This window comes from Agelaius tricolor, unplaced genomic scaffold (assembly GCF_023055355.1).
Source record: "Agelaius tricolor isolate 1412-34295 unplaced genomic scaffold, bAgeTri1.0.p SCAF_16, whole genome shotgun sequence".
Lineage (NCBI taxonomy): Eukaryota > Metazoa > Chordata > Aves > Passeriformes > Icteridae > Agelaius > Agelaius tricolor.
In genome coordinates, this window is record NW_027269276.1 from 10,159,340 (window position 1) to 10,217,235 (window position 57,896).

The 57,896-nt window shown below is 40.4% G+C and overlaps 4 protein-coding genes across 15 annotated transcripts; 1 reads left to right on the plus strand and 3 right to left on the minus strand.

Moving 5' to 3' along the window:
- Positions 1–3,845: 3,845 nt before the first annotated feature.
- On the minus strand, positions 3,846–27,728 carry SPPL2A (signal peptide peptidase like 2A). Of its 5 annotated transcripts, XM_071441445.1 has the most exons (17): positions 27,486–27,719; positions 23,573–23,692; positions 22,642–22,824; positions 21,788–21,877; positions 18,372–18,505; positions 16,147–16,298; positions 15,296–15,392; positions 14,684–14,785; positions 13,999–14,080; positions 13,668–13,742; positions 12,975–13,031; positions 12,764–12,817; positions 12,224–12,323; positions 11,328–11,405; positions 10,833–10,993; positions 8,679–8,712; positions 3,846–4,173 (listed from the first exon to the last, which is right to left on the minus strand). In XM_071441445.1, the coding sequence occupies exons 1-17, from the start codon at positions 27,537–27,539 to the stop codon at positions 4,142–4,144; spliced, it is 1,605 nt and encodes a 534-aa protein (XP_071297546.1). In that variant the 5' UTR covers positions 27,540–27,719; the 3' UTR covers positions 3,846–4,141. The 5 variants fall into 5 exon arrangements, with proteins under 5 accessions (XP_071297546.1, XP_071297547.1, XP_071297545.1 ...); XM_071441446.1 differs by lacking the exon at positions 12,764–12,817 and having other exon boundaries at positions 8,677–8,712; positions 27,486–27,720; XM_071441444.1 differs by lacking the exon at positions 8,679–8,712 and having other exon boundaries at positions 27,486–27,713.
- A 7,163-nt stretch (positions 27,729–34,891) lies between these two features.
- LOC139596848 (CDC42 small effector protein 2-B-like) lies at positions 34,892–40,874 on the minus strand. Of its 3 annotated transcripts, none has more exons than XM_071441451.1 (4): positions 40,153–40,874; positions 38,512–38,714; positions 37,983–38,084; positions 34,892–37,447 (listed from the first exon to the last, which is right to left on the minus strand). In XM_071441451.1, the coding sequence occupies exons 2-4, from the start codon at positions 38,563–38,565 to the stop codon at positions 37,373–37,375; spliced, it is 231 nt and encodes a 76-aa protein (XP_071297552.1). In that variant the 5' UTR covers positions 38,566–38,714; positions 40,153–40,874; the 3' UTR covers positions 34,892–37,372. The 3 variants fall into 3 exon arrangements, with proteins under 3 accessions (XP_071297552.1, XP_071297551.1, XP_071297550.1); XM_071441450.1 differs by having other exon boundaries at positions 40,197–40,873; XM_071441449.1 differs by having other exon boundaries at positions 40,137–40,873.
- Positions 40,875–43,189: 2,315 nt separating this feature from the next.
- LOC139596850 (nicotinamide riboside kinase 2-like) lies at positions 43,190–46,029 on the plus strand. Its single transcript, XM_071441459.1, has 8 exons — positions 43,190–43,362; positions 43,510–43,600; positions 43,978–44,023; positions 44,163–44,349; positions 44,587–44,658; positions 45,349–45,455; positions 45,654–45,745; positions 45,853–46,029. The coding sequence occupies exons 1-8, from the start codon at positions 43,337–43,339 to the stop codon at positions 45,856–45,858; spliced, it is 627 nt and encodes a 208-aa protein (XP_071297560.1). The 5' UTR covers positions 43,190–43,336; the 3' UTR covers positions 45,859–46,029.
- Positions 46,030–46,401: 372 nt separating this feature from the next.
- On the minus strand, positions 46,402–54,992 carry SQOR (sulfide quinone oxidoreductase). 6 transcript variants are annotated; one of them, XM_071441453.1, is made up of 10 exons: positions 54,918–54,992; positions 53,382–53,624; positions 52,866–53,036; positions 52,333–52,386; positions 50,593–50,787; positions 49,515–49,724; positions 48,869–49,052; positions 47,994–48,061; positions 46,985–47,163; positions 46,402–46,787 (listed from the first exon to the last, which is right to left on the minus strand). In XM_071441453.1, exons 2-10 carry the CDS (start codon positions 53,604–53,606, stop codon positions 46,730–46,732), a joined length of 1,344 nt encoding a protein of 447 aa, XP_071297554.1. In that variant the 5' UTR covers positions 53,607–53,624; positions 54,918–54,992; the 3' UTR covers positions 46,402–46,729. The 6 variants fall into 6 exon arrangements, with proteins under 6 accessions (XP_071297554.1, XP_071297557.1, XP_071297555.1 ...); XM_071441456.1 differs by lacking the exons at positions 50,593–50,787; positions 54,918–54,992 and having other exon boundaries at positions 53,382–53,606; XM_071441454.1 differs by lacking the exons at positions 47,994–48,061; positions 54,918–54,992 and having other exon boundaries at positions 48,873–49,052; positions 53,382–53,606.
- Positions 54,993–57,896: the final 2,904 nt, after the last annotated feature.

Genomic DNA, 57,896 nt, shown 5'->3' on the forward strand with positions numbered 1-57,896 from the left:
TTATCAGTAAGAGGAATTCCAGAGATACCTGAGCTTCCACCATCAACCTCTCTCAAGAACACAAAACCTTGAACTTTGATTGCTCACCACTGACAAAAAGGATAACAGTCTGAGTTGCCCTTCTTCTTTCCTCAAAAACTGTAGAGATAAAGCATTCACTCAGAAAATGTGCTGTATGGGCTACTTGAAAACAAAACAGTGATTTAGCTTCTGAAAGCATTAGAAATCCAAAGACAACTTTTAAATATATTTCAATTTGACAGTTTAGTATAAATTATTCCAAATGAAAAAAAAAAAAACCAAAAAACTGAGACTCATGTTGGGGTGATAAAATTTGAGTTTTCCCACAAATTGAAAAAAATTGCAGATCATTTGAGCTGGAAAACAAGCAAAAAACCCCACTTCCATAAGCAGACCAGTAGAGGTGGAATGCACCTCTGTGGGTTGCCCAGTTCCAGCAGGCTGCCAGGCCTGTGGCCACTTGTATTTTGTCTGTCTCCAAGAATGGAGACTCTACCACCTCTGTGTGCAACCTGTGCCAACCAAACTCACAGGGGAAAGTTTATTTTTGTGTCTAAATGGAATTGTAATGTAAAGATTAGACTGATCTAAACCGTCAAGTTTAGAAGAAACTGTCTATTCTACTTGTAATTTTGAGATTTACAGTTTAGCCAGTGTGTCAGATGGAGCAGCCTTAATGATGGACTGCATGGGGAACAGACAGTGAAAAACAAGTTTGCTGATTGCAGCTATGTCTGTTGTTCTTAACTTCTACTTTTTAAAATAAGTAAATTCAAAGAGCATTTTGGAGGGTTCTCTCCCCATTAAGCGCTCCCTTACTGTGACTCAAAGCCACCTCCAGTGTACAAGCAAAAGAGACTTCAAATACCTAAGAACATGTTACATCCAGAACACTGTATCCCAGGGATGGCTCAAGGATCACATATCGAGTGCACTCAGGTTCAGTGATTTTTTCTTTTTCCTTGCCAACACTTCCAACCCAGCCTGGGTTTCAAAATTGGAGGCTTGGCTGTTTCCTGCCCTCATGGCTAAGCACCTTCAGCTGAACAATGCCTCTGCAGAACCAGTTCCTGCATGACTGCAGGGAGCTTGTTTCCATCAAGAACTTTGCAGCTGTGAAGTTTCCAGCTCTCTGTTTCTCAGGTGTACTTTCAGGGAGCCTCAGCACTAACAAATGTACAACAAGCACTTCCTGAGTCACACCAGGAAAAACTGATGTAGCTCAATTCACTTCAGTTCCTCCCTCTCCATCGCAGGGGAGAAAACAGAGAAAAGCAATGTACCAAACCCATCATACAGGTACTTACAAGTGGAATCATAACTTTGATACATCGAGGAAAAACTGCAACTACATATCCATGGGGTGCATTATGGATTTTTAACTTGGTATTATGAAGTGTTAATTGTTTTGCCATGAACATTCATAGTAGGAAAAGGATGAGTTAGAACAAAGCAATTACTCAACTATTTTTTTCCAAGTAACATTTATTAATAACATTTTTAAGGTGATAACTTAAGAGTCATAAGGAAGGGGGCAGTTGTCAGTAAACATACAATGAAAAGGTAGTAAGATTTTTCTATTAAAGTATGACTAACAAGGCTTTTAACAGTGTTTAGCTCAACCAAATTTAATATTAAAAACATTCAAAATTGCTAGAAGTGTTGCAATCAGTTCTATTGAACTTATAAAAACCTCATTTCAGTAGTCAATACTAACCTACTATTTATATAAAATTTTAAACTCCATTCATAATTTTTGTAAACAAAGCACCTAAGCATTTGAAAGAAAAAAAAAGTTAGTTTACATCCCACTAAATGGCAACACGTGTGTGAAACTTCAGGCATGATCAGGCATGGGAATATTATTAGGCACAGAACAAGACAGAGCTTCCACAGTCAGCTGCTGAATACACTTATGTTGCCAAAGGTCTTTTTTATTTATACTAATTCCATTATCACTTACAGCTGAAAATTTAATAAATCCTCCATGTGGAAGATTTCAAAGAGACAAAGAAGTCATCTTACATAGGTTTGTGAAGCTTCTGAGGGCTTTCAATTGTACATGATTTTGAATGAGTTATGACTTCTTTATCTGCTTCAGGAATTTCCAGAAACTTCTTCAAAACCACTGAACTTTGGCAGATACTGGGCTTGTCAAAAAGCATAACACATCAGAAGACACATTTTCAGTCTGCTATTAAAACACTGAGGTATGCTTTAATTTATTATGAAATGCCAGTTAAATAAAACAGAAGATGACCACTGTATTCTGAGGCTGTCAGTTCAAGCTCGAGTCAAGGGTGGAACTACTGACATACAAAAACTGCTTTTAATTTCTATTTTCTTAGGGAAGCTGCAAACAAGGTGAGTTATCTTACCCGTATCAACTGGCACCACGCTCAATCTCTGTGACTGGCAACAACTGATATCATCCAGGCTGTCCTTTGTCTGCTCCTGACTCTTGCAAAAAGAACTTTAAACTTGATATAAATTAGGTAAATTTGCAGTTAGCCTTTGTTAACTGCCAATACAGATTTTCAATTGGCTTAATTAGCACACTTCCAAAGTAAATCTAGCTAAACTAGATTTAATCAGGTAAATTTTCCTGAGCTGACATGCCCCAAACTGACTAGAAATGTCCAGAGGTGACCTTCAAACAAAGGAGGCACTGCAGAAAAGCCTCCATTGCCACTGCCCAGCATGTGCTTACTCAGTTGTTTTCTCCAGGGTTCTTGAACTTGTACTTGCTATAGGAATGACATTCATTTAAAGAATAGGAAAAATGTTTTAACAACTACCTGACATGAGCACTAAGTGAACTCAGTGGTCTCCCCTTGTTGCCTTCTCCAGTTTTCTTTGGTGTCAAGTGTTAGCATTACAGCTATACAAATTTTCTATGCCTAATCCCCTCAATTTGCAGTTTCCTGAAAAAAGACCAGGTGTCAAACTCAAACTCTTCTAAATGCAAACTAATGATTTAAACTACTTATCCTTTTTCCAAGTCTTCAAAAGCAAAAACAAATTAAGATTAAACAAGTTAAACACATGCATTTGCCTTAGCTAACACAAGTACTACTAGCACTATTCAAACCTGTTTTGTCTATCAATTGCAAAGAATTTTCAAAAATACTTTTTTTTAAAGTATGGTGCAGATGCAAAAGGTAAAAAAACCAACAAAAAAACCTGTCCTGTTTTCCCCTATCCCTCTGAACTGATCCACAGCCAAATGAAGACCACGAATATACACCTACTCTCAACAGGTGAGAGAACCAGGCCAGTGTTAACATTTTATCCCATCCCTTAAAATAGCACCTTCTGAGCAAAAAACCTCTTGCCTTCCACACCATCTTGTCTGTCAACTATTCCAGGAGCTGCACAGAAGGATTCAGGATTATGTGTAAGTACCTCCCCTCTTTTATTATTTTTAAATGTTTGGACATGTATATCATCCAAAGTCCTGCATCAAAGCTTAACAATTTCCACAATCAAGGCATAAGCCAGTGATACAATGAGGGGAGTGGGGAGGAAGAGTTCACAACCCCACACTTAATTTGCTCTGTTATTTATTTTACGGCTCACAATAGACACTGTTTATTCAATTACTTGTAGTAATGGAACTATAGTTTCATTCTTCAGTTGCTATAGTTACATTACTATCCAACTTTGCATTCAAAATCTGGAAAGAAAACATACGAAGGGTACTTTATTTTTTTTCAAAGAAACCTAACTAGTTTTAATCAAAACTTTAAAAGAACATTTCACTCATGATGATATGGGCAAGCAACTTTTATAAAAATATACTGTATAGAAACACAGTTGGAAAATTGCATAGAAAATATCCTTTTATTTAAATTGAAATAAGGCACGGTTTTACTAGCTATGGTTTGGCTGTAAAAATGCAACTCTATTTTGATTACTTTTATGTTATTAACAGTATTTTCCATAAAAATATAGGTGCAGGAATAAAAAACCCTTTTACACAGAGTGGGAAACACTCTATTGTAAAATTCCACCAAATTTACTGTAATTCAGCTGTCAAAAATTCAAATGCTATTTTAAATCAGGATATCCCACATATTATTGTCCTCCAGGCTGTTCAGTGGCTGATGCTGTGCTTTCTTCATTTCCTGTGTAATCCAGGTGTTCCATCATCTAAAAAAGGAAAAAAAAAGGGGAAAAGAGACGGCTCTTTATAAAGAAATACAGCTTTACCCCATTGATCTAAAGTATTTGTTAGCTAAGAGAAATATAACTAAACACGTGTTAGAGTGCATTTTAGCAGCATACATTTAGGAGGTCCTCTATAGATCAGAAAAGTATTTAAGCCAAATAATCAAAGCTGTATTAGCTAATGCTTTCCACTACAAAAGGAGTCTCCAACCAAGGACCCGGGTCCTCTACAAGAAAATGAACTTGTGAGTCAGAAGTATCTCAATTATTAAATACAGAGAACAAAAACCAATTGGGGTTATGCAAATTCTTCAAAGATATGGCTTGCAAAACTGTAAGTAGACTCTAGGATCTTACCTGACATTTACAGAATTTAATTCAAGCAATAGCTTGATCAGAAAGGACTTTCTCTTATCATGGCTGTAAAGGCTACCTATATTACACTTAGTCAAAACTAACTGTAGTAGTCACATTTCTTTGTAAATTTTCCTTTTATTTGAGAAGGGATAAAGGAAATGGAACTAAAGTCCTGCATCAGGAGAGAATCCAAACTAGATTATTAAATAGACTGATTCTACTTGGCATTGATGTAACTGATTGGATTGCCTGGATAACTCAAAACAAATTTGTAGCTGTCCTGACTTAAAAAGCAGCCTGTTTCCCTATCCACTGTTGTACTGCTGGAGGCAATGAAGGTTCTGGTTTTTCTCCTGGGACAAGGCATTGAATGAATGACAGAGGTAATACACACATTTGTTAGTGTGACAAATTGAGCCTATCAGTTTGAGGGCTTCAGAATTGAGCATAATTAACAAGGGGCCAAGAACTGGACAGTTTGGGTAGCTGATAGCCAGAGACAGAAGACACAGAATAGTACAACCAAGGCTGACAAAACAAAATGTGCCAAGGAGCTCATACCCAGAGTGGCAGGATTACTGGGACAAGAGATAATGCTTTAAGCATCAAAAGGCAGAAACCCCTACTTATGTTCTTCCATAGTGGCATATCCTGCCTGTCTTTCTGTGCAACAGCTGCTCACTGTGTGGGTTCTGATCTAAGGTAGGCAGATTTCCACACAATTATTTTCTTGTCTTAGTAGCACCTGCTCAGAATCCTTGCCAGGACAAAAGCAGGCTCTGAGACTGCTGTGTTGTACACACTTAGTGTGGTATAATTCTGTGCACAGGGTAAAAAGACTTGTTCCATTAACATTTCTCTTCTCCTCTAGTTCTGACCCAGCTCTGTGCCATTCCTTCTTTTATGCCACCAGAATTGTTTCATTCAAAGTACACAAACATACCTTATCAAAAGCACTTTTGCTTAAATAAGCTGTTTCACAGTCCAGCCACACCAGCATGCTGTGCAGTAAACCAAGATGACAGTTCCAAAAAAGAAGTCAGTGGGATTGGGGAATGTTTAGGAGAGCCCAGTGGCCACAATATCCATCTAAGACCAGAAAAGGCCTTTCACAACCCTCCCTTCAAGTTCCAGAATAATGACAGTAAGAACTAAGGCAGGCACCAGTCTTGCCAATAGGCTTAAGGACTGAGTTAGAGCAGCAGCACACACTCAGTCCAACAGTGAATGCCCAGCTCTTGTGCTAATGACAATCTTGCATTTATTTCAGTATATCCAGAATTCTCCTCTACACTGACCCAAAATCCACATCAAAAGTCACCAAAATCAAAGCATTCTCTACAATTACAGAACTCAAACCATCCCTTTGAATGAGGATTAAAGTATTCATTTCCAGGATAAAACAAGAACAACCTCTCCCCACAGTACCATATTACATCCAGTCATGCCATCTATCTCCCTTGTGCTTAGGGAGGATCATCTAATGGCCAGCATAGAGAAAGTAATTTTGCTAAGTATTTTTGTACAGTCTTTTCCTATGCAATTGACAAGATGCTTCTAGAAATAAGAGTTAAAAGTACTTGCAATAATTCAGTGTATTCCAAAGTCAAAGATATGCTGGAGATAGCACCTGTATCTAAATCTCCACTTAATAATCAGATTTTGAAGTTAAATTTAAAATCGAATGCCTTGTAAAACTCTAAAGGTGTTGGAGGGGGAGGGGGGTGTCTTTTCTATAAATGTTTCAAGGCTAAAAAAGCCACCCCACCCCACTTTTAATCTTTCCTCCACACAGAAGGACAGCCCACAACTTCAAGCTGGGGACAACAGGTGCCTCTCTAAAAGTACAAGGTGGCATTTAAGCAGCTTTGTCCACTCAGGTGTCTCCACTGTGGATTCTCTCAGGATAGCCCCTTCCTCAAAGCCTCAGCAGAAGCTGCAGGAATCTTTACAATACCCAGGTGCAGGAATCTTTACAATACCCAGCTGCAGGATGGAGGCACCTGGCTACACTCCTGGACAAAGGTGCTGTTTTAAGCTAAGAATGAGGCAAAGCAATCTGATTGTACATTGTGGAGAGCTCATGAACATCTCTGAAGTGGAGGAGACTTAGAAGCTTTGCTCTCACATCTGAATTTCTGACAGTTTTTAAGGGGGAGGTGTTAAGACAGCTTTGTAACAAAACCATTTTTGTTTAACCTATCTACTAACATGGTGAATCATTAAAAACTAAAACCAGCAAACTCACCCCCCCAAAAAAAACACTTCCACAGAGCCAAACTAGAAATGGCAGTACAAATCTCTCCCTGTAAGAGCACATAGTACCCATGCACACAGTTGCTTGCAAGATTCATGGCAATAATGTTGCATTCATGGAATTCTTAACAACTCCCAGTTATGATGAATTTGCAAGAATCTAAAAATGTGATTATAAAACTTACTAAATAACAGGTGCATGCTCTATAACATGCCAGTGACCAATACTTGATTTATTACTTCAAAGAGAGATAAGAAGTGCTAAACACTTCAAACTGACAAACTCCAAAAAGTTTCAAGACTACTCCATGTAGAAGACTTCAAAGTGGCCTTAGGCCACTAGATTTTCCTAAAATTATTTCATCGATTGCACTGATACAAAAATGAGTATTCTAAAAATCAATAACTGGAAAATAAGTATGAAATTAATTTATCATGAAAGCATCCATGAGGAGTATAAGCAATCCAGAAACCTAGATAAACCTTTATTTTACACTTCACAGCAGCAATACTGCCAGTTAGATGGCAGGAAAGTAAGTACATTACTCTTCCAAGAAATCTCTGCGCTTCAGTGAATAGTTAAAATGTTTTCTGTGCAGCAACTCTACAGCTCAAGACTACACCATAAAAGAGCCACACTGAGCATAACTAGAATTTAAGACTGCATCATTATGCAGAAACAGAAATTACCTCAGCTATGAATTATGGGACCTCAGAGCTATCTTGGGGAGTCAAGTATTTGTCATACGTATAAAGCAGAAACTAAAAAAGTGATTTTACCAACCTATCCAAGAACTGGAGTGTGCACAGCAGGATAGAAGAATTCTAAGTTATAAAAATAGTCTGGCCATCTGCTTTTAATTTGCACTCAACCCCTCCCACTTCCTAATATCATCTTTGGTTTATATCTAATTCCTTTATTATTAAGGCTTTTTAATGAGACTTAAATTGTTAAAGTACTCTTTCTTAGAAGAAAGGAGCTAATGAGAAAAGCATTTTTATTTGAGAGTTTAAGACACAGGCAGAATTCACCATCTCAAATTGTCTTCAGAGCAGACACCCTACGCTTTATAAATAGATGTGTAACTCCAACAACTATAATTCAAGATTGTATTTAAATGCTTAAATTCCACGAGAAGCTGAAATTTGAAAGCTTGCACTGCTCTCTGCAAGCTGTGTGGACAGCAAAAATAAATGCCATCAGTGTTAGCAGTCAGGAGCTACTGCCAAGAAAGGTCAAAGCTCGCTGCAGCCCAGACGTGCTGGGCAGAGAGCCGGCCCCAGCCCCTGCTCCCCAGCCCAGGGACAGACAGGACAGCAAGAAGGACACTGTGGACCAGGAGGGTGACACAAGAGCTGCAGACATGATTACTAAAGGCAAATCCATAATGCTCAGCATTGTAACACAAGACAACAAAATTGTTTAGCACTAAGCAGGCTTTCACATCTATGCCGTGACACAGAAAAATCAAGTGAAGGGCTGCAATACAGGTAACAGAAGAGGAACTAACACCAACTGCAAATATTTGAAGACAGTCCTAGGGTTTGGGAAGCTGGAGAGTAGAGAAGCAAACAAAGCCTGCTTTCAGGCTTAGGAATCACAGCTTCATTGCTACTCAATACTATGTTTTCCTGCACTCCTTTAAAAAAGAAAAACCCCAGAAAACCTAAGTGTGACCCCTATTCACATCTAAGAGTGAATACAGATTTGTATCTTGTCTTCAGTTCTACCCTCTTCTACCAAGTAATTTATACAAAATTAAGAGGTAGATGCAAAAAAAAGACTGAAAAGAGGAAGCAGAAGGGGAAAAAGAAGAAAAAAGGAACTGTAAGACAATTAATAAAGTTGCATTAAAAGAAGGCCATAATCACACCTTGTAGCAAAGGCGTCCTGGAGGAGTCCGATACCTAAATAAAATTCATTCCATTATTAAAATCATATACAACAAAACCAACAAAAAAATCAGAAAAACCCCAAAATCCAAAAAGGTAACTAATGGACTACTATTATGAAGTTTAGTCACCTGAGGAACTCTACATGCTCTTCTACCCCTATTCTTAGGACACTTTGCTCTACCAACTCTGCAAGGTTCTTCTGTTCCCATGAGGGCAAAGCAAATCTCTACACAAGTCTGGCCATCCTTGTCAACAGAGCAGCTCTGCCTGAGCCTCAATCACTGATGGAGCAAAAAAATTCTCTTCTGACATCTTTCCGTATCTTTCCTCCTCAAAGTGAGCACTGAAAGCTGGAGATTTCAACCCTGGAGCTGTGTGGGTTGGGGCTGTTTGGGGTTTTGTTTGTTTGCTTGGATTTTTTTGCATGTTTGTAAGTTCAGTAAGGACAGTTCAAAATACAGTTTTAGATAAGAAGGACAACATCTGAGAAAGATCAACCCTTCAGCTTTTCAAGAGTGACACTTGAATAACACTCTCTGGGAACAAAAAAATAATATAAAATATTCTTCAGAAAGTTATAGAAAAATAGAAGTTAGTAAAGTTAGACAGAGCTCAACTGCAGGCTCAGTTACAGACAAGTCTAACTCAGAGATGGTGGAGTGGGGGATTGAAACCAACATTTTAAATTCTGCTAGAAATGAAGTAATCTAACTCAAAACAAGCTGAAGTTCAGAGTAGTTTTAATCCTTCAAGAAACCAGTTGAAAGGACATGAAATAACTACTATGGCAACATAATTCTTTCAAGTATGAGTTTTGCTACAAGAAGTACAAGAAATTTTTGTTGCTAAGGAGACCTGCCAAATTTACTTAGGCCAATCTTACTCAGAACTCAAGTGAGGAAAATAAATTGCAAAGTGTTTTCCCCACAACAAATCCAGAGTTACTGGGCTTCATAAATGTGACTTTGTTTATTTTAGAAGGGCAAACAGTCACCAATTTATATATAAATGCACAGTAAACCAAATTCATTCTGACCTACAGAGGAACATTTCTATTCACTGGACCTATGAAAGGAGGAGTTGATTTTGTAAACAAAAAGACAGGGTATTTAGTTAAAGTTGAAAAACTGAGTCATTTCACACCTAGGCCAACTGAAGCAGGTGTAGTGTATTAGATCAACAAAAGGTAGCATTTTGCTGGTAATACTATAGGAGCTGCTGCCTGTAGTTTTACAAGAATTACTCTTAACTTCCACGGATCCACTTAAACTTTCCAATCTTGAAAAAGCAGGAGCTGCTTCTATCCACCATGAACTTGACACCCACCTTTTCCCAGAACAGACTATCCAAGCTCCAAGTTCAAAATGCCCTAGATATAGGTGATGGTAAATTCAAACAATACTGAACTTAGGTCTCAAGCAAAACACAGAATAATCTTGAGACTGCTCTGTCTGATGATAAATGCCAGCTCACAAGGGTTCCTGGCACACCCAGTTACTACAGCAAGTCACATCAGGGAAAACGTGCACATGTCAACAGGTGAGAGTTTAAGAACTGCAATTCCTGGGCAGTGTTAGACATAACCAAGGGAGTAATACAGAATATCCAAGGCAGTGTGCCCACAGTGTGTGCTGTGATAGGAAACAGTTACAGAACCAGCTATTTTGTTCCTGAATGCTCCATACAGTCCTGATAATGCAGGCCCTCTGTGATGCATGGAAAGTTTCTAAAGTTCTAGACCATCACCAAGTTTTTGGAACTGTCTCTCATACAGAACTAGTGCAGTTTGGAGTCTGCATGCTTAGTTCAGTGACTCATGTTATACCACATCAAGATGATAGATGGGGAATGTTAAAATACAAGAAAACATTTCAAAGTAAATAGAACAAATTACTTTTCCTCCCTGAGTACTGAAGCAGCTATTTCATCTCCCTTGAGCTTTGTTCTGCCATGTCAACCACTAGACTAAGATTTTCTAAGAGTAAAGACTACTTTTCCTTATTAGTTCCAGAGGATCACAGGAAAACTTGCAAAAACTGGGTTGCAAGTGATCTATCACCAAGTTCTCAGAGAAGCATATACTCAAAGGAATTAACAACAGAATAAATAGAATAGTCCAGGCCTGAGCCTACCTGGTAATTGCTTCCTTTCCAAAACTTCTTCATCTCTTTGCGCCTCCAGGCAATGAGGGAGCTCGTGATGAGTGTACATGGTACAAGATAGAGGAGGGCAGGCTGCCCCATCTTCATCAGTGCCAAAACAATGAAAGTCAGCACCATGCCAACAGCATAAGCTATGAAGAGACATTCATACATACACAATCAGGAACAGGAGAATTTTCAGATTAGGTCAATCATTTAGTAGGACAATTCCTTTTTATTTTCCTTGTTAATATAACAAGGAAATAGCTTCCTTGTTAATATAACTGAAGAGACACAATAAATTGCTCTATATTTCCAAGATTTCTCAAAGCAACTCACTGCCATAAAGAAGTCACCTTAGGCACACTAAAAAGAGTTTTACAGAGATTCTTGACAACATTGAACCTTACCTGAAGAAAACCATCTAGATCTGCCATTTAAAAAAGCTACCATGAAGATCAACCATGCTGAAATATCACAATTTACCTATTGTGCAGGAAATGTAGTATATAGAAGATGATCTTGTTTGAACATCAAATCTTCGACAATAGGCAACCAGAAGCCCTTGAAGAGAAAAAAAAATTAAAAAGGAAGAGGATTAATGAAATGTTTAGTCATGACTTTTTTTCTCCCCAATTCTCCAAATGAAAGCAGCATAAAAGAATTTATAGTAAGACTTCACATTATGGTATTTTATCTTCTTCCAATATTTTTTCTGTAAAGGCAAGAACCAGTCTAAGAAATCCTACTGTAAATGTAGAAAAAAACATAATGGAAACATGAGCCAAGCAAGCTTGGAATTAGAGGTTTGGGGTTTTCAAGCAACCTAATTACATTGTGCTATTTTCAGCTTTCTAATACAGAAGTGTAACAACCTATTTTTAATTTCTTCAATAGGTTTCTAATGCTCACTCTTAACATTCAGCAATTTTGTCTGCACATTCTTGAATAAAGTAATTTGCTCAAGACTCCAATTATGGCCAAATTCAGTTCTTCTGAGAAAGATGGAAAAACTTGGCAAAATATTTTACATTACCTCACCTCTAATTACATAGTCTAGGATATGAAAATCCTACAAAGTCACAGAATATTTGCTTTATGAGATTTTAATGATACTTAGTTAATACTGACAACTGGATTTACCTACAGGACTTGCATTTATTCAATCCAGTAAAACAGAAAAAAACCCTTTCACTATTTAATTATTCTATAACATAGTGAGCTTTCTTCTACTATGGCTTTTGTTGTATTCTGCACTGACTGATCAAGGCAAACTGCTGCACTTGATTCAGCAATTACCCTGTGAATAAACTCTGCAAGCCAGCTAAGAATAAAACCCAAAATATTTATTCCTAAGTTAGTTACCAAAACCATTTGCTCACCTGGGACAATGATGTCTCCAAAACCCAACAATGAAAAGGGCAAATCACAGAGTGTTGATGCAGAGTGTTCAAGTCTAGGCACTCTAATAACCACGGGTAACTGGAAAACATTAGTGCAGAAGCCACATAAATCTCATCTAAAGCATTCTGGTGTTCTGGATATTTTTGGTTGCTTGAATTAATAAACAGTTTAAATATAATTAGTTTATCGTTAATGCAGACTTCAAAATAGGTAGAACCTGAAGTAAAAACCAGAAACCAACATAGAAAGTAGATAAAGCTTAAGGCAACTGGTAAGCTGGAATTTCAGATTTACAAATAATATGCACACATACAAAAAAAAAAAAAAAAAAAAAAAGTTAAAACACTATTTAACCATGTAACAGGAGTAACAAATCTTGATTGTTAACCTAACTATAGAATACTGATCAATGATATCCAGGCCCTAAAGAGAAATTTGGACAGTAAGGTTTTCCCCAAAAGAACAGTCTTTTCAGAGGAAATAATTTAAAAATCCAGTATCTGAAATACAATCCTTACTTTCTCATGGGGAGCTGAGCGTTCAGTAGGGACTTCCACCAAGTTTCCATCACTCTAGGATCAAACCCAAGTCAACAGGCATTTAATACTTATAAGGAAATAGCAGAAGCTGGCTATATTTTGTGAGAAAGTTATGCTGAAAAGCACACTATGAATTAGCTACACAGAGTCAGTACTTTAATGCTGCACATATTACAATGACTGTTCATACCTTTTCACTGTTTCCAAAGGGACCAGCTGCAACTTCAACCATTATACTTGCCCCATTCTGAAATTAAAGTTATTTTTCAAAAGTCAGTGGTTTGATGAACCAAAACTTTCATACCGCATTGACAAAAACTGCTTGTACCTCCACTTAGAGTTCAGGATTGGAAAAATCCTGAAAATCAAAGGGAATGCCCTGGTATTGTACAGTATTATACTGCATTGTTTGACAATAAAAACATGCAGTCCAGCCTAAAATAATGTTAAAAAACCTCAAACAACAAGTCCACTAGATGTAGCTAGAATTTTAGATAAAAACATGTCAGCTTTTTCTGCCAAGAGCTTTTTACTTCAAAATAAAAGCAGGTTAACACTTGCACACAGCTCATAGCACATTGCAAGTGATCACTACAGAAAGCACTAGAGTATATTCCAATAAATGGGTGTATAAAGCAAAAGAAGGACAAAAACTGGAGGGCAGTAATTTCTCATGATCACACTATCCCTCACACTAAGTGGGGATGGTTTATACTTTTGACCGTGTGATTGCCATAAAAATTTAGGCCACTGTTGTGTTACATGGGAAAAAATGGAAATCAGCTTCTCCACCTTGAGAACACTGTACACACTGACCTGTTAAACAAAAATATTCTCCCAATGACCAGACATTTTTGTTCTTACTGTAAATTCACAGACATACCTTTGTGATAAATGGTGTTATGAAGACAAAAAACACATCATATAGAAGGAGGAGGCCTAGAAGTATTACACATGACTGGCAAAAAAAAGAGAAGAAAATATTACTGTGGGTTTTGAAGTATCACACAGCTGGATTCTGGAACCACTGCAGTACCATGTGTGGTACTGGCATAACATTTAGAACAGGATTCGTTTCTTTTAATAATTATTAAAAGTGGTAAAGATTATGTTTTTAATATATATTTCTTGCATATTGAAAATCTACTTCCTGACAGTAAACTTGCAGATTTGTGGCAGTAGAATATTATCTTAAGGTAAGCAACTTACAGTACCTTAAAGTTGGGCATTTTCAGTGTTTTAATGAAGTTTAGGCAGAAAGCAACTCCCAAAATATCTTGCAAAATCCAAGCCCACCTGAAAAAAAACCCAAAACATTTTTACAGGTAGTTCAAACTGCTGCTGGAATCTAGATTTTTCTGGAAATAGCAAGGAAAATTTCTCAGAAAGCAAGAAATTCGTTTTTCAGAATTACTGCTAGCAAAACCACCAAAGTCCTAGTTTCAAGATGGTCAGTTTATACCAGCCTCTGATCATAAACAGGTAACTGTGCTGGTAATGGCTGGGATAGAGTTCATTTCCTTCACAATAGCTGGTAAGGGCTTTGTTTTGGATTTGTGCTGGGAACAGTGTTGATAACACAGGGATGTTGTAGCTACTGCTGAGCAGAGCTAGTCCCTGTGCTATTCTGCACCTCCTTTCTTCTGTGGCAATCATTAGCAATCGAGCTAGTTCTTCCTCATCTTCATAGTTTTTGTAACTTCAAATTACCACACAGCTCATTTGCATTGCTTTGTTCTCTATTACTCCCATGCTTGTTAAGCTTCAAAATACTTTCATGACTTTTTTGAAATTGGCACTGGAGTTTAGAAGGATGCTGCACTCCAGGATTAGCTGTATGCTGGGAAGTTCATTAACACCAGTTATTCACCTTACTCTCAATCAGAATGCACCACTTACCTGTCCTCATTTCGAAATACTGCCCAGACAACAGCTGCTGCTATGCAGAATATAGCAAGGAAAATAAGCCTCACTTCAATGGTTTTGTTGGAACATGTAATCCTAAAAGAAAATAATTAAATTAAGAGAGAAGGCCTGCAACAGCCAAGACACATGCCTGTGCTATCACACATCCTTAAGCTGCCAAGGTGTTCTCAACCCATCTCCCTGCTGCCTGTAGCACAGTACTTGCTCCAAACAGGATCAAATGTGCAGGATCCTCCCCTTACAGAGTTCCTTGATGAACACAATAAGCACACGTGACAGACAACCAGCATTTTGTAAAACCAAGCTCAGACAGTCAACCAGAGCTTTTCAAATTTTATTATAGAATGCTTTCAAATATAGGTAATGCAGCAAATCTACAGCTATTTTAACTGTTGATTATGCTACAGATACCTTTAATATTTATAAAAGCAGCTTGTAATTTTCTTTTGTTACTATCCCACACACTAAAACCATACAGGAAACAATTCATCAAACTGTTCTTGTATTTTCATGCTGTCTTGAGTAGCAACCAGAAAATACCCAGAGGAAACCTGCCATTTTTAGTAAGTGAAAGGTGCACAATACCTGCACTGCCCAAATGGGATTTCTCCTATTAATGCTGCAAGACAGTTGTACAGGCTCATTGCAGATGCCAGGCAGAAGACTGATATTATAACATAAACTAAATCAAAACAATGAAGACAGGAATCAGTGCCAAAAAACCAGAAAACAGCAAATAAACACAATAACACACATGTGATATTTTGTGTTCAGGAGGTGTCTGACTGGCACTGGGTGATGTGGTTTAAGGGTTACAGTGACAGTACAGAGTAGACAGTTGGACTGGATGATCTTGAATGTCTCTCTCAACCTTGAGGATTCTCTAATTCCATGATATAAACTGTTAACAGTTATACCAGTGCTCAACAGTACTGGAGATCATAGTAAGCTGAGTGTAGAAAATGCTGAATTCTGAGTGTCTCTGCTATGACAAAGTTCTCATCAAGCAAAAACTTGACTCAGAGGTGTCAGAATTGCTTTCTAGCCAGATCCTCACCAAAAAACTAAAACCAAACACCAAGCCCCAACTAACAAATAAATGCTCCCATCAAGCAAACTCAAACACTACTAGGTTGTCACTGCCATCCTCCCAAGAATGTTGACATAAATCATATTTTGTTTTACTCATCATTAGTCACCTTTCTTGCACATGACTTCATTCAGAACAAGCACTGTCACAGCAGATTTTGAAAGACAGCTGAAGAAACCTTTCCTTTAAGTAGCAACTGCATCCTTTCAACCCTCAACTCATGCATGGAGAGGATAATTTAAAAGTTATATTCATTTGAGTTTAGAAATCTAGCTTTTTAGACTTAAACCACTTCATAATATCACATAGAAAAGTGAGTCAAATGAGATTATTCATTGTTTCTTACCTAACCATTTGTAGAAGAAATAAAGTAAGACCAGCATGACACAACAGATGACAACAAACAAGATAACTGTTACAGGGGTGAAAGTAACATTTTCTTCCTTTTTCCATCGAGTTTCTCTCTCCCCTGGACTTGCTACTGCTTTCAGATTCTCACTGTTTTAAGAAAACAACAAACACATTTACCTCAGATGACAGATTATGAAAATGTTATGCTATGATCAGAACTGATGGTTATAGAACATTTAGACTGACAAGGTTTCAGTTTAGTCCTTCATATTATCATTAGACTTAAACCCAGAGAAAACTGTATGGTTATTGTTTGAATTTCTCCCCATTTTTTTAATGAAGATAAGCACTTCCAACCTAGCACAGATCACAAGAAAAAGATTCTTAACTGTGCTCCTTTCCAATGGTGTGGTAATTCCCAACTTTAAGGGAGCATCCCCAACCAAAACCCTGACCCATGTGAAGAAAAGTAGTACTACACTCTTAAACTGCTTTTCAGGATGCACACACTGAGCTCTATTAGTGCATCACCTCTGATTAGAAAATTTATTGGGCTAAATGTGGAGAATCTGATAAATATGTCTACAATAAGTCAAAACCAGAGGTATTGCACACTCTTAAAATTTCATCTAGACATTAAGTGTCTGCAAAACCCACTCATGTTAAAGAATGAAGCTAGCTAAGTACCAGTTCCTTTACTCTTACACCTCATAATTACAGAGTAAGTGAAAGAGAGGTGGTATAATTGGGGGTTTTTTAACTGGGAGTAAGATTCCTGTGCATACATACTCCATATTTATACCTCACCATGCAAAATAAGGAGGCTTAAATTGCTGTGTTTGTTCTTTGAGCAGAGAGCCCTTCTACTATTTAGAACAGACCTGGTGCAAATTGCCCATCAGATAGCATGTTCCTGAGGAATCCCAGAACCCACCTGCCAAAAGCTGAATTCAGCACTGAAACAGCTACCTTCAAAAGAGAGTAACCCACAGGAGCAAGGCACCTTGTTAGATGAATCACCTTCTCAGAAGACATGCTTTGAATAAGCAGCTTTTTTAAAAAAAAGCTTGCCCTAGATTTATGAAAGAAACTTTAACTAGTTTAATAAATTACATCTAGGTATTTTTAATATGGGAGACAGCACCACATTTTGTTATTTTAGCATTCAGTACAGCCACACCCTGCAGCACTGCAGGTGAAAAAGAAGCATAATCAGATCCAACCTTTAAAAAAAGAAACATACACACCTCCCCTCCTTCTACTTCTTTAATCTCTTTAAAATAGCTAATTTGCATAACTGTGGGAAAAAGGAAGCTGTTGTTATCACATACAATCCTCTCCTTGTTGTGCTGGGGAGCAAAGCACCAGAACACCACTGAGACCCTGAAGGTAGCAAGACATTTAGCATACACAGCCACCCAAGAAATACTGCAGAGTAACAGCAGGCTCTCAAAGGCCAGCTACAGCCAGTTTAACCCCAGACTAATAACAATTCTGTGCATCACTTAGAGCTGCACACCCCTCAAGGACAGAGCAGAAACCCCCAGCACCCCCAGTTTCCTCTGCCTTTTCCACATTGTGCACTGCCAATCCCTCCTCCCTGCTCAGGGACTGCTGCTGCCTCCTTGTCCTTGCCCAGGCCTAGAGCTGCTGCTACCCCAGCTCTGCTGCTCCACCAGATAAAACAAAAAGCTGAAGCAGATAAGCCAGGCTGGACTTTATCTGGAGCCAGCCAGACAACCAAACTGTGCATCCCATTGCTCTCAGTGACAGGAGTGCTGCACAGCCAGCTGGGATGGAGCAGCTGCACCAATCCCTACCAATGCAGACACTACATACAAGATGTATTTACCTCCTGAATCACTGCACTTGAAAGTGTAACTAAAATACCTAATTTCTATTGTGGATATTGGAGAATTATAATGCTAGTTACAGAGTGTTTGGTAATTTGTCAAAATGTTAACTCATGCCTCCTCCCAAGAGCTGCATTATCCCTCAGGAACTTTTCCAACCTGTGCTTGAGGTTCCTCAAAGACCTCCGGTGATTTTTCAGAGGTTACAGTGCTCAAACATTTAATGACAAAGCAGCTAATTGCACTTAGGTCTTCTAATTTTTTTAACTACCAACCTAAAAGAAAATAATTTTTCACTGATCGTAGTGACAGCTTTCACAAGCTTTGCAGTCCATGTAATTTAAGCAGTTCCATTTAACCAACTTACAGTTCTGCTACTCCACTCCAGTAGCCTCCCAGTGCCACTGTAAACACAGCAATTAGGAAGATGACAACCATGCTGTAGTCAAACTCTGGCAAAGGTGGTGAATACAGAGTCACATTAACTTCATTTCCAAGCACCTGAAATATAACACACATGTTGGTTCATAAAGGGAACAAAGAAATTATATTGCTTATTTTCCAACAAGATGCACATCATGATTTCCTACTCTTAATCTACATAATGCTGAGAGGAAGTTTTCAGCTCACTGCACAAGACATGTCAATATGTTTACCAAGAAGCAATGCTTCCCATGCTACCTTTCAGGGTGGTCAGGTTTGGAAACAAATCTGTTACTGCTCCTGTGCAAATACAGAGATACCACAAGAGAAAATGGAACCTCTTTGCATTCTTCCCACACTTCTGAGAGGTTGTGCCTCCAGCCCAAATACCTCCCCAAAATACACCAAGTGCTATCAAAGACATCTGCTCTGCAGGAAAGCACACCTAACTCAATCACCTTGAAACACAACTCACAGCTCCACTGAGGTACCAGCAGATCTGCCTCTGGCTCTCAAACCCACAGAACTCAGCTCAGAGCCTGACAAGAGGCTTCAGACAGAACACCAGTGACAGCTCGAGGTGCAGGAAGTTATTTACCAACAGCTTAACACAAACATGTGTTGGGATGGATTCAAAAGAAAAGAAAGCAATTTCACACTATTTTAAAAATTTAAGACCTAAGGAAAAAAAACCAATCAGCTGAAGTACACAAAAGAAAATGGGAGAGGACACTGAGATGTAACTGGTACTGAATTGTACAAAAATCCTGAAAGCAAAACCAAGGTGCTTCCATTTGACTGAAAGGTAAGATTTAAAAAAACAAAGAAAAGATGATAATTTGGTAGGAAATGGAAAATAGTAGGGAAGACAAGTTTGCTGTTGCAGTCAAACTAAGTCCAGACATCTAAAGTAATTGTGCAGTGAGAACAGACTTCAGAGATGCAGAAAAAAACCCCAGATTTGTTTACAGTCTGCATGTGAGATAAAAGCAAGAGAGAGAAGAACATGCCAGACAGGTTTGGCTTCAGAAAGATCAAACTGGCACTAAAAAGACTGAATGGGAAGGCCAGTGGTAGAATGGAATACAGTGGCCACCGATGAAGACAGCTGAATCATTTCAACATCTAAATTTTCTAATTACAGATAATAACCTTTCTGCAGGCTAAAGAAGTCAGAATCATTCCTTTTGCCTGAAGTTATGGAAGTTCAGAAAACAAGGAATAAAATTAAATTCTAGTGAAACACTGTAGTTGTATGAAGTGGAACATAACATTAAAGGGAAAAAACCCCTATTCGAATTACAGCATCCTCTATGTAAGAAAAGCCAAACAAAAAAACAAACCACATATACACAAAAACCCAAACACACACCACCAAGAACCAAAAAAAAAAAAGAAAAAAATCCTAAGAGGTTTATACATTTTTAGTATTCAGTTTCAACATATCTTAATCCAGTTTTTCCTTGAAGTTTCATAAATCTTACGAAGTGTAATTCACATTAGAATCCAGAGCAACTGTTTCCTTTTGCTCCTATCGTTCCCCTCTTCACTAAAAACTCCCTAAGTCTCAACTTCCACCACAGGGAGCACTGGAATGAAACAGACTGCACCAGGTAAGAAACCTGCAAGAGAGCTGTCCACTGACTACAAGGTTTGTACCACTCTGCTACTGCTATCAAAACTCTTAACAGACTTGGCTCTAATGGTGAGGGCTAACAGAGATGATTTACTTGTCAAGTAAAAAGAATGCTTATATAAACTACTTCCCTCAGACTGGTATTGTCTCTCTCTTCTAAAAAAAAGGAGGAAGCTGGAAGCTTTAAAGACAGTTAAACAAGAAATGCAACTGTAGTTGGAAGTGTACAATGGCTGCTGGATTCCAAGCAGTGCATATAATTCAAAATAACAGCTGCCAGTGACAGGACAGAAGGCTTTGGCAAAAAAGCAGAGCAAAACCAGGAAAGATCACTTGTAGTCTAGGCAGTGTTCCTCACTACTTTTATGAAGGCAGTCTCATTCTAAGACAAAAATGAATTCTTTTATTCAGCAGCAGTATGTGACATCACCTGGCACACCAATCTGCAGCAGAGGTGCTTTGGTGAGTTACTCCAGCTGTACAGAAGTGATTCCACATCACAGCACTCCAAGCATAACTGGGCAATAAAGAAGTGCAGAGAAGATCCAGACCTAACCTGCCCTGGTTCCCTTTCATGTTAGGAGGGCATCCTAAAACCACTCAAGCAAGCAAACAACACTCATCAGACTGAAGAAACAAATCTGAAGACAGAGGACAGCCTGAACCCAGCTGGAGTACTTATCAAGTACTTATCAAGTATTTATCAAGGCTGTGGCAGTCTGAAGCCAGCACAGACCTTCAGTCATGCCAGTGCCTATCTGCAGTGAGGACAGCAAACAGCCAAAGTCCTACCAATCAGGCAGTTTCAGCTTGCATACTTACCTAAGACAACCTCCCGTGGCAGCTCTGAAGATTGAGAGCAGAAATGGTGAAGTGAGCTTGCAAATTCAACTCAAGAAGCTAAGGCTACACAGTGCTAGCCTCTGCTATCCCCAGAAAAACACGTGCAACACAACTCCTGCTCAGCAAAACTATTCAACACTAAATAAAAAATCAGAAAAAGCCACACTGATGAAAATATACTGTTTTCCTTAAAACACTGTGCAATGTTTTGTTATCCTAATATTACATGCCAAGGAAAACAAACTCCAAATACTCCCAAAACAAACTCTCCTGCCTATAAAGTGTAGGAGATAGCACAACTGCTGTATTTTAATAACATGCATTTGGCATCTCACCAGCAGAAACTCAAACTACACTGCCTAACCATTCTTCAGCTAATGCTGTCACATTATACAGAGGGAGCTCAGCATCTGGCAAAGGCAAAAAACTCCCAGTCTTTCCTCAAGATCCAGCCTGCCCAGGTGCTGCTTGCCTGAAAGCTCTGGTGCCAGCAGCTACAAGCTCAGCTGCTGTAGCTTCTGCACTAAGGAACTTCTGCACTCTCAGGCTACAGCTCTTCATGTGTGTCAGGCACCTGCAGCTGTATCCAAGTCTACTGGAAGATACAGCTTATCTTGGACAGCAGGAAACTTTTCAGGTTCCCCATCTCCAGTCAGGTATAGTGTTTCCCATTCTCAGTGTTCTAATCAATCCATCTCTCTTGTTCACCTAATTAGGAAGACTAGTACTTCCACAACTAAATGTCCATCCTCTCTTAGGAATGAAAGCAGTATCTAAGCACATTCAAATCAGGCAGACATCCAGACCTGACCTGAAATTAATCTATTTGTTCAAATACCTAAGTTTATACAACCATAACATGCTGAAGTTCTGTTACTTACCAGCTGCATATCTACTATGTCATTATATCTTATAAGAGCAATTGGAAGAGTCACATCTTCAAAACCAGTCTTGTTATCTGAAATAGCAGACTAAAAAAGAAAGTGAAAATGGTATGTATGTTGAGCCTATTTACAAAATAGGTTAGATCCCTAAAAGCAGATTATTCTTTCCATTTCAGTGTATTTGTAGGAAGGTAAAAACCAAAAAGCTCATTCATCACCCTTTGCAAAAGATTAAAAAAGATAGATATACTTAAATCAAACCAGCTGATAATACCAACATGTCTGGATTCCTAATGCTGTTGTGTTTTTATAGTATTACAAGGGATAATCAAAACTGGTTTCAATTTCTACACTTCTAAAACAAGATGAACTTTCAGTGATAATCACACAAATTCATGAACTGTACATATTTGTACATACAGTTTGCAGCTGCAATGGAGAACAAAAAGTCAATGAGATCTCACAAGACCTTTTGTGATTTCCAGTTTTGGATTACACTTCCCTAGCTTATTTTAGACATGTGTGATAAAAACCAGTATCACCTAGGTTTACATGGAGTTCAGAATGCACTAAAATTAGGGACAAGTATTTGCATTCAGAAACATGTCTGAAGACACAAGGAACATGTAAACATCCAGCTCTGCAGCTCCTCTGAGCTGATTCAAGCCAGCACTGCACAGCCCAGCAGCACAGCTCTGTGAGGAGAGTAAATGACTCATGCTGCAATCCCACACATGGTCAGCTTCCTCTGCTTTTGGGGCTTCTCTCAGCTGACCCTGCACAACACTGCATGACACCAAACAGACAGGACACTACTTCAGTACAGAAGAAAACTGTTTGTTGTTACTTACCAGCCTAGATTTACTGGCAATCAGAAGCATTTTAGCACCCAAACTTTGTGCAATTCTTGCTTTCTCCAAGAAAGTGCAGTTTCCTCTCATCACTACAACTGCTTTGTCTTTCATTAAGCCAGAAGGAACTTCAGCTGAACTGCAGAGGACTGTAGAAGTCAGGTTTTCCAGAGTCCTGAAAGTCTGCAAAGAAAGAGGGAGAAAAGGAATTTGATTAAAGTAGGAAATTTGATATTACAAACAAATTAATCCAGAGGACTACATTACTATGCTCTTTAACTGGAGATTTGCCAGGGAGAGGTGTAACAGAAAAGAATAACTCAGGAATATAAAATCACAGCAGCACTTTCTGCAGCCTGCAATAGTGAGGAACACTTGAAGCAGCATAGAGCTGAAATAATCTGGGTATTTCTAAGTGCAATTTCACAGTAGTTGGTACTGTAATTTAAATATAAGAAACTGATTACACAGAAAAATCACCTGGTTTCAAGACAATTAAACAGTACATGAAACTGACAAGCCAATATAAAAAAGCTCCAGAAGTTTACCAATTTTTGTAAAAAATAAACAGAAATTTAACTCCCAAATACAGACCTCAGACATAAGGATAACATCCAAAGAGAAAAAAATTAACAGGATAAAATGAATACATAAACACATAAATAAATAAACACATAAATACAAAAGCTGGTTCTAAGCACAGAGAGAGTATTCCCTTTGTGAACTCTAGAAGCCAACTCTTTCAAGGATAGAAATGTTCACTACAGCCTTTTTTTTTGGGTGGTTTGGGGGGAAGGGGACAACATGAAGCAAAACAGCAAATATTCGGTGTAGCACATATTTAACTCAAAATTTTGAAGACCATTTATAGTTGACTCAAATTCATACTGCATTCTAGTTTTCTTAGAGAGCATGACTACAAGCTACTTACAGCATTGTCCAAGGTTTTTGGAAGAGATAGCCAATTGGAGTTGTAAATGATGCAGTAATCCTTAGTTACTGGAGGCACTCCACTTCCAGAGGCGTGCAGGATCCCCTCATCAGCAGCCACCTGCAAGAGATCACAGAGTTCTGAGCTCCAGCAAGTTCAGAATATCAGCTATGCAAACATTCTTCTAAAAAGCGTATGAAGAGAAAGACTTGTTAGGAGAAAAGAAATTTACTAAACTCATTATTTTACATAATAACTGATGCCATGAGAGATGGGGAGCTTGAGAGCAGGGTGGAAATCTAGTAAGAACCTAGTTACTGCATAATGCTGCTTATCTTCTTTGCAAATACAGTGTGTTTATGACATGTACAGCTCATGTCACCAAGCAGCAGAATACCAGCAAGAAACCAAAGCAAATCACTTCAGATTCTCTATCTTATGCCTTCCAAAAAGTGTAAAATTTTACATGGAAAGCAATTAGAAGAGCACATGGAAAAAGAGATGGAGTTCTAGAGTCTTCCTTCCTCACAGACTCTAGAATTTTCCCTACTAACAAAAACGGAGGATTATATGTAATACATATATATATATATATATATATATATATATATATATATATGTATATGTATATGTATCATATGACAATTCCCCAAATATTTTTGTCAAGTAACTTTAGTTACTTACAAATAACTGTCAACACAAAGAGACCAACTAGTGTACCTTAAGAAGAATTTGTGTAGTCAAGGAAATACTGGTGTTTCTTAAGATTAGAGCCCCTCACATAATATGATTCCTTTTATTTACAAATACAGCTGAATTTTAAAACTTGCGATAATGTTAGGAATATATTCTTCTCCCCAAGTATAAATAAAGGTCAGGTATCTAAGTGGATAAATGAACAGACAAAAGATTAGATGCAGCTACACCTATAAAGCAGTGAAAAGAAATAAACATTATTTGCATCTCAAAGAAGTATCCCCGTAAAAAACTGGAAGATGTTCTTACTTCAACTGTTTGTCTTGAAACTGACCTCAATAGCACAAAGCATCATCACAGTAAAAAAAATAATTTTTTAAAATTCTGCTGTAAATTTCAGATGTGTACAGAAAAACCACTAGCATATAAAGCTAGAAGTAGGCATGCCTATGGGGGAGAAGCCCAAACAGTCAGATACACAATGCTAAGCATTAACAGTGCTAGAGAGGCATTTCTCCTCCAGCTAGAAGATCTGTATTCTGCAGCAAGGGAGAACTGGAGAGAAAATAAAGGCATGTGACGATATTGTTCAGAGGTTTATGTCTGCCTGGTTTGAATAGCAAAACCCCTTCTTCAGAGGAATCCATTCTACTGGCCCCAGCGCAGGAACATCTGCTGGGAGAACTGTGTCAAAGGGCCTGAGCACATTAACTGTTGAATACAGAACAGCTCTTCAGCTGTCAGCTGAAATCAATTGGTCCATGATTTATGATCAGCACAAAAATGATCAAGCTGCCCCTCTTAAATGCATTCACCTAGAAGTACAAGCTAATGGTGAATTAAAAGCAGTAAAGACTTCTAACAGGTGCAAGCCCCAGAGGTTTACATCCATTAAAAGCTCTTTCTGCTTCACCAAATAGAATGATAAGTGTTTTCTGGGTTCCAGGAAATCAAGTGTTAACACTACACAAGATAAATCCACCTAGAAGGAGTGATTACTTGCTTACATGATATGCATGTTTTGTTTGGCAAGCTTCCCTCCTCTGGGGATTAATCAGGGCACACAATTCATCCTCATCAGGTGGAGAGAGGCAGGACCTGAGCATGACGTGCAGCCACACCTATTCATGCTGAGCTCCAGACAGCATTGAGAAGTTAAAAATTAAAAGAAACACTACATGATATGCCTCACTTGGAACATCTCCAGGGAAATCCTCTTGCATCCAGCTAAAGTCCTGTTACTTTCTAATGGCTTCAGTGTCCTTTCACAACAGACAAGGGCTAGGTTTGGGCAGGTGGCCTTGCAGTCAGCTGTGTCACTGAACAAATCCTGCTCTCAGTACACATACATTTTTCACCGAACACACTTTCAATTTTGTTACTTAAGAAAAAGACTGAATGTGTGATCACAAAAACGTCTCTTGAAAAGATTAACCTGCTTCCCTAGGCTGATTTGTTCTGGCATAAAAGCATTCCCATGGAGAAGAGGCATGACAGCTGTCCTTACTTTAAGGGCATCACCATCTCCTTTGCCTTCAGGTTCAGACAATTCCTAATAACTTCCAAACAAATTCCTTTCTATTTCCAACAGGTAGTTCTCTCATCATATTTCCTTCCTTTATCCCCTTTAAATTTTTGTTGTATAATTCCTTATCTTTGATAGAGAAGAAGTCCCATTCTGTCTTTTAATCCCTAATTTTCCAAAGGTGTCCCAGCCACTGCAGGGATATAAGCCTGGGCTGACTGCTGAGTGTCCCAGTAACTGCACCACACAGAATACAGGAAATCAGATGAACCAAGAGACACAGAGACCAAACCAAGCCTATGTTTACAACATCCATCACAATTAGTACCTAGATAAGACATACAGAAACACAAAGGTACAGACTAGGGAGAAGGTAGTCTGTATGTAGCAAGTGACAACATAAAACCCACAGAAACATAAAAAGGCAGGGGGGAAAAGATAGCCATGAACAGAACAACCATCATTTTGTTGTTCTGCCAGTGGCCATGTGACACACACAAATCAGCCCTTCTCCCTCTCTGCAGGCACTGTGACCCAGGAGAACAGGAGCCCATGCCCAGAGAGCAGCAGTGACCCTTCCCCATACCCAGCTCCCCGTGCTGTAAATGTCAAGAAACTACTCCTGAGGCAGAATGACCTGGTCCAATGCTCACCACTGCTACAACTGCATCTGTAGAGCAAAGAAGGAGGCAGGACAAGGCCTGGAGTCTTATAAGAGGGCAGAAGCCCCTTCCCTTGTCAGCAGCAGCCAACCATTGGAGTAAAGGGCAAAGCCACTCTTCAGAAAACCCCAACACGCCAGTGACAGCTACATGGGACTCAGGAAAAGCCAGGGAGACAAGTTACTACCCCCACAGGCATTCCCAAGGTACTAAGAGACTGTGTTGTGCACCTGTTGCTGAGCATATCCAGTGGTGACTTCCTACACAGGAAAGAAGTATTCTGCATCCTGTCTTACCAAAACAAGATAAATTCTGTTAACATTAAGTAAAAAAACCCAAAACCAAACAAATTTCGTGGAACAGCATTTAATGCATACATGTCCTTTATACTGCCTAAGCAGATGATGGAATTTTCTGGCCTCCCCATTTCACTACCCCATTTGGCAGAAGGTGGTCTGCCAGATTTCCACGGCAATGTACACCTGTGGACAAGCTGAGAATGTGCACCACACCAAAACCAAAACTGAAGATGAACGAGACAAAAGTCAGGATACACACACACACACACTCTAGGAGCTTCCCCCTTCGCGGTATCCGAATTTAAACACCATGTTTATCCACGAAGGCCCCCGTGAATTTGTTATCTCAACTCCCAAGGCGTGACCGGAGCTGGCCCGGCCTGAGCTCCCCGGGCCCGGTGAGGGGAACCGAGAGGCCTCGCCCGAGGCGCGCCCGGGAGGCCCAAACCCCCCGGGCCACACTCGGGCCCGACCCCGAGGCGCTCGGGGGCAGGGGGAGCGCAGCCCAGCCCAGCCCAGCCGCGGGAGAAGGGAGCTGCGCGGGCCCTGCCCGCCGCGGCCGGCGAGCTCCCGGGAACGGGCCCGGGGGAGAAGGCGGGCAGAGGGAGCCCCTGGGCCGGCAGCGAACGGCAGTGAACAGCAGCGACAGCAGCGCCATCCGCCAGCGCCGGCCCGAGTGGCGCCGCTCGGGCGCGGCCGGCGCGGCAGCGCGGCCCCGCGTCCGTCCTTACCAGCGGGAGCAGCAGGGCCCACAGCGCGGCCCACGGCAGCCCGGCGGCCCCCATCGTCCTCCGCCGGCTGCTCGGGGAGGGGCCTCCCTGGGCTCGGGCTCCGCACGCCCCCGCGGAGCCTTTCACCGGCTCCCGGCGCGGCGCCACTTCCTCTTCCGTCCTCGGCTGGCGGCCGGTCCCGGGACACCGCGGGCAAGGCGGGCGGGGGCGGCGCTGCCGGCGGGGCGGTGCTGCGGGAGCCGGGCGGACACGGGGCTGCGCGTCCCCGCCCCCGGTGCCCGTGTGTGCCTCTGTGCCCACAGTGCGTTCTTTCGCTGCGGTTCGCAGGGCTCTGTGGCTGTCAGCGGTATCCACCCAGCAGCTCCCAGTGTTGTAGGCACTGAGGGGCTCGCTGAAACTCCTTAAAACCCTCACAAGTAAGAGGAAACGGCCGCGTTTGCCTCACGTCTCCCCACCCAAAGCAATCCGAGTGCTTCGCCTCGCAGAGCCGTGGGGGAGAGGTGTGGTGAGGATAGCAGGGTGTCGTACGTGAGAGCAACGAGTAAGAGAAACAGAATAGTGTGACCTATAACACAAGATTGAGGAAGTTGCGTTGTTTGCTCTTAAAAAACCAAACCCAACACATAAACAAACAAACAAACAAACAAACCACCAAAAAACCAACAACCCAACAAGCTCATTTCAGAGATGTCTTCTAGGTTTCTAAAGTATTTAAAGGGCTGTGATGCATCAGATGCAAGAACCAGCAGGGATTTCCAGGAAGGAGATGGGCTGAAACAGCTCCGTGATTTACCAGCAGAGGAAGTTGTTCAACATCCCTTTTTTCACTGGAGGTTTTCCATCGTGGTTCCGCGGTCCGCCCCTTGCCCCTTCCCGGGGCCTGCTGAAGAGCCAGCACAGGGAAGAGGAAGGGGTGAAGATAAGAAAGATTGTCGTAGGAAGAAGGGAATGTGGCTGTGACTGAAACGGCGGAGGTGTGAGGGAAAGGGAGATGCAAGAGTAGGAGAGTTGAGCTCAACTTCAGCATCAGTAAATCAAAGCCTTGAGTGGGTAACAGTTTTGAGTTGCTCACAAACTAAGTGTTTATTAGTTATTACGACTGAGGAAGGAGATTCCTGCACGCATGGTTTTTCCCCTCTCTGTGCATTTAAGAACAAAGGCATATGGAACATCTCCAGAGAATATTCCCCCACTAAATTATGGCAAATTGTCAAGAAGCCGTTCTGTTGCTGTAAAAACTGAGTAATGTTTACATAGCTGTACATAAGTAGTGTTATGATCAGTACCGATATTTTGATGGTAACAGACAGGCTTTTTATTTCGCTTAGTGGCAATCTGCAATTCATCATTGTATCAGCAACAGAACAGGCTTGTGCGTCTTGTAGAATTGCTGACTTGCAAAAGTGTGTCTAACAATTTCATGTGCTTAAACAGTTAAACAGATAATGGCACGCTAGGACACAGCTAATAATTAATATTCTATGCAGAACTGGTATTTAAAAAAACAGGCTAGTACGTTGTCCATCTGTGTGTTTCTATTCTGGTGCTGTTGTCAGAGTAACCATGACACTTTACGCCAACTACTATCTCTTCTTCTGAGTCTAACAAGATCTGGATGACCAATGAATACTGATTAACTTCAATAAATCTGCCAATTCGTGATCTGTAATGAGCTATGGGCTATGGGTATGTACATTACACTGTATTTTGGGCATGGAAGAAGTGTTTAATTTGAATTACAAGTGCGTAGCTCCTCCCAGGATCAGATTCCATGGCAGCATGTCCTGTCCTGCCACATGCTAATCCTTCTCCTTGTGTTCCCCAGGAAAACGCAGCAATTTTTACTCTGTCTACAGATGGAAATAAAAATGGGCCAAGGAGAAAGGAATACAATTTCTTCTGAATAAAAGGAAATTGCTCTCTCAAAAATGTATGTTTGGTTTGATGTCCCCTGCCTTGATGGTTGTTTAAAGATACTGTGAAAACATTTTTTACACTAAACATGTATTCTGCAGTCCAGTGGGACTGTGTGGGTTAGAAATACCTGCACTGGAAAGGCAACTTCAGTAGTCTCCAGCCTTTACCATTAGCTGTAATATGTAACCAAAACTAAAAACATGATCTATTTTCAAATTTCAACACTGAGAAAACTAGATTTTGTTCATATATGTGATTTCCAATGCCAGGCAGAAGAAATCTAGGCTGTAAAAACATTCAGAGCTTGAATAATGACTTCAAAGCCTAAAGGATCCTTTCTTTTTCTCCAGTTTTAAACCTCAAGTTCCTTACTTGCAATGAACAATATAACCCTATGCATGAACAGATACTAAAGATCTGTACCAAGAATTGTATCCTTTCTGTACCGTAATTCTTCCCATCAGAGAGAAGAGCAACACCACTCTCAGAAAAATCCCTTTCCCAACCAAAACATCAGCACAGAATAAAATCTTTAATTCAATTAAGTCATTCCTGAAATTGTTAAGAAATGGAGATGCTTAATGTAGGCATTGAGGATATTAGTTAGAAAATGGAAACCAAATCTAAATAACAATTAGCACAGAAAATAAACAATACTATGCATATATTGAAATCTTCTTCATGGGAATAATGAAATTATCCTTTCCTTCCCTCTGCAATTTTCCACCACTTACACACACTTCTAAACACCAATAATTTCATTCACAAGGAAAGAAATCTAAAATACCATCATTTCCAGGGCTGTTCTCCTAATTCTAACATTACATTAAGTGCTAATTTATGTTTTTTCATAATGATCAGCCTCTTGGCTTTTCAGTAAACTTCTCCCAACCAACCTGCTTTTTTCTATTCCTTTCCCTGTATTTCCTTCTGCAATTTAATTCGCTCTTCCAATAGCTTAACTTTGAATTATTGTCTAATTCTGTTAATTTTGCATAAAATGCCATAAACAGAAGATAGTTCCTTGCTAGGTAGGCAGATGTGGAAGGGTGGCTATCAGTATTAGGTGTTTTAGAGAAACATTGCATAATTTTTAGAGGACTAAGATTGCAAAAGCAACTAGACTCTGATTATCAAACAGTTATGTCACACAAGTATCAGGACAGAGGGGATTTGGGGTTCATTGATCAATACACAAGCTTCAAAGGGATGAAGGAATTTTTAACATGTATTAATTTTTAAGAACTAAGAAAGAACACTGATCCAAATGCTGCACATATTTCTAAGAAATTTAGTAGGCAGTAGAATAGTAGGACAGAAAAAAGCATGTGATGAGGAAAAGGAAATAGCTTAACCAAAAAACATTTTACTCCATCCTATTAATTCTTTCAGTGCCTCATATTTTCACAGCTTTTTGGCTGGAGTCTGGAACAAAACAGCAAAATAACACAGTGAAACCTCTTGATTAAATGGGTACAGGAAACATTGTTGCTGAAGCCTGCTGTCTCTGTGAGACAGGCACACATGGCAGCAATAGGGACATGTGCAACAGCCCCATGGGACCTGCACCTCCTGGCAAGAGACTGATCCAAACCATACAAATAACAGCATTTAAGAACTATTTATTAATACAAATACGTGTTCAGCAACTTTTCCCCACGTACCAACAGCCTTATCTGAACACCAGTAAATATTAATTTCTGCAAGGAGAGATACCCTAGTTCACTGAATATTATGAAGCAGAGAGAATAACTAATTGAAATGTATTTTCAAGGTAATGTTTCAACTAGAAGAAAGAAATGAGTGAAAGCCTGACTCATATACCATTATGTGGCACTATTAGCATGCATTAATGAAGCACTGTGAACCTTACTTTTGAATTACATTGTTAAGCTTGTGTCACACCCTCAAAGGCATTGAGTCAGGTTTTAATATTCCCTGCTGGTAGAGACTGCAAGGGTAAATGTGGGTAACTGCATTTAAAAGGGTATTTCTTTCACCATTCATCTGCAGCTTCAGCTCATGTTGAGTCCAGACTTTCAAACTTGCATATATTTGATCAATTTTTTAAAAACAGATTTCTGACTAGAATAAATTCCATTGTTTTGTCAGATCTGTGAATCCTTAATAACACACAGCTCACTAATTACTGGTTATTAGGGCAGTCTTCATTCACATTTAGACTCATGTAAGTTATGTAAAATGTACACCTATTTTTTAAGCACCAGCAAGATCAGATGCATGTAAATTCACTATTATATATAAAATAAAAAGAATCCTGTAACCACTTTTTCTAGCTCTTTGATGAAGAAATACGAAATTAATTAGTCATCCACTTGTACAGGCCAATGTCAGCTTTAAAAGCACATTTAATTATTTTCCAGTGATTTAAATGTAGATTTTAAGTCAATTTTTTAAATTTTCAGTAAGCCAGGGCAATCATACTAATTTCAGTTTAAAAGAATGGCTTATTTCCTTACACATTACTTAAGATGGTCTAAATATATACATATATATTAAAACAAATATATTAAAACAGTAAAATACATGATTCAACTTTTTTTTTGCCTCTGAATTAGGATGGGCCCTTAGTAATAATAACCTTGGTTTTGTTCAGTTTGGATTCATATGCAAATATTAGAGGAAACTTAACATTTGTTAGAATATTCTTCCCCTTTATATTGTTTTAATAACAATAAAAAACTTAAAAGGTTTACTGAATAAAGTAGTTTCAACACAGTTTCATGGCCTTGATTTCATGAGTAATTCATTGCAGAGGTCTCAACAGACTAAACCACAAAGCTGTGGTTCTTGTCCAGCCATTAGTACTCTCTCACATTAAAACTGGGTTAAGAGAACTTCCACTTAAACTAAGGTTTTGAGTATCATTTTAGGATGTTGGTCATGCTAATGGGATGCACGTAAACAGGATGTAAGGAACAAGTGACAGCCACATGATAAGCTGGGTTTAGGCAGTGCAGAGGCCAAGGCAGACCATGCCAGGGGTTCCCTGTACCTCACCCTCCCTGAAGGGACACAGCTTTTAGTTGTGAGCTTGTCCCTCTCTGAGCTCCCAGGTGCAGACAGGAGCTGTGCTGCAGTATCAAGCACCTCAAGCTGGGAGCTTTTTTGGCACAAGAACCCATACCAGTAACATCCCTGTCTACTCAAAGTGCTTTCACTATTTTGTTTCATCTTCCCATTCTCTACACAACAGCAGGAGAAAAAATATTGATGGAAATCTGGTATAGTCTTGGTGACCTTCTGGCATCTCAGCCTGCAGAGTCCATCAAACTGTCACCCAAACTTCCTCAGGCACAAGGAATTCTTCATGACCTTTCACTCCAATCTGACCATATCCTCCCAATACCTGGAATCTGAGTATCAGCTGGATCTAGTTCATTTCCCTGAAGCTTTGGCACTGCAGTGGACCAAAGGCAGATACCGTTTTACTACTGCTGTTTTGTATTAATGTTAGTTTTTATTTGGCTAGTGTTCCAGTGGGTGCAGCAAGCCTTGGCATTTAGAGCATCTACAACCTCACAAATAGCAGAAAAAAAAGGAGAAAAATCCCTCTTGTCTTTCAAACATAAACGTGACATCAGTCTGCAACTGTTGAAACCAGAGTTACCTTTGTGGGTGGCTCTGTACTTTCTGAAAACAGCTTTGTAAGCCACTGCAGGAAGAGGATACTACCATTCATTAAAGTTATACTAGCAATCTGTGTCTCAAAGTCCCAGCTTAGTCATGCATTTAAGTGCCTAATTTCCTCCATATACCAATTATGCACATATTATGGGTATTTTCCAACTGATATCAAAGCTGTCTTGTGCATTGCAGATAAGAAACGTCAACATGAGCATGTTCTGCTCCTTCCTCATTAATGTGCACCACATTGCCTCTCTGTGGCTAAATCTCCCTCACTTCCATACCTCATTTTTTCTGTAATTCCTGATCAGCCTGTTAGCTCTTCAACACCTTCCCTGCAGTAGGAAGAGTTAAGCAATAACAAGGGGATTTTATGCTTTCCCATAGCAAAGAAAAACTGGCTTAGAGCTGTGTGTGATGAAAGGTTTAATTCCACAGCTTAATGCTCTGTTGAGGAAACAACTGTCCAACAGAGCAATTGTTAGAGAGGACCTATTTTGTACAGGATGAGAAACCTTTTATATATACAGTGTAACCACATAAATATTAACAGGAAAATTACTGGTCTAAGTACCTTGTGTCTTCTGTGTTAGACAAATCACTGTGTATGAAGGAAAGACAGTTTATCTGTAGAAGTCCAGGCACCAACCACTTACAGCATCTCTTTAGGCACTCAGGACTCCACCTTTAGAGGTAAGCAGCTAAAATTTTGAATTTTAAGCATTAACCACAAAGTATCTGGAAGTCTTATAGGAACCCACTCACCAGAGAATATTTTAGCATCACTGTAAAACAGCACTGTTTTCTTTCTGTAGTTCCACAGCAATTATGAAAGGCAGACAAAATTGTTTCTTATCTTCAGCTGTTGGCTTTTCAAGGCAGTGTCACTGTGCTGACAGCAAAGTAAATCCAAGCATGGTCAGGAGCAGCCATTTAATCATCTTTCACTGACAGATTGGAGTTTCTTTTTCCAGTGATACTATATTTAGTAACATTTAATGAATTTCATGAACATGGATTTTAACACTGTTAAATTGTGCTTATTCTTACTGACATAGTAAGATTAAGGGTATTTATTAATCTCTCAACATGTTTTGTCTATACAGAGTGGAAGCTATAACAGCACCAGGTAGTCCAATATGGCAAGAGCATACAAAGGAATAGTGCCACATGTGTGGGTTGCAAGTTATCATATCACAGACAACTTGGAGCATAGCATTGACACCCTGTAATTGTATAAAGTTGCTCTGCAGGAGATAAAAAAGACATATTAGGCTGTGAAAAAGACAAATAGCTTTTCTATATACTGACCACAGGTGTATGCAGTATTACAGAACAGTCAGTAAAGCCTAGCAGGAACATCAAGGGATGAGAAAGCAAGAATTGAAAATACCTCCCCATCCCAAATTTTTTTCTCAAGGAAGCAAACAGTGCTAAGACTCTGCCAGACTGCATAAAAACCAGTTGATCCTGCTCTGCTTGCAAGTTATTTTACTTCTGACTAAAAAAAGAAACCATAAAATGGCATCATGTCAGACCTGCAGTGTTTCTTGATTGTCTTGATGTAAGGTCTTCACAGCCTACAATGTAAATTAAAAAGTTTGATCAATTGGTATTATTTCTGTATTTTATTTCAGTCAAGCTCAAAAATCCACCAAACCCCACAGTGGAGTAAGAGCTTGCATAGAACAGAGAAGACGATGTAAAATTGTGCTCTCTAGTGGAGAAATTTCATTCTGTGCAATAAAAGTTCAAGCCATGCTGATCCATCCACTTAACCAAAAGGTTTTCAGTGCAGAGAAAGTATCAACATTTTCCACAATATGAAAAGAGTACAAGTGCCCAGTTCAACATATTTATTATAACTCATAAGATAGACTCATACTGAGTTACATGACAGATTACAGGTACATAAGGTTTCTAAATATAGAACAAAAAATACCTAAGCCCTAAGACATGTGTTATGTTTGTTAGATTTTTAAAAGTAATGATACTTTTCATGTACTAGCAAAACATTTCTTTTTAATGATGTTGCACTTTATTATGGTCCTATATAATATTATATAGTCTGATGAAAATAGGTTACTTTCACACCAGATAGTGCTACTTGGTTTACATGATCAAAACTAGGATTTTTCTCTAAATAGGTGTTTAATAACAAATTTTCTATTTGTTTATTTTTAGAGAGAAGAACTGAAATATTCACCAACTCCTTTATTTCTAGTTATACCACTAATTTGAAATCTGCTGAATGGGTCTTCAAGAAACCCAAACTCCTGTTCAACGTGCTTTCTTACAGTGTTCACAAAACACAGCCCATTTTCTTCATGACAACTGTCCTATCACCACTTTTTCTGGGCAGGTATAGATAACTGAATGCATTGACTCTATATAATAGCAGATTAATTAGAATCTATTCTTTCAAACAACTTGGCCACTTTCTGCTTCCTCAACACTATACAGCATTTAGATTCTTTAAACTCTGTATCTTAACTAGGCTGTTAGAGTATATCTCAAGTTAAAAGACAGAAAGGTAAAAGACTTGCAAAAGCTAAATGTACAGTCAACGATGCGAATTTTAAAATATATTAAAATTTGGTGTGCATTCTAATTCAAGGGTAAGGATATAGCAAGACATGGATATTAGATTTCTCTTATGTGGTTACAGAATGTTATGATCAGCTGTTGGCTGTTACAGAAAGCAATACTCCCTCTTCCTTTTTGAACCTAAAAGATAAAATATGGGGGAGGGGAAAAGCTGTTTTTTTGAACAAATCCAGAAACACAGAGCTACCATTCATGTTTTAAGTTCCCTAGTATACTCAGAAAAGGCAGCCTAACAATTCAGCAAATCCAGCAGCCTAGATTTAGGAAGTATCACAACTAGAAACAGAATCATACAAGTTAAAAGATTTGACAGCTATAATTTTTTGTAAATGGAAAAAAGTTCGTAACTGATCTTCTGCCGAGAGCAAGGGCAGAGTTTGCTGACTTCCAGCATAACTTGTGCTGATATGGCATCAATTTAAACACATAATTAGTTAATCCCATGAGAGCAAGCAGATTTCCTGTTTCTACAATGGCAGTCATACAGAATTCTGAGCTGGGGAACAATTGGCAGTGATTGGGTAAGACTAAAACCGAGTCCTGCTTCAGCAGTTTTGTCATGTCACTTAATAGAAAGATGAATAAGAACTAAGTAATAAACTGTAGTTTGAGTATGTCTAAATATTTATGGATATTTATTTAAATATTTATGAAGTGCTGGAACTCTGCAAAGTGCTGTTTCCATTTAATACTCTCCTGCAACTTTTCACAATTTTCTTTAAATTTTCTTTAAATGTGTGTCCTTCAAATGGCCATATCACTTACACCACATGCAAGAAAAGATTAATTTCATATAAGACAGACAGTCTTGAAATTAAGGAGCCAGAAAGACAAGCAAGATATCCCTTGAAGTCCTGTGTGGTTACAGTTACAGAGAGGTAACAAAGAGAGGGATCTTAAACGTGTTGAGTTTAAAATTCAATGGCAGTCAAGCACAACTAACACACACTTGTTACCATATTGTAGCACCACTGGAAGTTAACTGGCAGGTACAATCAGCTGTGTTGCAGTAACTGTGTGTGTGCATGGATGGGAGGCAGCCCAGTCACTGAGGGACACAGCTCTTGCTCTAAGTCTGATTTCAGAGTCTGAATGTTTGCAAAAGCTCCATTTTTAGATACGAAAGTGTTATCTCGGCAAGGCAGAAGTTTCACTGTGTTTTGCAGACTCAGCTAACTATCCTACATTAGAGTTCATTCACTATCAAAAGGCATTAAAAAATACCAAAGATTTATGCATTAGGTTGTAAAGCATCTAAAAAACAGGTCCAAAGTTATCTGACAGCTACAAGGTCATACTTAGCAACTCAGTTTAGCCCATGTAAGAAGTGAAATCATGCGATACCTTCCAATTAAATGTCCTCTGCATTTCCTGAGAGGAGAAAAAGATGCCAAAATCCCAGACAATTCATACTGACCTCCAATCCCATCTGATATGAAAGCTTCGAGAAGCTTTTGGGACAGAGCTAGGAAGTCATCCACAGTGACAAATTACAGTTGTTACTACAACACTACCATGAAAGACCATTTTAAGGATAATTTACAATAACTCCTTCAGATGATATTGTGCAAAGAACACCAAAGCTTGTACTGACCTATTTTTAATTCAGGTACTGTCCCTACTCCATGATAACAAGGTTTTAGAGAATATGAAAGCACAGTTCAGTCCAGGGAGTCCTCATAAGACAGAGCAGATTTCAGCTTTCTCTCAGTTTCCTATATTTCAACAGTTGCAGAAGTCCCATTTGTGTAGCCTCCTTTAGACTTCATGTGGTCCTGAATTGACACAGCCTAGGAAAAAAAAAGCCTATTAAAAGACACATCTTATAAATTCTGGTTGCCAGAGCAATTATTAAAGGCATCAATTTGAGAGGGCAGGTGGGCCATATGTTTGCAGTGCTGAGTCCCAACAGTCGGGAGAAATAATAACTAAATCCAGGACTGTTAAATACTATTTTAAGTCAGTGTTTGAGATCCATTTTGCTATACAAAATCCACTTATTCTTACATCCCTCACCCTCCACAGCTTTGACTTTAAGGTGATTTGGTTCTAGTATCAAGTGCATCCATAGAATCTGCATCCAAAAGTTCTCATAGTGTGTAAAGATACCGAGGAAATGAGCATTTCCTTCTCAGTCTATCTCCCACAGTATCTCATATTTACAAACCAAAAGACAGTTCTGTTCTGATGCTACTCTATTGATAAAAAAAAACAAACCCTCAAGATTTTTCTCTGTGTTATAATTACCTAGTATTTTATTAGCTACCTGCTCTGCAGGTTACTGAGGGGAGATGTGTGCCTCTCCCCCCCGGAGTGCCCACTTACTGAGGAATAGTCACTGCTCATCTCCCTGGCCCCGATGTGCGCAGTGTGCACAAAGTTCATGGGCTCTCCTATCATATTCCGGTCCAGTCTCCGGCGCCTCTTCTGTGAGAAAATAAAATATCTTAGGTCTCTATTCAGAAAACATCAGCAGCCTTCAGCCAGAAACAAGTAGCCAAGATAAAAATAGATAGCCAGGACTGACCCCAAATGACACCTCATGGCAAGCAGGCTGAAGTGTCAGACTGTTCACAGTAGGACACTATGAAAGTCACTTTTATTCCTGCTAATTGAATACCAGCAAAAGCTTTCTTTACTGCTGGAAAGTCAGGGCCTGAGAACTGCAAACAGTCACACTGTCGAAGTTTCTGGCAAAGAACACACAGTTCAAACATAGCTTAACAGGACTGGTTTTAGCTTTTGCATTACTTTGCCCAAACTAATCAAAACAACAGCAATGAAAGTGTTTCCCACGTAACTGGAAGACAAAATTTCATATCCAATAAAGGGTGGCAGTTGTGCATCTACCTACCGGTGGGGGCTGTTCACCATTGCACCAGTTAAAACAAACCAGGAACTCAGTCATTATATTTCTCAGTAAAAAGGTCTTGTTAAGTGCAATTCTCTGGGAGTTTGAGCAGTACAAGGACAGTACAGTTCCTAGAGTGAGCTTAGAAAGGAAATGCTTGTGCAGCTTCACTGGTAGAGATCACAGAATGCATCTGATAAGTATACCTGCAAAGAGATTAATATTTAAATTTGTATTAAAATATATCAAAGTTTTGTAACAGTTATTGAGCAATAGGCAGTTCCTAAGACTAAACCAAGACTGTTGCATTCTTAAACACTCCTGTAAAGGAGAGGAGCATCAATTTAAAATCACTATGTTCACGTCACAAATCAGGGTTAAGAACTCTGCATATTTACAGACAGTATTGGAAGTTCTTTATAGAAATGTGATTAAATCAGTGCTAGAATTAAGTCAAGTCTTGTTTTACAGTCTGTGATCTGGTTATAAACAAAGCTAAGCAATACTTATGAATTATTTTTATAAATAATTTAAGTTATGAAACTTTACTGTTCTGTAAGAAACCAGCTTTGAACAGATTGATCTGCTAACATTTACAAACTGAGGCCTTACATATGTATGGTTACTCTACTTAGATAGGGAAAACGCTCAAAGCAAAGAGCCTTCTACAATTCCAAATAGCCCTTAAAAGAGAAAATAAAAGCCTTGCATACCAGCAAGACAACTATTGAGGCTAGAGCTTTTCAGACAGAATGTATCAAAATATTAACAAAGCAATCCTGAACTGGAGACACAACCAGGAAACTCACTGACTCTAAGTAGCATGAAGCCAGGAGACAGCCCAACTTTTAGTAGTTACTGACTTTTTTTTTTTAATGTATCTTTGTTGAAAGCAAGCCTTGGGTTATAGAGTAGCCTTTCCTATCAAATTTTTCATACCCCAGATCATTAAAACAATATCACAACTGTTCGTTAAAGAAAGTTTTGTTATTTTTTTGAAGCTTACAGCTTAACAGAAGTTAAACAGTATAGTTTCATCAATTCAGTCTTTCTGAACCCCCACTAAAGCTTTCACAGCAAACCAGCATAAGCTTCATAGGCATTTCCTCCTTCATAGGCATTTCTTATGTAGTCCCACAATTATGTAATTACCACATCTATTTCTTTCACTTTTGTGGCTTTCTAACATTTCATCATGTCTCACTTCAAGCAGATTTTTAAAATTTCTGTGATTTATCTTTCAAAGCATGCTATGTCTGCCCCTTTGTTTTAAGTAGTCTATATGATACATTTCTGCAGAATGTCTTATATTATTCCAGTTTGTCCTGGGTGGTTTTAATACAATTCATTATCTGCCTCAATTATAATTTTTCACCTCATGCCCTCACAATGGTCTTTACCACCACCGAGAGGGACAGTGGTTCACACAACCATAAAGACAAGCACAAGTCAAAGCTTCTGCTAGCACTTCACATTAACTGCGGATTTTTGGGGTTTGTTGCATGTTAACGAGACCACATCAAAGCGAAGCTTTTCTTAAGTGTGTCAGTGCACAGAGATCACCTATTCGGAAAGCAGAGTGACTGATGGACCCTGTGCCCATCCCCAAGCACCAGCTGAGCGCCTACCGTCCTCCTGCCGTACCCCTGTGTGTGTGTCCATCTCCCCGCGCGGGGCTCCGTGCGTACCTCGGCGCTGCCTGCTGCTCCCGGAGAGTCCTGACAGGATGGTGTGTCCTCATTCAAGCGCTGGCACACACCCAGCTCCCGTCTTGGCAGCTTCAGCACATTTACAGTTCATATTCCTGGGTTATAATTAGTCCTGTTGGCTAAGCAAGAACGCTCCGCTGCGCTCCCATGCCCTGCGGCGGCTCCTCCGCTCCGGGAGGTGCTGCACAAGTCTCCAGTGCACTTCACGCGTCCCTACAGGTGTCAGAAACGCAGAGAGGAGACCAAAAATAGAGCCCTGCTCTGGCGTCAGATTTGTGCAGCCGTGCAGTTTTCTCAGCACTCCCCATGCAGCCTGTGGCTCACTTCCACCCTGCGGCAGCTCTGCAGGTGTCCTGCTGGCACACGGCGTGCTGAACGCCTTCCTGTTGTCTTTTACATCAGAACGCTTCTTTTCCTCTGCATGACTCAGAGAATCATCCCCCAGGACAGGAACGTTTGTGCCAGGGCATGGGACACCACCTTGCTCCCAGAGACTCAAGGTTTCCACACTAACCAGAAGAATTTAAAAAACATCTTAATGTTTCCAGGCTCACCAAAGACAAGCAAAAGCCGACAAGAATCCCCGAAGCAAGGAGAAAACAACATTTTGTCACAGTTGGCACACAGACCAGAACGGGACAATATCCTGTTGTTCTTTCCCTCTGTTTTTCACCATGGCAGCAGTATCATCCAGGCGAGGAGACAAAGGGCCTGGGAATGGCTAGCACGCGCAGACACGGCCCGGGATGTGCTGGCAGGATGCACAGCCCTGCTGGAGCCCGGGACTTAAAGTGCCCCAGAGCTTTGGGAATGCTGAGATAAACTTCTCTGAGTGTAACAATCAATTTCTCCTACCATTGCTGTGTATTAAAAAGTATTCAAAGTCTTCTTGTATTTTACATGTAAAATATCAATGGAAAATATTGGCCTGAATCGAACCAAAAACCTGAGTCTTTACATAATCAGGGGAGACATATGGTAATGTTGATAAATAACATCACTAAACATAATTATTCTTCCCAACTGGTCTTTAGACTCAAGGTCAGATCATGCAAAATCCTTGCCTCGAGCTGTTAGTGCAGGACAATGAAGGTACAGTTAGTGAATATTGTCACAGGCTGCCTTCCCCCTGCCCCAGCTCAGTGTTCAACTGGGATTTCTGCGGGGCCCACTTGCTATCATTTTCACTTCAGCTCTGTCAGTGCTGAGATCATGCAAGGAGCAGTGTATTTCAGCCTAAGTGCCTTTCTAAAAACCACCATGCTTCTAATTTGTTCATTATCCCTCCTTTGCTCGCTTGACATCAACATCATGTTAAAATCCTCAAACTGTTGTATGTTTACATACTTGAATGACAAGGTGTAGCAAAAGACAGCAAAACTTGTATTAGTTTTGAGCGTGAGACTTGGAGAGTGCATCTTGCTTGGCAAAAAGGTGAAGAGTACAAAACAATTATTTAGACTTTGGAAGAACCTTGGGGCCAAAACAGCTAAAATCTGCTGTAGAGTGAACTTAGCTGCATTCTGATTTTACCAGTGTACGTACACATTACAGGGATGCATTCCTCAAACGATATAATAATAATGCTACTATGTATCATAAATGCATATATTGGTCTACCATCCTGGAGCTTTGGAGAAAGCTGGGAATAAGGTTTTACCTGTGTAGGATTTTTAACCTAAGAAATTGGGGTGTACTCTCTGAGGACACCCTTCTTTCCAAAGCTAAGTAGACATATATTTAAAAAATAATTATTCGAAACCAAACCAACTAACCAAAAAAAAAAAAACCACCAAAAAACCTCCTTACACTTAAAACCCCCTAAACCACAAAAAGGCAGTCCCTCTGTTTAAAAGTGAAAATGAGCTAAATTACCTTAATCTTGAAAATAAAAATTTATTTTCAACTAAGCGTCTGTTCCCCTTAAAATAAGAAGAAAAGCCAAGAGACCAAAGTGTGTGTTCTGTTTGGAAGTTAAAACAACTGCAAGAGAAATCAACTAAGGTTTGCTTGCAGTTTTACCAGAAAAAAACAGTAAAAATAATGAAAAAAACAAGCAAATGGTTGGCAACACATCCACTGCCAATAATGTAAACATGTTGAACGGACTAAGTGGCTTGTAAATTATGAAATTTACTGTTACTAAAAAAAAGCTATGATCATAAATTTCCCTTTTTTACAGAAGGAAAAAAAGCAAACGGTAGAGTTCCTCAGGCACAGCAGAGGAGCGAAACGTGACAGCCAAGGAAAAGCATATGAGGGCAGCAGGAAAAGCAGTAATTGCCCTTATTTAGAGAGGGCTACAGAGGAGAATCTCTCGGTGTCGATATCGCGGTCGGTGTTCCCCGGGCCTCCCGAGGCCCCGGCCCGGCCCGAGGAGGCGCCGTGACCTTGACCCAGCGATGCTCGCGGGGCTGCCCGGGACAGCGGCAGGGGGCGCCCCGCCGCTCCCTCAGGAGCCTCGCGCGCCCTCACGGGGAGCCACGGCCGGTCTCGGCCCCAGCGCAGCTCCTCACTGCAGAACCTGCAGAACCGGGCCGGTGTCCGGAGCGGGTCCCAGCAGAACCTCCGTCAGGCCCGAGCGCCCGGCACTGCCGCAACTCCGCCCTCACGGGAGGGGAGCGCGCGGCCCAGAGCCAGCAGGGGGCGCCACGCCCCCACCGTTCCCGCCTCCGCCCTTCCCCGGCGCCGAGGCCGTCGAGCTCCCCCGAGCGGTCGCGCTGTAACACGGCCGGACGTGAGTGAGCGCGCCCCAGCCAATCGCCGCTCGGCGCTCGCGTCACGCCGCCTCCTATTGGCTGAGCGGCGGAGGCGGCCGCCCAATGGGCGCGGCGGAGCGCGAGCGGAAGGCGCGCGCGCGCGGGCACCGCCCCCCCTTTGCGGAGCGCGCGGCGCGGCGCGGACCGGCCCTGCTGCTGCTCTGAGCGATCATGGCGCTGCCCAGCAGTTGACGTTTGGCTTCTCCCCCTCTCCACCTTCTCCTCTTTCTCCGGCCCCTTCCTTCCCTCTGCCCGGGTCCCGGCTCAGGCACCTAGACGGCCGGTACCGGAGACACCGGGTCCCCCCCGCCCCTCAGAAACAGGCAGTAGGAGTCGGGCCGGGCGGCCGCCGGACGCGCCATGAACATCATCATCGGCATCGGCGGGTGAGAGCCGGGACCGGGCGGGGACGGCGGCTCGGGCCGCGGGACGGGCGCGGGTCTCTCGTCCCGGCCCCTCCCGGTGCCGCAGTGGGGGTGGGGGGGTGGACCGGCCCCACGTGGCGCTTCCCGACGGCCGCGCTCTCGCCGCAGGGTCACCAACGGCGGCAAGACCACGCTGACCCGCCGGCTGATGCGGGCCCTGCCCAACTGCAGCGTGGTGCACCAGGATGACTTCTTCAAGGTGAGCGCGCCCGCCGGTCCCTGCAGGCCGCGGGAGGGCGCGGGGTGACCCCCGCGGGCTTCCGCCCGCGCTGCTGGCGCGCTGCCCGCCCTGCGCCGCCCTGCCCGTGGCTGTGCGCTCCCGGCGGGGCCGGATAAGGCTGCGCTAGAGCGGGTCCCCACGGCTTCCGTGCTCGTGTCCGTGGGAAGATAGAGGAGCAGGCGGCTTTATCGTACCGCTCGTTTTATCTGCATGCAAAGGAAACTGGTGGAGGGCTAAGATTCCCCTTTGTAGCTTCAGGGTTTGGATCTTGAATCTTGCTTTGAAACGGGTATTGAGCTTCTCAGTAGTTGTCCTGACCAAGCAGGTTTGTTTTTTTTTTCTTGTTACTGTTTCAGCCCCAAGATGAGATAGAAGTTGAAGATGGGTTTAAACAGTACGATGGTAAGCCTTTGTTAGTGTTTTCAAAGCATAACTCAAAATCTTAGAGTATATTGATTCTTTATGTGCACTGTTTTGTACTGACTGTATCACTAGATGATATTTAATTGCTGCTTAATGATAGTTGTCTGTTTTGTCTTAGTGATTAGTGCATTAGATATGGAAGCTATGATGAGTACCATAAATGCTTGGATAAAAAACCCAGTCAAGTTTGAACGTTCTCATGGGATCAACAACACACTGGATGCCCAGATCTTGGAAGATAAGGAGAGAGAAGATGAAACAATCCACATTCTTATTGTTGAAGGTTTCCTACTTTATACCTACAGGTAATCAATTGTGCCTTCATACATTTAGATTTTTACATTATTTTATGTAATGGGCAAACCTCCAAGGGAATAAAAAGACATTTCTAAACCAAGAGTTAATAGCTGGCATTGACTACTGCCAAGTTCATGTGTCACAAGTCTAAAGGTGGCTCTAAGTACAGGAAATGGATATAGTTTTACTTTTCTGGGTTTTGCTACTAATTAGTCGAGGTGTAACTAAACAGGTGTCTCTTTCAGGCCACTGATTGATGTGTTCCACCATCGGTACTTTCTTTCCATTCCATATGAAGAGTGTAAAAGGAGAAGAAGGTAAGTTTGCCCGAGTTCTAGCCCAATAACATCTAACTCATTCAAGTAATACTTTCAAAGACTTTAAAAGACTTTAGCATTACCCATTCAAGGCTTTGTTTCTCTGAAGCTTTTAGATGAGAAGGAATAAAGGCAATGTAGCTGCTGAGTTAGAATACTGTAGCTTCCTTCACCAAACTGACCTATGACTTCCCACCAAGCTGTTGTGTCGTGTATGTGACGCTCAGTTTCTGCACACACCTTTCACTAGGCTTTCTACTATGCTGGTTTTCCAGTTACACAGTTCCCAGGTCTCAAATCATCTGAGGTTTTACATTTGGCTGTGTTGTTGCACACATACTCTGTTCTTACTACAAATAAAAACAAATTATGTTTCAAGAGGAATAAGCAGACAGCTAATTTACCCAAAGTTCTGCTAAAGCTTTTAAGAGTTTTTTCACCAATATTTAGATCAGTCTGTCTTGGGAGCTCCTTTTGCATTTTAATCACTTTTAACCTGCACATCAAATTTCAGTTTATTTGCATAAATTGATGCTTGCAGCTCTTGCTAACTCCGAACTCCTGATAAGCTCAGGCATCAAACTGGAGTCAATGGGCTTAGGCTAATGTGTAGAGAAGCCCAATGAAGGATCTGTCATTTCCCTGAATTGTTATTGGAGTACTTGTGAGTAACAATGCCTTAATTTACAGTTCAAGGAATTACACTGTACCGGATCCACCTGGATTGTTTGATGGCCACGTTTGGCCTATGTACATCAAGCACAGGAAGATAATGGAAGAACTTGGAGTTGATGTGGGTATGTCTTTAATGACAAAAGCACTTTGAGATTGCTTTTCAAACCTGTGCAATACATACTGGTTAGATGCATGAGGGGAGGTGAGGCACGTGGAGGGAGTATATTTCTCTGATACCAGCTAGGTGCATGCTTTTTAAGTGAGGATCTGGCAAGCATACAGAGACATTGTTATAGTTTTCTTATTTTACTTTCTTTAAGTGCATTTGAATGGGACAAAATCAAAGGAGGAGCTGTTTAATGATGTGTATGGACAGATCCAGAACAAGATTGAAGAACTGCTTAACACCCAGGTATGTGTCCAGGTTATGTTGCATTTCAAAGGCAAACGTCTTAAAACCTGTGTTGGAAAGTATGAAGCTGTAATTCAAAATATGTTCACATCTATTTTTTTGTTTAGAAATAAGCTGCTGATTCTTGTGAGTGAAGATAATTCCTGTTTGCTCCACGCTGTCTACCTGACTGCCTCTAAAGTTCCAGCTTCTGTGAAGACTCAACTCCCAAATTCAACTTTGTTCAACCTTTCCCTTGAAAACTGAGTTCTGTATGGCCATAATTAAAAAGCACTTCCCCCTTGTCTTGTGATCCTAAATTTTGCTTCAGTCTAGTATGCCTTCTCAGGTGACTCTTTTCATGATGTTCTTAGAGTCACAGGTTAAAACATTACAGTGGAACTGATGTGAAGTGGTTCAGCTGTCCTAGGAGAGTGTGTGTATCTATATACACACACACTGCTTTGACTTCTCTGCTTTCAAAACTCTGCATGCATTCCTCTAAGAATTAGGCAGCAGGTATGCTTCGAGATTAGGATTGATGTTCTTCACAAATAAGAGAACTGGAGACTTTCAGGCCACTTTACTAGCATTGAATAACTGTTCAGTCCAGTGCATGCATTGATTTTGGATGCAGACAAATCAGTTTAGGTTCAGGAAGAAAACTTTGCATACAATTGCTTTGAAAGTATTTATTCTAGCAATTCCTGTAGTAATCTGTAGGGTAAGGCAAGGTCAGATTCCTGTGCAAATACAGAAGTAGTTTAAGGCGTCAATTTACATAAAAGAGCATGGGAAGAGCACTAAAAAGGCTTTAATCCATAGCAGAAGGAAATGTAAATTAACGACCAAAGCCTGATTAAAAAAAAAACAAATTTAAATGTCTGCCAGGTATTCCAAGAGGGAAGATACATAGTGATCCAGTGTGAAACCAGTCCACTTCTTTGGAAGGTTTTAACCAATGCTGAGAACTTGAAGACTTGAGGACTGCTTGAAGAACAGCAGTTACTTCAAGCTCAGATGCATCAGCTTCCTGATGGGAGCTGGTCCTCCCCAGTATCCCCTGGAAACAGAGAAAGTTCTTTCACATACTGTCAAAGTAGGGCCTGGGGAAAGGTCTTTTTTCTTATAAGATACTCTACTGTGAAGAGATGAGCATTAGAGTGTTGCTCTGATCACAACTGAGGATGTACTTGTATTCTAGCAAGGAACTAAACCAGGACAGGTGTCTATACCTGATTGTTTTTCTTCAATACTTACTTAAGTAGTGCATTCCAATAGAGCAGAGGCATCATATCAGCTTTCATGTGGTACATGGTTCTTCTCTCCTTACTCTGGTCAATGGGAAAGGTCTCCAAAGGCTGAGCATTGTAGTCAAACTCAGCCAGAATCACCTTGTTGTAGCCTGTCACTAGTGGGCAGGATGTGTATCCATCATACTGCAATGAAATATACCCACTTCTCATTATTCTGACCAAAGCCTAAAGGCCATGGTTAACATTCACATTTCAAAATAACTTTCAAGGAGGTTTCTGCATTTCCAGTGTAAATATCAGTGAAACTGCTGCTAAGACAGTTCTGGTTTATTAACCCTAATACTAAGCCACTCTTTCAAATGCAGATCTGCTTAACATTGCTTAAATTAGACCTAACCTAGAACAAAATAGGGCATAATGTCATTAATGGCTGGTCATTGTAACCAGTGGAACTGGTGACCAGCAGATGTGGATGAGAGCTGGTGTTTGCTTCAACAAGGCAACAGGAACTTCAATGAGAATTTCCAGAGAATTGCAGGATATTCAGGTTAGTGCTCCCAAGGAAGCCATGTGTAAAATAAAAGTAAAGGCTCAAGGACAAATTTGAACATAATTTAGGCTTAACAGCTGTAGTACAGAAGCTTCAGTTTACCTCCTTAAAAGATCATATCCTACATGGGAGAAGCAAGTTTGCAAGAGTTTTTCTGGAGCAGGTATTAACAGTGTAAGTAAATCACTTGCACTGATGAAAACCCTGACTAATCAGCCTCTAACCTTCTGTCAACTCAGAAGTCAGGGCTTCAAAGAGGTAATACCTTTCAATGGCAGTATCATGTACTGTGCAATTCCATTACTACTCTGACATGCAGCAAATAACCATTTAGCACCACAACTGCAGAGGCAAAGCCTTTCCTACCTTCTGGTTCACACACTCAGCTGCTTGCAAGACTTCCTGCATAAGAAGGGAGAAAACATTCAAGAGAATTTCTCCCTAAGACAAGAACTGTAAGTACCTTTTTAACTGGCAACTTGTTCTTCATTACCAGAGAAATGGTTTTATCAAGGACTCCAGACTGTGCAGCTAAATAAAAAAGAAATAGAAATGTACTAAGACTGTTTGTCATTACTAAAGCAAACAGTAGTACCCAGGCATTTTGTTGGACAATTCAGCTGCAATTGAACTTACATGTAAGTTTACTGACCCAGATTAAAAAAAAAAAGACTAATGCTTTGTCCTCCCTGTTTCGAATATGTTAAAGTTTAATGAAACTTGACCTGATATTTTTAGCCTATGCCCATTCTCCTATGATAAATTATACTTGCTGAGTCTTATCAAACACTGACATTCTGGCACACTGAAGTAGTGTTTCATTTTGAGTGCTGTAACTGTGGACCCATTTACTGAAGTTAAGTACTCCACCCTTTCATTACATCAATAACATACTGTATAGCCTGGGTTTTTTTCTACTCTTATTTGCCTTTTATTAGTTGTGAGACCATACACTTAAAGCGTTTTAAGTGTGGAACCTGTGGCTACAAGGCCAGAACATGTGATTTTTTGATAGTGACTATCAGTTAGGTGACACATGCATGAGGAGCTAAGATAAAGCAGAAAGGTTCATTACTGAATGGTGATGGAATACAAGAACATTTCATTCATTATATTACATTCTATGAACACAAAAAAATAGAATTAGTTAGTCTGTGAGGCATCTAGAACAAGAGAATTGTTGGGTTAGTGGCATCAACATGGTCTGTAGGTAGCTAGTTGGCCCAGGAGACTCTGGGCCAAAATTGAAGTAATGACCTCAGGAGTAACAAACTAAAAAAAAGCTTACTGACTCCACTCTTGTCATTTACACACACAAACCTACACATGCAACTTTACCTACAGCTGCAGCAGTTTTTGATGTTGGAAGGTTGGTGCAGTCTCCAATACCAAAGACATTAGGATACTTTTTATGTTGTAGAGTCTCCTTATCTACATCCACCCAGCCACTTGCATCTGAGACAGGACTGTTGATGAGTACAGCAGGTGGCCCCATTGGGGGTGTGACATGAAGCATTTCATACTGAACAGAAAGAAAGACACTCAATGGTTAGTTCATCAGAACAAACTCTACCTGTTGGTATAAATAAACACAGTGTGGAGAGAGGGTTTCTTGGGTTTATGTCTGTTTTGGTTTTTTAAACACAAGTATATAGAATGAAAATCTGCTCTCAAATTTCAAGTGCATCCTTTAATTAACATGAATCTTATCAAGCAACTCCATTTGGAAGAAATTTGCCTTCCTCCATACACACCTGAGACATTCCCATGGCATACAGGACTCCAGGCATTATTTATGAGACATTTTTTCTTCTCTCCACCTTGGTTTCAAAATTTTTAATGTTCTGCTAAAGTTAGAGATAGTACTCTCGGGGGGAAACAGCAATGCACAATGAGGCAGACCGTGTTATAACAATGTAAAAGTTACTTTGCAGTACACAAGGAAAAGAAATAGAACCAAATGAGGGGTCTGAAAGCTCCTGACCTGATAAACTTCAGTCTCTCCAGGTTTGTCCAAGTTTTCAAACACAGCTTCTTGCTTGTCTGCTCGAACTTCTATGAGGTTGCGCTTGTAGTTAACAACAATGTTCTTGTCCTTTATTATTTCAAGCAATGCATCAGCATATTTCTTAACACCAAAAATCACACCAAGTGAGGTGTTGAATATGATGTTTGCTTTGGAACGTTTTCCTGTCTGCAGGAGGAGATCCAATTAGCCTTTTCTATTAAGAAACTGTGATAAGAAGAGACAAAAGAACTGTGCTGCACTACTGAAGAACTGAGAGAACTATTCATGCAGTTCAATTATTAATGAATGTTTAATTAATATTTCACAGCATGTTAGAAGGTAGACCCTTTCAGCGTGAGACACTGAAGATACCTCACACACACAACTCTTGAGAAGAGGTGGCTGCAAAGCACTGAGGAACTGCTGTATGCAGGTCAAATTCTTGAAGCAGTTTAGTGTTAAAAAGCTTTCAAAAATCTTCACTTCTGTGCATAATTCAGGTACTCACCCAGCAGGCAGCTCATGAAACTTAAACACATATGAAGCCTGATGCTTCCACCTGTAGTTGTCTTTTGCTTCCACTAAGCTTGCCTGGCTAAGACTCCTCCTGATGCTGAGACAATGCACCCCAAGGAGCAAGCATAACCACTTTTCAGACTAGTAGACAAATGGCAACAGGTATGAAGTACTTAAAGTAACAACAATGATGTCATTCCAGCCAGTGTTATTTTGGTGCACCATTTATAGTAATAAATTAGGCTGAGAACAGTTGTATCTGCAGCTCACCAGAAGCAGGGCAAGCCATTATTTCAGTATGAAATTCTGAACTGAATTTCTGAATTCTACAAGTTTCTCTGACATTAAATATATGCTAAATATTTACATACATTCCTTATACATTAAAAATGAAAAAGCAACTCAGTCACTTTAATAATCCTGAGTCACAGCACTCTCATGTCTTTTATATTTGTTTTAAAGATAATATGAAACCCTTAGAACAAGCCTTCCTTCCAACTGTGAGGAAAAGCACTGGCAGAGAGGGTAAAAGACTTACTTTTCTCAAGTATGCATCTGTTAAATACATAATCTTCTGAGGAGCCCCTGCACACTTCACTGGAGTATTTGGAAAAGTGAAGATAGCATTTCCTTCCTTAAAATCTTGTAAAGCTCTCCATGTTTTCTCTACTGTCTGGGCTGAATAATTGGAACCTATTTTAGGGTGATTAAAACCTTCAGGCAAGCCTTTGATCTAGGAAAAGAGAAATTAAGGTTTCAAGTACAGATGGCAAAAGTTTTGTCAACATTGACAAGTATTAAATACAGACTGAGAAATAACTACATAAGAAGTTTCTATCAATAAGAAAGTCCATATTTACTTGCTACTTGGTATTTTTAAAAATAGGCCTAGCAATAAAACAGTCATTTCCTTCAGAATTTAGTATATGATTTTGTAGATGTATATTTAGTGAAATTGGTCTGCAACATCTGAGCATAAGTCTTCAGAGCAGACCCAGTCCCAAGTTTTTTAGACTGAAATCCAGAGTAACAATATATAAACATCATCACAAGTAAAAATCATGTTAAAAAAAAAAAGCATTATGAAAATTTATTAGGTGAATTAAACTCTTCTGTAATCAGTTGCAGATTTGCCTAGGATCATTTTGTTTTTACTAATCTACATCCAGTAATTATTTCCCTAATACTCCTACTATGACCCAAGCATCTGATTGTGAGAAAGGAAGTGGTACCCATTTTAAAATAATGGATTGCAGAAATTCTGTGAGAATATAGAGTCATGTTACATGCACTGCCATGTGTTTGGGACGTTCCAGTCTGCACCAGAATACACTGCTGGTGAAGAGAAACCATCCCCCTTTTTCAAGTGTCCACTTTTGTTTTAAAGTTACTCTGAGTTTTCATTACAGAGTGTGATTAACTGTGTTACATGGCTTCTACTAGTGAACACTGAATTTATTTTTATCAGCTTGTATTGAAGCAATAGCTATGAAGACTGAGAGGAGAGTCACTGAACATGCTGCAACTCCTCATTCCACTGACCTAAACACCAGAGCTTATTTGTGACTGTAGCTAACTGAGACCAGCTCTTGCTTGACATATATATCTTGAAAGCTTTTCAAACAGAAACTTAAATATACTGTCAGGTACTACATCATATTCAGGTCAGGGTAAAACCACAAGAGTCAAATTGCTCAGACATCTTGCTTTTGTGTTTTCCTCCTCCTACATATCACTGTGGTCATTCTTGCACCAACATTTTCCTCAGAGTGTCACTGTGTGCAGTGTACAGGAAACGTTTCACAGGGGAGGGGCCCCAGGGCCTATTTAAACTCAAGCCCGGTAACTCAGCTGGCTCCTGTAGAAGTGCATCCTTTAAGAAAGGTGAGGGTAGCTCAAATTAATTCTGCAGGTCAGAGTTTACTGACTGCTCTGTTTATCATCCTGTGTACATTAGAGATACCTCAGACTCCAGTCAGCATACCTTATTATCTCATTATTACAGATGCCTTAAAGCTCTGGACTTAACTTGCTGCCCCATCTACTGATATTGCCATAGAGATGCAACAAAGTTGTCATAAAAGGCTTTCCCAAGGGTAATTTGGGTTATTACACAGAGATCTGTGGTAGGAGTAAAGTCATTAGTCTGCCTTCTAGTTCTTTAATTCATAGTGTTCAATATCTTGCAGTATAAACAGTTCTGAAAAGCCATTTGCTTTTCTGAATGTACGTGATGCTATTAAAATTACTAAATATATGATTACTGTAAAACAAATACCTTTTCATAATGCAGACTAATTCCAAGAGCAATTATCAGATACTTGTAAGATACCTGTTGTGTAAGGAATAAAAATAATTTTAGACAAAGAAACCAAAGCATTACATCAAAGTAAATTTCAGTTACCTGACAGCAACAGAGTCACAAGGAAGGAGATACAGGGAGCATCAGTAGCATAAATTAAGCTCTAAAAATTCTAGTTAAAATGCTAACTGCATTATGAGTTACACACACAGCCTCTGTTATACACAGACCCAGGTATCTGGAGCAAAAATATTCTCTCTCTTCAGTTCACCATAAACAGGGCAAAGGCTTATGATAGTAGTATTTTAAGTTGATGTTATTCTAACCTAGTTATCTACCACAGTTTTTATTAGAAAAAGATTTTAGGATCAAGTATATAAGACTAATTGGAATTTCCCAGCCTCCTAGAAGCTGGAGGCCTTGCTCATTAGGCAGTTCTAAGGGAATCTGCAGGAAAGGGACATAACTCATGACATAAAATAAAAAAACTTTTTTTTTTCAATTATTACCCTGATGTCATTCTCCAGCCAGACATAGTTCTTATCTGGCTCCAATGCTGTAACTTGAGATCTGATCCACTCAACACCTGAAGGCATTACACTTTTCATGGGACGTGCAGAAGCTGCCAGCTGCTTTGCACCACCACCAACCAGGGTCCACAGGGGCTGATAGTAATGAGTCTGAAATAAAAGTTCAAATGGACATTTCAAAACTGTTTAAAGGGACTTAAAGGCACATCACTCCAAATGCTCCGAGCAATGTGCTCTAAACATTGTACTATTCTTAACAAAAGAAGCTGTATAAACAGCTGTATAAGCAACCAAGATTTTTCCATGACAAAGCTGCAGGGATGTACAAATCTCACGAAAAAGAAAGTGTCACATAAAATCTTTTGAAAGATGGTTAGTTGGCTTACTTTCCACAGCTAAAAACATGTGGGGCTGCAGAGGGATGAGAATCAGACCCATCTGGTCACATGTAAAATGCTTATCCTTGACAGTGCTTTACAGCAGAGGGACACTCACCTTATTTGGCTCAACAACAGCCACATTTTCTGCCCCCACTCTCCTCTTCATCCGAGCACTCATGGAGATTCCACCAGCGCCTCCACCCAACACAAGTACTTCATAATAATCCCTGACAGCACACCTGGCTGCTGTGTGTAAGGAGCTCATCTGCATTCCTGGTTTCAGCAGCCACACACTAGAACGGAGACAGGAGCAGGAAAACACTGCTCCAACTGCTGACATCTTTCATTAAGTGGGAAGCTAGGAGATAAGGAAAGGCACCAGTAACAATTAGAGGAGGCAGAATTTATATCTATTTAAATGTCTGGGTTAGTTTTGAAGGCAAAAATTACAATAATAAATTCCTCAAGTCATCAGGCAAGAATTACAGCTTTTTCATTTATTTACTCATTTATGTTACTTACCAAGCGGAATTTCAAAATTACACCTGAAACCTCAAATATTTTCAAGAAAATCTGCTAATGTCAGCTTCAAAAATTCTCCACTACACCAGATGTAGTTCAGCAACTCATTCTGCACCTTTATGTGCTATCTTGACATCCCTCATGTCTCTGTATCATGAGTTCTTTATAATTCTTTATAATCTAGGCCCCATTATTAATCCTTACAGTTACAATTTAGGACAGAGAAGGAAAAATCCCAGAGGCATCCACCGTAAAACCAATGCTAATAATTTTGTTTTGCAGATGCAAAACATGATGCAAACATTTTCTTCTCATTCCCTCCCCATTCAGAACAAAACACCCAAATCCACGGGAAGTTAGTTTAACTTCAGAAGGCTGTTTATCATCTGTGCAGGCAGCTATTTAAAAATGTGCACTTCCATTTATAGATCTCTTTTCCCTTTCACTCTAAGGCTATTTGTTTGCATGTTTTTAGAATAAGTCTGTTTAATACTGAAGAAAAGGCACTTTAAAGAAATCATAGTTAAGACTGAGCAGGAGAGCTCAGTACCTCAGTATCTCAACTAGAGCCTAGAACAAACACGTAACCCAAGCACGGCAGTTCTTGCAGAGTTCTTGCTCAGTACAACTGCAATTTCTTCCTCTCCAGGGCACCTCCCGTATGCTAAGCTCCTCAGACTGCCTGCTTTATCGGACCAGTTTATTGAAGGAAGTTGGAACAAAGAGAGTTAGACAAGTCCGACTGGCAAGAAGTACAGATCATTGCAACTATTCTTTACCAGCTAGTCCAGATCAGCAGTGAAGTACTCCACCCATGCACGCGTGCGAGCTCGGCGGGCAGCCCCCGGCCGGCTCCAGACCTGCGAGCCCCTCAGCTCCGGTCACAGCGGCCGCTGCTGCTCCGCGGCCCCGAGGCCGAGGCACCCGGCCCGGCGGGGGGAGCAGGGCCCTGACCCCGGGGCCGGGGCACGACCCGCTCCGCGCTGGGCGAGGCCGCTGCGGCCCTCAGGCTCCCGGCAGGCTGCCCACCGGCACGGCCCCCGCCGCCTCCCGGCTTGGCCCCAGCGGACACCCGCGCTACCTCACGGCGGCCCGGACCCCCCGGGCCCACTCCCCGCTCCGCACTCACCGCTCCTTGCGCCGAGCAGGGCGGGCACGGACCGCGCCGTCGGCCGTGTGCGATCGGCGCCGGTGCCGGGAGCGGCGGGGCGGAGCTCGGGGCTCCGGGTGCTGCCCAGCCGCGGGCAAAGGCCGCGGTCCGGTCGGGAAGGGCAGAGCGGGGTGGCGCAGCCGGCGGTGGTCGCGGAGCCCCCGCGAGGGCCTGAGCCGAGCGCTCCCCTCCGGGCAGGTACCGGTGGCACCCACAGCTCCACCCCCTTGCTTCCCAAAGTTTTGAAACTCCAGTCCTAAACCTGGCCCCCTGCCAATCCCCGGTAACCCAGCCGTGCATTCGGCATTGGCCTCCATCCCAGGCAGCAGCCCAGTCCCACCTGGACACACACGGCACGGGTCACGCACATCGCCGTTACCAACGGCAGAATCACCACTAATACAGTACCTGCCATGGAGGGAGCACGGATACTTCAGTATCTGAACTTTCTCCAGTTACCTGTGAGCACCAGCCCTAAACTATAATCTAGGAGCCCTTTTCCATAGACAGAAAACCAGCAAAATTATTAAGCTTAATACCACCAAAACACTTACTAGATCAGATCAATAAATAATAATAAATGAGCTCTGATGGAGTGCATCCCCCAGTGATAGGCAAAGGCTCTCTTTTCAAAGCTGCTGAACACCCAGAGTTCCTGGGTTTCACTGGACAGAAAATGTACTGAAAAAAGACACATATTTTTTAGAGTGTGTCATAGAGATCAGACTTATTGTTAATAAAAGAGACTTCTCTAAAGAGAAAAAGGCCCCAAGGTTTATCGTTACATCCTTTAAAACACCCAAACTGCCCATTTTTATAGTTTTTATGACTTTCTCAACTTCCTGTCCAGTTGCCTTTGTATAATCAGAGTGCAGCCTTTTTTCACATTTTTTGTTCTAAAAGGTTGATCCTCATCTCTGTGCATGAGAAAATTGTTGGCCTGTTTTTTTAAACATGTATTTTTAAGACTGCCTTTAAACATTGCAATATTTTCTTTAAGCTCCCATGCATATTTCCCCATAGACTGCTTACAGATATAGCCTGCAGTTTTAATTAAAAAAATTACTCAAATGAATTCCATAATTCAGAAACTCACAAACCAAACATGAAGAAACTCCTCACCTGCAGCACAGAGGCATCCAGCAGCCGTAGGGAGCAAGCACTGCCTTAACCTTTCCAAAGTCCAGGCAGGATGAGAGGGTGGGAGCTGCTGTGTGAGGGCTGGGCACACACTGCCTAACCCTAACCCTGGACTACCACATTTATCTACTCCATAAGGAACTTTTTATAAAATCAAGCACAACTAAGTGTACACAGCAACAGAACTGCTCCCTCAAGCTGTGCATGATGATGCAAGCATGTATTTTTAGATGTCAGTATTGTTAATTTCATCCAATAGAGCATTTACTTTTATGCATTAAGACTTACAAGAGTATTTGGTAGAACATCATGAATTTAAATTAATTCACTGAAGTAATTTAAGAACACATTAATAGAAGTTATGTAAATGGAACAAACTTCATCCTATTCATTTTTATTAATTTTCCTCCTTTATTACAGAAAGGTCATTTAATAAAATTAGGTCCTTATTCATAGAAAACCCAGATCTTATCATGCTTTTATGGGAAAAGTTAATCAATCTCATTTTTATGTACTGTCGCAGACATCTTTCATGAAAAATCCTTTCTTAGGATTTTTCCTTGTGAGAAGCTGCAGTTTCAGTAACCAAAGTAAACAATGGTTATCTGCTGCTGTAGAATGCAACAGGTGATTAGTCTCCTGTGGGTGTTTAAATTTCTTGACCACTCATGGCAGAGCTGGCTCTTGCTCTGTCTGAGACACAGATCTTTGTTATTCATTTCTTTTCTATTCTTAGCTTAGCTAGCTGCTGAAGAAACCTTTCCTTTCTATTGCTTTTTAGTATAGTCTAATGTAACATATATCATAAAATAATAAATCAAGCCTTCTGATCATAGAGTCAACATTCTCGTCTCTTCTTCATCCTGAAAACCCTTGTGACCACAGTCACAATGTACGTGCATGTGATTCCTCAAGTAAGCACTGTCCGCTTTTACCCCTTTGATTGGAAATTATTCAAAACTCTGAAATGTGCCAAATTTCAAAAGTATCAATTTCTTAGAATTCTCTAGTTTTAATTAAAGTAACCATGATTTTTTTGAAACAAAACAAAACAAGATCCCACAAAACCACAGTTCTTTGAAAAAAACACACAGTTCTTGACAGAGAGAGAGAATAGGACTTGATATAGTAAACTGGATTCTGTGAGGGCATACAAATCAAGAAATATCAAAGGAATTCAATCCTGATTTGGATACCGAGGCATCCAGTTTCATGTAATAGTTTAATGAGAACGATTTTAATTCCCAGAATCTGATTGGGAAATTACATCACAAAATAAAATACTTAGACAACATTTAGTTATGTACATTCTGCTCCAAAAAATGGACTGTGGAAATACTTTACATTTCTCTTAGAAATACATACAAACCACAGCAGAGGCCAACAATCCACTGGCAATTAACGGCCATGAGCCAACTTCAGGGAAAAATACCTGGGGAAAGTTTTAATCTAATACTGCTTCACTAAAAGCATTTCAGTGTCCCTTCAGACTGCTTTAAGTAATTTGTTCTCCTTGCCCCAAAACATTATCCCAGTTTACCTTGCATGATGCCTGGGAACTTGTTAGAGTACGTCTTTCACAGAAGAAGGTAACAAATATTAAGAACAGGAAATTAGGAGTTCAGAAAATGACAGTACAGAAAGTCCAGGCAGGTGCACACTGTGTGAGTCATCTAAAACAGAAGGAAAAGTAAAATGAACTGTGCCCCTGTGATACATTCCTATACATTTTTTATGGAAAGCTTTACACAGCTTACCCTTTATCTTACTTCAAAACACATCATTTACATTATCACTTAAAAAGAAACACAGATATAC

Excerpts from the sequence above, each read along its gene's own strand:
- SPPL2A (XM_071441444.1), bottom strand. The coding sequence starts at position 27,539 with ATGGGGGCCGCCGGGCTGCCGTGGGCCGCGCTGTGGGCCCTGCTGCTC. Across the intron at positions 16,299-18,371 it reads TGGAGTGGAGTAGCAGAACT|TGAGAATCTGAAAGCAGTAG; the intron begins GTAAGTTGGTTA and ends TTCTTAAAACAG. Across the intron at positions 14,081-14,683 it reads GTATTTCGAAATGAGGACAG|GTGGGCTTGGATTTTGCAAG; the intron begins GTAAGTGGTGCA and ends GTTTTTTTTCAG.
- LOC139596848 (XM_071441451.1), bottom strand. The coding sequence starts at position 38,565 with ATGACTGAGTTCCTGGTTTGTTTTAACTGGTGCAATGGTGAACAGCCC. Across the intron at positions 38,085-38,511 it reads ATGGTGAACAGCCCCCACCG|AAGAGGCGCCGGAGACTGGA; the intron begins GTAGGTAGATGC and ends ATTTTCTCACAG. Across the intron at positions 37,448-37,982 it reads TGAGCAGTGACTATTCCTCA|GCTGTGTCAATTCAGGACCA; the intron begins GTAAGTGGGCAC and ends TTTTTTTCCTAG.
- LOC139596850 (XM_071441459.1), top strand. The coding sequence starts at position 43,337 with ATGAACATCATCATCGGCATCGGCGG. Across the intron at positions 43,363-43,509 it reads ATCATCATCGGCATCGGCGG|GGTCACCAACGGCGGCAAGA; the intron begins GTGAGAGCCGGG and ends CTCTCGCCGCAG. Across the intron at positions 45,456-45,653 it reads AGAACTTGGAGTTGATGTGG|TGCATTTGAATGGGACAAAA; the intron begins GTATGTCTTTAA and ends ACTTTCTTTAAG.
- SQOR (XM_071441453.1), bottom strand. The coding sequence starts at position 53,606 with ATGTCAGCAGTTGGAGCAGTGTTTTCCTGCTCCTGTCTCCGTTCTAGT. Across the intron at positions 52,387-52,865 it reads GGCTGGAGAATGACATCAGG|GTATCTTACAAGTATCTGAT; the intron begins GTAATAATTGAA and ends CTTACACAACAG. Across the intron at positions 48,062-48,868 it reads AAAAACTGCTGCAGCTGTAG|CTGCACAGTCTGGAGTCCTT; the intron begins GTAAAGTTGCAT and ends TTTTTTATTTAG.